At 36.2% G+C, this 72,089-nt stretch overlaps 3 protein-coding genes and 1 non-coding gene across 11 annotated transcripts; 3 read left to right on the top strand and 1 right to left on the bottom strand.

The window, feature by feature from the left end:
- The first annotated feature begins 26,226 nt into the window (after nt 1–26,226).
- On the top strand, nt 26,227–26,321 carry LOC112768423 (small nucleolar RNA Z103). The gene has a single exon (XR_003185855.1). It is a non-coding gene; the product is annotated as a small nucleolar RNA Z103 (small nucleolar RNA).
- Nucleotides 26,322–41,287: 14,966 nt separating this feature from the next.
- On the top strand, nt 41,288–45,945 carry LOC112764613 (pentatricopeptide repeat-containing protein At4g18520, chloroplastic). Of its 8 annotated transcripts, none has more exons than XM_072222515.1 (5): nt 41,288–41,955; nt 42,463–42,782; nt 42,939–43,191; nt 43,550–43,718; nt 43,915–45,945. In XM_072222515.1, exons 3-5 carry the CDS (start codon nt 43,000–43,002, stop codon nt 45,705–45,707), a joined length of 2,154 nt encoding a protein of 717 aa, XP_072078616.1. In that variant the 5' UTR covers nt 41,288–41,955; nt 42,463–42,782; nt 42,939–42,999; the 3' UTR covers nt 45,708–45,945. The 8 variants fall into 8 exon arrangements, with proteins under 8 accessions (XP_072078616.1, XP_029150349.1, XP_072078615.1 ...); XM_029294516.2 differs by having other exon boundaries at nt 42,463–42,770; nt 42,860–43,191; XM_072222514.1 differs by having other exon boundaries at nt 42,463–42,770.
- A 530-nt stretch (nt 45,946–46,475) lies between these two features.
- Nucleotides 46,476–49,697, bottom strand: LOC112764617 (protein SET DOMAIN GROUP 40). The gene is given in 8 exon segments (XM_072221727.1): nt 46,476–47,160; nt 47,424–47,717; nt 48,107–48,180; nt 48,183–48,231; nt 48,363–48,494; nt 48,946–49,009; nt 49,011–49,094; nt 49,543–49,697. Coding segments are annotated over 8 exon segments (1,476 nt in total). The 3' UTR covers nt 46,476–46,536.
- On the top strand, nt 49,291–58,514 carry LOC112764614 (CMP-sialic acid transporter 4). Its single transcript, XM_025810301.3, has 16 exons — nt 49,291–49,669; nt 50,761–50,904; nt 51,007–51,079; nt 51,203–51,278; nt 51,365–51,476; nt 51,604–51,683; nt 52,820–52,895; nt 53,010–53,110; nt 53,320–53,391; nt 54,171–54,219; nt 54,387–54,428; nt 54,590–54,711; nt 54,956–55,015; nt 55,554–55,602; nt 57,809–57,903; nt 58,190–58,514. The coding sequence occupies exons 2-16, from the start codon at nt 50,878–50,880 to the stop codon at nt 58,239–58,241; spliced, it is 1,086 nt and encodes a 361-aa protein (XP_025666086.1). The 5' UTR covers nt 49,291–49,669; nt 50,761–50,877; the 3' UTR covers nt 58,242–58,514.
- Nucleotides 58,515–72,089: the final 13,575 nt, after the last annotated feature.

A 72,089-nucleotide genomic window follows, 5' to 3' on the forward strand; every position in this document is an offset into this window, starting at 1 on the left:
GGAGCTCATGTCATTAACAAATATAGAAGTCAAATGTTGTCAGAAAATGTTGAAGCTGTGATTTGTACTCGCAATTGGAATAAAGGCTTTGTTGATGGTAATTAGATTGTTAGTTACTAATTTAATATTTATATAATACTTAAGTATTTATATCTTGTTCTAAATTTGGGTATTCTTCTAATTGTAGGTGAAGGTGAAGATGTGAATCCTCAAGGTGCTAGGCGAGGCGGTGTTTCAACTTCCGGATCAGATTCAAATTTTATTGATTTTGAAGTTGATAATTGATTTATGTGGATTGATTTAAGAATTTTTTTTGGGTGTCTTGTTGATTTATGAATTATGTTGTGTGTTTTGTTTTAATTATAGTAGGATTTATGTGTGGATTATGTGTTTGTTTTATTATTTTTATGCACTTATGTTTGAGACTTTGATACTTATTATTTGTTATGTTATTTTCAATGAAAAAAGTTATAATGGTTAATTATAAATTTTTTATGGATTAATAATTAATTTAAGATATTACTTTATATGTTAAAAAACTAATTCGATAAAATAATTTTATTATAAAATAAAATAATCATTAGTACTTAGTAAGTTAGTACGTTAAATTGAATTTAATTATAAAAGAAAATATATGGTTAAAAAATATTAAAAAAAAAAAAAGAGGCGGACCGGCCTACCAACCCACCAGTCCACCCTTTGGCAGGGCGGGGTAGCAAGTTGGACCCATATTAGTTTGGCGGGCTTTAGCGGGGCGGGGTGGGGTGGGCCAACCCACTTTGCTACCCCTAACTAAGAATGAAAAGGCGGAGACAAGTAGTATTTTGAGCAAACTTGTCTCCATGAGGAATAAAGGTAAAGGGAATATAAAGGAGTACATTATGAAAATGTCTCATCTTTCTTCAAAATTGAAAGCACTAAAGTTAGAGTTGTCTGAAGATTTACTCATGCATTTCATTTTGATATCTTTTCCTGCACACTTTGGGCAATTCAAAGTGAGTTATAACACTCTGAAGGACACTTGGTCCTTAAATGAGCTTATATCTCACTGTGTGCAAGAACAAGAGAGGCTACAGCAAGATAAGACTGAAAGTGCTCACATGGCTTCATCTTCTCAGTATAAAAGAAAGCGTGTACTACTGCAGATGCGCCTTCTCAGCAGAAAAAGGCTAAGAAACAGGATCAAGTTTCAACCTGTTTCTTCTGTAAGAAGGTGGGACACATGAAGAAGGATTGTACCAAATATGCCACCTGGTGTGTAAAGAAGGGGTTGCCTGTGGAGCCGACCGCCAAGTGATGTTGAAAGATACATCTATGTGGCAGACGGCAATATAGTTGCAGTCGAAGCTATAGGAACCTTTAGATTATGTTCCACGAGTGGATTTTACTTGGATTTATTAGAGACATTTTATGTACCGTCATTTAGACAGAATTTGGTTTCTATTTCTCGTTTGGACAAATCAGGTTATTTTTGTTCGTTTAGAGACAATAAAGTCAGTCTCTTCTATAATTCGAATAATATTTGCTCTGGTCATTTGGTGGATAATCTATATAGGCTTGACTTAAATTCCTATAATAATGAAATACTGCAAATGGGTACAAAACAAAAACTAAATGAGAATTCGGCATCATGATGGCACTGACGATCGGATTTTTGTGTGGTCTAAAAATTCGCAATTAAAAGCTCATTGTAAGTATAGTTTCTAAACCAACAAAGAATCCTTTCATACAAAAACTTGTTTATCACTAAAGCAAACCCAATAAAATTAATAACCGAAGTATTTAAACCTCTGGTCGTCTCTCAAGGAATTGCAGGGAGGTGTATTATTATTGGTTAGGAGAAAAGTATCTTTTTGGGTTTTTGAAATAGGGAACAAGGAAATAAATTAGCAAGAAAGTAAATTAATAATCATGAAAACCCTTGCAAGGTATGAGAATTGTTCATTACTCCCACTTAGTTAACCCTTACTAAATAAAGGAAAGTCAAGTGGACTAATCAATCTGATTCCTCAAGTCCTATTCAACTCCTATGGAAAGACTAGCTTTAGAGGTATCCAAATCAACCAGCAAATTCCAATTGTCAATCAACAAAGGAGTTTGATAACTCAAGTGTCATCAATTACTCAACCAAAGCCAAAAGGAGAGAAATCTAAATTAAATTGAAGGCATCAATAACATAAATTGAAGAAAGCAATCATAAATCTAAAATACCTCAAATTGCATTAAATAAAAATTCAAATCTAACATGAAGAGTTCTTAAACCAATTTGGCAACATAAGTAATTAACAAGAGAAATAGATAAACCAAAGTACTAAAACAAATAAAAGTAGAAGAGAAACTAAATTAAAGAACATTGAACCTGAACCAAAGGGGAAATTGAAAGAAGAAATCCTAATTCCTAAAACCTAAGAGAGAGGAGAGAGCCTCTCTCTCTAGAAAACTACATCTAAACCTAAAATTATGTGAATAATGAGAAGTGTCCCCTCATTTCTCCACTCTGCAGCCTCTAATCCGTATTTTTTGGGCCAAGAACTGGGCTAAAAATAGCCCAGAAATCGCTGGGGGCGAATTCAAAAATGCTGATTTGCACAGATCCATGCGTGCGCGTGGATTTACGCGTGCGCGTCACTTATCTTCAGGAAAACTATGGCAAATTATATATCATTTCGAAGCCCCAGATGTTAGCTTTCCAACGCAACTAGAACCGCATCATTTGAACCTCTATAGCTCAAGTTCTGACCGTTTGAGTGCGAAGAGGTCAGGCTGGACAGCTTAGCAATTTCTTCAACTTCTTGTATTCCTTCCACTTTTGCATGCTTTCTTTCCATCCTCTAAGCCATTCCTGCCCTATAAACTCTGAAATCACTTAACATACATATCATGGCATCGAATGGTAATAAGAGGGGATTAAACATAGCAAATTAAGACCAAAGAAACATGTTTTCAATCATAGCACAAAATTAGGAAGGAAAATGTAAAAACCATGCAATTAGTATGAATAAGTGTGCAAAGACTTGATAAAAACCACTCAATTGAGCACAAGATAAACCATAAAATAGTGGTTTAGGGTTGATCACTGGTAATGTATATGCATTCTAATCGCTCAAGTGTCTAGGGTTGATCACTCTACTCTTCTCTAGTCATATGCTTTCTAAACTTTGTTCTTCATCTAACCAATCAACAAAATTTAGTATACCAATGCGAATATCATGAGGTCTTTTCAAGGTTGTAATGGAGCTAAGGTAAGGGTGAGGATATATGTATGGCTGAGTGAGCTATAATATGAATCTTTGACTAACCTAAGCTCTCACCTAACACACACACTCTCTATGTAATTCCAAAATCATGCTTAGCTATCCAAAATTTCCACTTTTGTATAATTCACATACTCATGTACCAAATTTTCTTTTAATTAGTATCACATATGCATTGATTTTTTTCATTAACTTAATATTGGGGTAATTTTGTCCCCTTATTTATTTATTTATTTATTTATTAAATATTTTTTTTATAAAAATAAAAGTAAACATAACATATCAATGCACATGGATTTTTTATTTTTTCGATCTCACATGAGTAGGTACCTAAATTCTTAATATTTTATGAAATCACATTTCCTATTAACCCATGTTCCCACAGTTTTCTCACACTTGCTTGATACACAATCTCTATCTTAAGCTAACCAAAGATTCAATTGGGGTAATTAAGTTTTTCCGCTTAAGACTAGTGATATGGTAAAATATAGAACAAATGGAGATTAAAAGACTCAAGTTGGCTAACAAAGGTAATTGAAGGGTAGGCTATTTGGGATAAGTGATCTAATAAAATAATGGCCTCAATCATATGCAAGCATGCGAATACACTAAACATTGGACATATAGAATGAAACAAAGCAAAGATTGCAATCATAGAGAAGGAAACACACAAGAATAAAATATTATGGTTAAATAATGTAACCATGTTATTAAGCTCAAATCTCACAGGTTGTGTGTTCTTAGCTATAATTCATGTTCCAATTTACAATCTTCAAACAAGTTTAACACGAAAATTTTAATTTAAATTAGTGAAATACTATACAAGGGTCTTGAAAAAGAAACTCGTTACTTTAACCAAGTAGTGGTAACATATGCACAAAATCAAACAAGCATGCAATCAAATATGCAAATGCAACAATTAAATTAACATAGAAAATTAAACATTGGTGTTAAGAAGGAAATAACTAACCCATGGAAGTCGGTACCGACCTCCCCACACTTAAAGATTGCACCGTCCTCGGTGCATGCTGAGATGTGCAAGTGGGCGGGCTACTACAACTGATGCTTTTCTCCAAAGAATGTGCAGATTGACTTGTCGGTCGCCCCATATAGAAGTTCTTCCTTTCCCTTCTTCGGTGGCCATCCTGAAAGAAGAAGAAAAAGAAGAAAAGTGACCCAAGAACAAAGATATAAAACAAATAAAATATGCTTGGGTTAATGCCAAATAATAAGATTCTCAACTATATGGTAGCTACAACATATAAGTGAAAAAATAATAGAAGTATATGGCATATCAACAGTGCATGAATTGCAACAATGAGGGAGAGAGAGTGGGTCGTGAAAGACAATATAAGTTCAAATCAATGCAAAAGGAATACAAGTGTCATAAAAGAGTAGCATTGACCTATAAATAATATTACCCAACAATGGAAACAAGTCACGAAGCACCAAAAGAAAGCAATAGAAATGCAACAGTGGAATAAGAACATTCAACACTAATAGAAAAATAATAAATATAGAAAAGAAAATAAAAACATGCATACAGTTAAAATGCAATGAATGAAAATATGCAAATAAATTAAGTAAAATAGAATGAAAGAGAATAAGGAGGAGAAGTCAAAGAAATGAAGAAGAATGAAGTAAGAAATGAAGAAGAAAGAATAAGAAGGGAGAGAAGATAGAAGAAAAGAAATTAGGATTGGGAAAGAAAAGATAAGTAAGGTGGGCGTTGCAGGGTTCTGGTGATGCGGCGCTGTCGACGCGTACGCGTGATTGACGCGTACGCGTGGGGCGCAGAATTGAGAAGGCGACGCGAGAGCGTCGCGCACGCGTATGCGTGACCGTGTTTGTGCTACTCGCGTGAAGCCAGCCTCGCGCACGCACATCTCTCTGTTCACTCAATGTTGTGGCCCAACTTTGCATATGACGCGTGCGCATCAGGCATGCGCACGCGTGATCACTCAGAAACTGAAAATGACGCGCACGCGTCAGGGACACGTACGCGTGGGTGATTTTGTGCCTCTAGCACAGTGCTAGCACCAGGCCATCACAACTTTCGGCCAATACACCTTTTACGTCGATTTTTCATGGCCATGCGTTACGCGTGATGTTGCTTGTGCGATTGGCACGCTTTCTGCACCGCTCCCACAGAACTTGCTGTTCACTTTTTTTTTATATATGCAGTATGCAAATGAAAATGCAGACTATATGCAGTAATAATGAGAAGATTTACTAGAATAAAATAAGAAGAAAGAAGAGAATGATCATACCATGGTGAGTTGTCTCCCACCTAGCACTTTTAGTTATTGTCCTTAAGTTGGACATTGGATGAGCTCCCTGTCATGGTGGCTTGTGCTTGAACTCGTCCAGGAATCTCCACCAATGTTTGTACTTCCAGTAACCTCCGGGGTCCTAAATTAGACGCATAAAGTCTTCAAGCAAGTTGAAGCAAGTGACAAGGCCCCAAGAGTGTTGATTGTTGGAATGAATTCCGGGGTCCCAAACCTTGCCTTTGCACCCGTCTTCTTGTTGATCATCATTTTTCCACTTGGGTGGTGAGCAATTGGAATTCTCACTGAGACATCCAAACAGCTTCCTAGACCCATACAATTTAGTATTCTTCCAACCATGATACTTCAGCCGTGAGCTTCCTACCACAATGAACCTAGGATTGTGTTGCCAACCATAACCATCTCCCTCTTACTCTTATAGCCACAAAGAGCTCTAAGTTGCCCATCCGTCTCAAGCAAAGCATATTCAAGTGGGCTAATTAAGCTTAGAGATGAGAGATTTACCCACTTGAATGAAGGGATGGATGGTGATGGCTTTGGTGGAGAGGTCTCCAACAACCTTGGCAAGGTGATCTCCAGCTCCATTCCCTTGGGCTCCTCTTTAACAACTTCCACCTCTTTGTAAGCTTCTTCAATATCAACCTCTTCCTCTTGGTAGATTTCTTCCAATTCGATCTCTTCTTCATTGTTTACCAAGTGCATGGGAGGTTGTGCTTCTTCTTCTTTAATCTCCATGTCAAGTCCAATGGGAGAGGATTCAAATGTAGATAAGAATTCATCAATGATTGAATCCATCTCTTGATCATCCCCTTCAAAGTCTTCAACCATGATATGCCTTGGAGGTTGTACACCCTCCTCAACATCAAATTCAAACTCCTTAGAAGGGGGCTCTATGACTGGGCTTTCCCATGGACGTTCCGTATCTCCTAAGTCTTCGACCAATTCTTCTTCTTCGATAATTTCGGCTTTCTCTACTTGTTCCAGTACAAAGTCATGCTCCTTACTGTCCATCGGAGTTTCTAGTGTCTCTTTCATGCGACGTTCTTCATTAGATTCTCCACATGAAGCCATGGGGGTTCCTTGAGTGTCCGAACGTCGGGAAGCTAATTGATTTATCGCTTGCTCCAGTTGATGAAGGGTTGCATGAAATTGATATACTGTTTTCTTGAGACGATCCTGTGATTCTTGGGTTGATGGATATGGACATGGTTCATATGGAAGTGGTGGTTCTTGGGAGTAATTGGATTGGAATTGGGGTGGTTCTATATATGGTTCATACGGTTCATAGGGTGGTTGGTATGGTGGATATGGGTTAGGGTCATATGAAGGTGAATGGTGTAAAGGGGCTTGTGAGTATGGTGGTTCAAAGGTATGTTGGGGAGGTGGTTCATAAGCATATGGTGGGGCTTGTTGGTAACTACAAGGGGTCCACCATATTCATCATCTTGGTACACTCCCTGGAATGGCTCCTGACCATAGTAATTTGGTGGAGGTGGTTTGTCACGAAAGGGTCCACCATAACTATTGTCTTGGTATGCATCACAGAATGGTTGTTGGTTATAGCGCATTGGAGGGGGTTGTTGCCAAGAGGGTTGATCAAATCCTTGTGGCTCCTCCCATCTTTGATTCTTCCAACCTTGATGCATGTTCTCATTATAGCTTCCATTTCTTACAACAACATTGGAACCAAACTTAAAGCCAGAGGGGTGAGAATTCATAGTAGCAAAAGAAATTAAAACTAATAGAAATTAATAAAAAAACTCCTAAAACTAGAAACACTAACAAAGAAACGAAAAAGCAAATATTTACAATAACAAAAAATAAGGCACACGTTTGCAATTCTCCGGCAACGGCGCCATTTTGACGATCGGATTTTTGTGTGGTCTAGAAATTCGCAATTAAAAGCTCATTGTAAGTATAGTTTCTAAACCAACAAAGAATCCTTTCGTACAAAAACTTGTTTGTCACTAAAGCAAACCCAATAAAATTAATAACCGAAGTATTTAAACCTCGAGTCGTCTCTCAAGGAATTGCAGGGAGGTGTATTTATTATTGGTTATGAGAAAAGTATCTTTTTGGGTTTTTGAAATAGGGAAAAAAGAAATAAATTGGCAAGAAAGTAAATTAATAATCATGAAAACCCTTGCAAGGTATGAGAACTGGAAATCCCATCCCAATTATCCTTATCAATTGTGATGAGAATTGTTCATTACTCCCACTTAGTTAACCCTTACTAAATAAAGGAAAGTCAAGTGGACTAATCAATCTGATTCCTCAAGTCCTACTCAACTCCTATGGAAAGACTAGCTTTAAAGGTATCCAAATCAACCAGCAAATTCCAATTGTCAATCAACAAAGGAGTTTGATAACTCAAGTGTCACCAACTACTCAACCAAAGCCAAAAGGAGAGAAATCTAAATTAAATTGAAAGCATCAATAACATAAATTGAAGAAAGCAATCATAAATCTAAAATACCTCAAATTGCATTAAATAGAAATTCAAATCTAACATGAAGAGTTCTTAAACCAATTTGGCAACATAAGTAATTAACAAGAGAAATAGATAAACCAAAGTACTAAAACAAATAAAAGTAGAAGAGAAACTAAATTAAAGAACATTGAACCTGAACAAAAGGAGAAATTGAAAGAAGAAATCCTAATTCCTAAAACCTAAGAGAGAGGAGAGAGCCTCTCTCTATAGAAAACTACATCTAAACCTAAAATTATGTGAATAATGAGAAGTGTCCCCTCATTCCTCCACTCTACAACCTCTAATCTGTATTTTCTGGGCCGAGAAATGGGCCAAAAATAGCCCAAAAATCGCTGGGGGCGAATTCAAAAATGCTTATTTGCGCAGATCCACGCGTGTGCGTGGATTCACGCGTGCGCGTCACTTATCTTCAGGGCAACTATGGCAAATTATATATCCACTTTTGCATGCTTCCTTTCCATCCTCTAAGCCATTCCTGCCCTATAAACTCTGAAATCACTTAACACACATATCATGACATCGAATGGTAATAAGAGGGGATTAAACATAGCAAATTAAGACCAAAGAAATATGTTTTCAATCATAGCACAAAATTAGGAAGGAAAATATAAAAACCATGCAATTAGTATGAATAAGTGTGCAAAGACTTGATAAAAACCACTCAATTGAGCACAAGATAAACCATAAAATAGTGGTTTGTCAAGAACAAACGCCTAGGTCACATCTCTAAATAGAGAATTCAGAGGCTCGTGTCGGATGGAATTCTTGGACCCCTAAAATTGGCAGACTTTGAAGTCTGCATTGAGTGCATAAAGGGGAAAGGACAAACGAAAGGAAATTAGGTGCCAAGAGAGCTAAAGATGTCTTAGAACTAATACATACCGATATATGTGGCCCATTCCCTACTGTCTTTTGGAATGGATAACGGTACTTTATTATGTTCATAGATTATTACTCTCGTTACGGGTATCTATATTTAATTCATGAAAAGTCCCAAGTCTTGGATGTTTTCAAGTCTTTCAAAGCTGAAGTTGAACTTCAACTTGGAAAGAAAATGAAAGCTGTCAAATCTGATCGTGGTGGTGAATACTACGGAAGATATGACGGTTCAGGTGAGCAACGTCCCAAGCCTTTTGCTCTTTTCCTAGAGGAGTGTGGTATTGTTCTGCAATACACCATGCCAGGCAAACCTAGCATGAATGGTGTTGCAGAGCGAAGGAACTGAACTCTTAAGGACATGGTGAGAAGTATGATTAGTCATTCTTCCTTGCCTGAATCACTTTGGGGAGAAGCCTTAAAGACCATAGTGTACATCCTTAATAGGGCACCAAGTAAAACGGTTAACAAAACCCTATATGAAATTTGGATTGGAAAAAGGCCCAGTATAAAGCATTTGCACATTTGGGGATGTCCAGCTTAGGCGCGACCTTATAGGCCGCATGAAAGAAAATTGGACTCAAGGACAATTAGTTGCTACTTTGTTGGTTACGCTGAGCGTTCACGGGTGTACAAATTTTACAATCCTGCATCAAGGTCTTTTTTTGAAACGGGAAATGCGAGATTTTTTGAGGATGTTGAGTTTGGGGGGAAGGAAATATTAGGAATGTTATTTTTGATGAGGATTCTGTAACTGACAATGATCAGGTCCTTGTGCCTATTTGTTCAAGATACAGTTATAGTACAAGAGCAAAATGAGAATCCTACTGTAGATTCAGTTACAGTACAAAAGAACAATGAGAATATTGTTGTTGCTCAATCCCAATCCATATAGCAAGCTCAGCAACCTCAAGAAGTGTCATTAAGGAGATCCAATAAAGAAAGGAGAAAATCCATCTATGGTCTCAAACAAGCTTCCCATCAATGGCATCACAAGTTCATTAAGTCATTACCTCATGGTTTTAAGGTAAATATCATAGATGAGTGTGTATACAGCAAGTTCAGTGGGAGTAAATACATTTTTTTGGTCTTATATGTTGATGACATTCTACTTGCCAGTAACGATATAGGCTTGTTGCATGAAACTAAGAAATTTCTATCGAACAAATTCGAAATGAAAGATCTTGGTGATGCCTCTTTTGTATTAGGAATCAAGATACTAAGAGATTGCTCTTAAGGTATTCTTGGATTATCACAAAAGAACTATATCGAAAAGATTTTAAGTAGATATGGCATGAAAAGTTGTAGACCAATGGACACACCCGTAGCTAAAGGAGACAAGTTCAGTCTCAAGCAATGCCCTAAAAATGATATTGAGAGGACAACAATGCATGATAAACCTTATGCATCAACACTAGGGAGCTTAATGTATGCTCAAGTCTGCACACGTCCCGATATATCATTTATAGTGGTTGTGTTGGGTAGATACTTGAGCAATCCGGGCAGGGATAATTGGATAGCTGTTAAACGCGTAATGCGTTATTTAAAGAGAACAAAGGATTACATGCTTATTTATCGGAGATCAGAAAATTTGGAGATCATTAGGTACTCTGATAGGGCTGGCAATGGGTAGGGTAGGGTAGGGTCAAACCCTACCCCTACCCGCGGGTAGAAAATCTCAATAAAACTCTACCCTACCCTACCCGTGGGTTGAGAATCTCTCAACCCGTACCCTACCTGCACCCTAAATTACAAAACCTACCCTACCCTACTCTACCCTACCCTACCCTACCCGCAGAAATATGAATTTTTTTTAAAAATAAATATAAAACTTAATCATTCTAAATTTCATACATATTAATAAATAAAAAATAAACAACTAAATTCAAATTAAAATAAAAGACAATAAAATCTTAAAGAAATTCAACATAAAATTACAAACACACATATTGTTATATTAATAAAATAAAAAACTAAGTTTAACTTAAAATTAAAAACAATAAAGTCCTAAACAAATTCAATATAAAATTACAAATAGCATAATTATCAAGTTCTTAATAAAATTAAAATAACATAAATAAAGATAAATGTCTTCAAACATTTCTTTTACTTCCAAGTTCTTACAACATTATTCTTCCATCAGTTCAGAAAATGCATCATCATCTTCATTAGCAGTTTGATAATCAGGTTTTCCACCTAAAAATCAAATACAACAATTTTATTATATATAAATTTAACACAATTATAAAATCTAAACAAATTAAAAAACTTGAAAACATAAATAACCTCTTTTATAATATTCTGCCCACAATCAATTTTGATTGCACATAAGAACTTCTACCGTATCTTCATGAAGACTACCATGATGAGTAGCAATTATACGGCCACTTGTGCTAAAAGAAGACTCAGAAGCAACAGTAGACACAGGAATGGCAAATATGTCTCTTGCAATTTTCTGAAGAGTTGGAAACCTAACTCCATTTACCTTCCACCAAGATAATATATCAAAATCAGGAGTTAAAGGATGAACATCTTCCTCTACATAGTGATCAAATTCCGTCTTCACAAATGAACCTTTTTCCTTCTTCTTTTGTCTAATATACAATTGATAACCAACATCATCATCATCATCATCTGCATTAACCCTAAGCTCTTGTGTAAATTCCATTGACATATTGCTTGAATTAGATGTATTCTTTTGATATTCATGAAGTAACTCATAACATGCCTGTTTGATTCTCTCAACTTTCCTTGTGCATTCATTAGGATCTTCACATATCCTAGCAAACTTATATTCAAGCCCATCAAGCTTATACTTAGGATCTAGAATTGCAGCAACACCCATAATGCCATGAATTTCTTCCCAATACTTATCAAACTTTCTCTTCATCATACATGCCATGCTACTAATAACTGGGTTAGGAGAAACAGCCCATTTTTCCAATCCAACATGTATCTCACATACTTTATTAAAGTAAATATTGGCTGTTGAAACTTGAGTTCCAGAAAACAACTGAGTCACATCATAAAAAAGTTTTAATTTACCACAAATTTCTTTCGCAAGTTCCCATTTCTCATTACTTGGCACACTTTTATAATTGGAGTCTTTTTGTTTTAGTCGAGCAAAGACATCTCTGTACAGCCATGCAGTTTCTAACATCACATAAGTGGAATTTCATCTAGTCATACAATCAAGAGATAGTTTTTTGGTAAAGGGAACACCTGACTTACTACACCAACTCACAAAGGTTTCATGTCTTTTACTAGTTGAAGTCCAATACACCACACTATTACAAATTTTCTCCACACTTTCTTTAACTAAATTGAAACCATCCTTCACAATTAGGTTTAAAATATGAGCACAGCAACGCATATGCAATAACTTACCCCCTAACAACAAATAATTTGAGTCTAGACGTCCCAACAACACATCAATCATAGCATCATTTGTAGAATAATTATCCAATGTAATAGTTGATAATTTTCTATCTAAGTTCCACTCCAACAAAACTTTCATTAATACATTAGAGAGAACTTCACTTGAATGAGGAGCAGGAATATAAGTAAAGCTGAAAATTATTATAAATATATTAGATAAAAAAATATCACAAATACATCAAGCATTAGAAAGCATATCTTATACTAGAAGCAAAGTTTAAGGTATTACCTCAATACTCACATTTGCAAATTCCATGAACTATCAATGTAGTGTGCTGTGACAACCATGTATCCTTTTTCCTGGTTGGAAGTCCACATGTCAGTTGTAATAGCCACTCGACTATCATTTGCATCCATCATCTTGTTTATGTTAAGCTTCTCCACTTCGTACATTTCCAAGATATCCTTCTTGATTGTGTTTCGGCTTGGCATCTTAAACGTTGGTTGCATTGAAGCAAATACTTCTCTTGTTGCAACATGATCCACATATGACAAAGGATACTCATGCATACAAATGGACTTGGCAATCAATTTTCTTGTGTGAGATGCATCAAATATAAAAGCATCTGAACTATTCTTTCCATGTCTTTGAAGAGATTCAGCAATTGTTGATTGTCTTGAATTTGCTAATTTTATTCTTTTACAATAATGAAGCACATGTTTCTTCAAATTTGTAGTCCCATTCCTTGGATTTGCACCAAGAACAGACTTACAATGGTTGCACTTTGCCTTCCACTCTTCTCCCTCTTTACATCTACTAAAGTATTGCCAATAAGCACTTTTCAACAAAGATTTGTTGCTATTTTCACCCGAGGCAGACTCGTCTGGAACAAAATTAGCAGTTTCTTCAACAGAAGTCTTCTTGTTGTTCTTGAGCCACTACATCCATGTTGGTACTATCCATTATTGCCTACACAATAGTAAAATAAATAATTAAATATTAAAAATTCAAGCCTGCTGAAAAATCATTAAGATTCAGAAAAATCATTTATACATAAAAAACTTAGGAATCCAATTTTTATACATAAAATTTATACAAGTTTCTGTCCTTAAAAAAAAGAACAATATATGTTTTGCATAAGCTTAACAACACATTGCAAATCAAATAAATAAAGACACAACATCATATAAAGGACTATATATGTTTTGCATAAGCTTAAACTTACACCACTGTATCTTATTCCTCACCCTTAAGAATAACATCACATTCAAATTAAATGTTTACTTCTTGTTATTTTCTTTCATGTATTATATATGCTTCGCTTGCACACAATAACAAAAGCATCACTTCCAGTTTTACTAAGTTCTAACCTTGTTGGGTCGTATGGCAAGTGTCAATGGTCAACACTTTTACATTATAGTCATAAGGGTCAAATATATCATTACATTAACTTATCAAGTCAAAAAGGCTAATCAAATTCTCCATTATCACATTTCAACAATATAGAGTAAGTAGAAATAAATATATTATGATCTTTGAAGTGAGGATTTCACTTTGAAGTGTAAATTAAATAGAAAATTTCAACCTCAAGCAATTCATGAGTAAGGATTAGAAGACAATGAAGTACAAAAAATAATGAAACACCAAGTAACACTACCCATGGATAATGACAGCTATTTTCTCCTATAAGATTCACATTGGTAACCAAAGACAACAACCAACCTCCTGTTTCTTGCTCTTGAAATTTCAATGGAGCAAACAATAGAACCTCTAATATACTCATCTCTGTTCCTTTGAGGGGAAAAAATAAAAAGAAAAGAAGAAAAAAAGAATTACTTAAATTCAAGTACATTGACACCTACATAGAACAAGAACACCAAGAGGTTTTCTTTTTTCACGAATTATAGCTTCCTTAATTATGGGAAGCTTTTTATAAACTTTCTTCTAGATATGATTCACTGCACCGTCCAAAGGTATTGGTCCAATGCCACCTGGATGACCATTATCATAGACAAAAATGGGTTGTACCTGATCAATTCAAATATTTACATTCTAAGAAAACAAAACTGAGTTGGTTGGGCACAGGCGCACAGCAAGCATTGAATAAAACAAAATAATATAGCTACTCCCCTACAGCTACCAATCACATCATCTAACTAAACTCTAGCATGAAAGACTTATGATTCACCACCAGTAAAGCCCCAATTTTCATAGATTCAAACAAAAAGTACATACCAAGAAGAACAGAGCAACATAGTAGAGAAGAGAAAAGGTCACGAATCAGCAGTGTTGCGAGGAGAGCACAGAGAAGGAAGAAGAGTGGCGGCAATGGAGGAATGAGGAACAAGGAAGGAGAGTTGGGGCAATGGAGCACTGAGGTCCGAGGCTTATGGCTTGGGAAGAAACTTGGGAAGAAAACGGCGCTACCAGAGTACTAGCCTCCCACTTAGTTTTAGGGTTTCTAATGAGCAATGAGTGATTTCTGAATCTTAAATTATATATAATTTTTTATTTTGTTTACTTTTTATTTTATGTAACTTCATAAATATACAAACGCACTATACTATCAAAGTAAGTAGCTAGTTTAATGGTTACTTGGTTGCTACACATGAAGGAGGTTGAAGGTTCAAGTCTCACCTCCTTCACTATGTATATAAATTTTTAAAAACATGTTATATATGGGGGATGCGGGTAGGGTAGGGTAGGGTACACCCTAAACCCGTACCCTACCCTACCCGCAGGCCTACCCGAACTGCACTCTACCCTATCCGCAGCGGGTCGGGTAGTCTACCCTACCCGAACGGGTTGGGCCGGGTAGGGTACCTGCGGGTAGGATATGTATTGCCAGCCCTATACTCTGATTCCGATTTCATGGCATATGGTTGCGAAACTTTGTCACTGAGTTTCATATAGTAGATGATATTGAAAAGCCATTAAAGATATTCTGTGACAACAAGTCAGCAGTATTATACTCCAATAACAATAAGAGCTTGACAAAATCGAAGCATATAGACATCAAGTTCTTAGTTGTCAAGGAGAAAATTCAAGAAAAATAGATTTCCATAGAACATATAGGAACAGAATATATGCTAGCAGACCCATTAACCAAGGGATTGATCCCTAAAGTCTTTCATGAGCACAGTGCTCGGATGGGTGTCAATATTTGTTATGCCTTGGTTTAGTGGGAGTTTATTTTATGCTATATGTCCTATGACGGATATTGAGTTATTTTTCTGCAGAATTAAGTTGATGGTTTATTTCATGTTATGTGAAATGTTCATTTTGCAATATTTGTATTGTGTTTGATCTCAATAAAGTTTTAAAGTTGAACAGGCTGGAAATAGACATGCATGAGATCACTTGGCATGTAATTTCCATATTACTCATCCAAATTTGATCTATGCCGTTAAGTATATTAGGATGGTGATTGTCGTGGTTTAGTCACGACATTAATATGATAAAAGCTGCGGTAATTCCATATCTAATATATGAGACGGACCAGATTGTTAAAGTAATGAGAGAAATAGCATTTAGATGCGCGCATAAAGTTTATAAGGTGTGATTATGTCAAGAAAGAATATATGTATAGCCCAAGTGGGAGATTGTTAGGAAATTATTTTAATTTTCTAATTCGTTTGTGGGCAATACATATATTAATTGTAATCACAAATTATACTATTTCAAATTAAATGACTTATATAATGTGATCTCATTTATTGTTATAAATGCTAAATTGAATAAGTCATTATTACTTTTGATTTGGAACTAAATGAGAATAAAACCATATATTATCTTTTGTTCTTTAGATAATTATCTTTTGGATTTTAGATATATTATCTTTTGGACTTTAGATACTATTTTATTTGGGCTTTAGGGTTTAATGGGTGTCATGCTCAAATATAAATAGTGCCTTCAGGGTTTTGGTCCCCAATATACCAAAGCCACCTTTGTTGCTCTTTCCCCCATCAAAAGAGTTGCAATTCAGCCGCCTAGGAATACAGAAGACTTTGGTTGAGGAAGATCGAAAGAACCACAAGATCCATATCCTTCCATCAATTTCTGATTTTTATGAGTAAAGGTACGCTTCCGCATTATGTTATATTTTTGGTGATTCAATATGGATGATCTGGGTTATTGAAATTAAGTGGCTTCATTCGTTCCTGTTTACAGTCACAATTTCTCTCCTTGAATTGGTCCCTTACGACAATGCAAATTTTTCTGATATCTGATTTGTGCTTCTTTTGTTATGTTTTTATTCTTCTAAACAAATGAAATTGCTCTGCAAGTTTGGTTATTGATCCGGCCGTTACAAATCCAACATCATAAATTGGCATTATCATTCATAACTCGGCATTATTCACGTTATCATTCAGAAAGCTGACGTTATAGTTCGGTATTAAAGTCATTAATCGGCCATCAACATCATTAATCGGCCACTTATGTTACAACTCAGCTTAACGGATTGTTTTTCAATTGTGAAACGTCCAACTTGACATCTCACCCTTATTATTGCTCTTTAATACAGGCAATAAAGCAGAAGCATAACCGACTTGCACATAGCATCCATAAAAGGTATGATCTTCCATCCCAAAAGGACACATTGAATTCTCAATACTGACTTAAGCTTCAGAGTACCTTTGCAGGTACACTCCCCCCTGTTTCTTGCTCAAAACTCTACGCGATTGGACATCCTCTTGGAGTAAAGCTCGGATTACCACAAAACTCAAAGGTCGGCACCGAAGATAACAACTCGGCGTCAATTCCCAGGGACCGAGCTCTCCCTCCAGGTATCCATACAAGAACAATTGGCACCCACCATGGGGCCGAGAATATAATCCCTTCCATATATCATCGGCCTCGAGATTCTCGCCTGAGTCATGGATGAACGACTTCCACCCACACCATCCGAACTCCTTCAGATGGTGACCGAGTTACAGCAAGCCAACCAATGCATGACCGAGGAAAACCAAAGAATGGCACAGCAAATTGCCAACTTGAATAACACCCGAATCGAAAACAACAATGATCGGCAAGAACGAACAGAAGAAGCCGAGAAGCAGTCAGGGCCAACACACGTCTCAGACACTGCTCGGCAAGAAGAGGAGCAACCCGAGCATAATGAGGAAGCTCGGCAAGACAACGAGAATGATGATCAGGAAAGCTCCCCTGGACCATTCACGGCTGAGGTGATGAACTTCGTGCTACCCCGGAGGTTTACTCTGCCGACCACCCTAACTCCCTATGATGGGTTAGGTGATCCGAAGAAATACATCAAGAAGTTCACCTCAATAATGATAGTAAACGGTACATCTGATAAAGTTTTATGTCGTTGCTTTCCATCTTATTTAGACGGTCCTGCACTTGATTGGTTTTGTTCTTTGCCAGCATGTTCTATTTCTCGATTCTGAGACATATCAAAGCCCTGAGGAGTACTTTGCTGGATCAGCCATCTACCTACATGACTCCGATTACTTGAACACAATCAAGCAAGGCCAGCACGAAAGCCTCAAAGACTACATGACGCGCTTCACAAAGATAGCTATAAGTATACCCGACCTCCACCCTGAGGTGGAACTACACGCCATAAAAAGTGGATTGTGACCAGGAAAATTCCAGAAAACTATTGCTGTGGCAAAACCTAAGACTATGCCCGAGTTCCGCGAAAAGGCAAAAGGTCAGATCTACATCGAGGAACTCCGGCAAGCTCGGAAAACAGAAAAACCTCATTACAGAGATGACGACAAAACTCGAGACAAAAAGAAGAACTTTAAACCGACTTCGCGATATGAGTCCTACACTCAATTCAACACTAAGCGCGACGATATCATCAAGGAAATCTTGAATTCAAAATTAATCAAGCCACCAAGAAAAGCCGGCAGTTACCCAGATTCAAAAGGCGCGGACCGATCAAAATACTGCTCTTTCCACCAGAAGCACGGACACACTACCGACGACTGTGTTATCGCCAAAGACCTACTGGAGTGACTAGCTCGACAAGGTCACCTGGACAAATACATCGGCGGCCACAAACAGCGGCGAGCACCCCCCCTCTAGAGACCAAAGCTCGACCACACAACATGGCCGAGATAAAGACCGACCGAACAACAACCATCCCGAACAACCAACATGTATAATTAACTGTATTTCCGGAGGTTTTGCAGGTAGAGGAGCCACAAGCTCGACAAGAAAGAGATCTTACCGAGCTATGCTTTCCATCAATGCTGATTAAATTCAACAGCAGACACTACCACACTCCCCGCAGATAACATTCCAGACAGCCAATCATAACAACAGTATAGCAAATCTCGATGACCCGGTCGTAATCTCCCTGCAACTCGGAGATCTCCTAGTAAAAGAGGTGTTGGTAGACCCTAGAAGCAGTGCCGAGGTCCTATTTTACTCCACATTCCAGCAGATGAAATTGAGCAGCAACATCCTCCAACCTTCTACTAGAGACCTAGTAGGTTTTTCAGGTGAGCGAGTCCCGGTAATGGGCTCTGTGTGGTTACAAACCACACTCGGTGAGTTTCCTTCGTCAAAAACTTCAGACATTCAATACTTAGTTGTTGATTGCTTCAGTCCTTACAATTTAATACTTGGCCGACTTTTCTTAAATATGTTCGGCGCTATAGTATCTACAATTCATCTTTGTGTTAAGTTTCCTTTGCAGGATAACACAATTGCAACCATTCACAGTGATGCCCGAGAAGCCAAGGAGTGCTACAACAATAGTCTCAAAAGACCTAACCGAAACACAAAAGCCCATGTTCACAACATCGGCAGCATGAACGACCTGCCAATCCTGGCCGACCTTGATCCCAGAGCGGGAACACTTGAAAGACCAACCCCAACAGAAGACCTGCATAAAATCTATTTAACAGAAAGCACAGACAAATTCACATACGTCGGCTCAACATTATCCTCAGAAGAAAAATCATCATTCCGAGCATTCTTACAGCAAAATGCCAACCTGTTTGCATGGACCCCAGCTGATATGCCAGGCATCGATCCATCCATCATATCACACAAGTTGGCATTAGATCCATCTGTCCGACCTATAGCACAGAAAAAGAGAAATCTCGGCTATGACCAAAAACAAGCTTCCCTAGAAGAAACCAAGAAGCTCATCCACGCAGGCTTCATCCGAGAAATCAGATTCACAACATGGCTGGCGAATATCATCATGGTTAAAAAATATAACGGTAAATGGCGCATGTGTGTTGATTTCACCAATCTCAACAAAGCATGCCCCAAAAATTCCTATCCTTTACCCTCTATTGATTGCTTAGTTGATAATGCCTTTGGTTATGAAAAACTCAGCTTTATGGATGCATATTCTGGCTATAACCAGATCCAAATGCATCCATCTGATCAAAATAAGACAGCTTTCATTACTGAATATGGAAACTATTGTTATAAAGTCATGCCATTTGGTCTTAAGAACGCAGGTGTAACATATCAACGTCTAATGGACAAAGTCTTCGCCAAACAGATAGGCAGAAACATTGAGGTCTACGTGGACGATATGGTTGTCAAGACTAAGATCAACAACAATCACCTAAATGACCTCACAGAAATCTTCGGACAGCTAAGAAAATACAACATGCGGTTAAATCCCGAAAAGTGCGCATTTGGGGTTCAGAGCGGTAAATTCCTCGGCTTCATACTCACTAGCCGAGGTATTGAGGCAAATCCAGAAAAATGCCGAGCTATTTTATACATGACAAGTCCACACACCATCAAGGAAGTCCAGCGGTTAACAGGAAGACTTGCTACACTCTCTAGATTCTTACCTTGCCTAGCTTCTAAATCTTTATGTTTTTTCTAAACTTTAAAAAAGAAAAAAGCATTCCAATGGACTGATGACTGCGAACAGGCATTCACAACCATCAAAGAAACTCTTTCAAAGCCACCAATTTTACAAACCCCCTTACAAGGGGAACCATTATTCTTATATTTATCTATCACTAACTGGGCTATAAGCTCCGCTCTTGTTGCAGAAAGGGAAAAGAAACAGTTCCCGATCTATTTTACCAGCAAAACATTACAGAATATTGAGCTTCGATATCCGAGCATTGAGAAACTTGCCCTAGCCCTTGTCTTCTCAGCCAGAAGACTCCGACCATATTTTCAGAGCCATGAAATCCATGTTCGGACAGATCATCCTTTGTGGCAAGTCCTTCAAAAACCTGAGCTGGCTGGCTGACTAGTCAAATGGTCCGTGGAGCTATCAGAATTTGACATCAAGTACGAAGGTCGAGCATCCATTAAATCCCAATTTTTAGTCGACTTTATCGCCGAATTCTCGGTACCAAGTACAGCTGAAGACTACATCAAATGGTCTTTATACGTTGATGGGTCCTCGAACCCACAAGGGTGTGGAGCAGGTATCATTCTTGATGATAGCCACGGCAACGTCATCGAACATTCCCTCAATTTTTTCTTTAAAGCAAGCAACAATCAAAATGAGTATGAAGCGCTAGTTACCGGCCTTAGACTCGCTGCCGACCTAAACATCACCGAACTTAAGGTATATTGCGACTCCTTACTTATCGTCCAGCAGGTAAACAACTTATACCAAGTAAAGAACCCTTTGCTTTCTAAATACCTGGATATCGTACAAAATTTACTTTCAAAATTTTCTAAATATGAAATACAGCACATACCAAGGGAGAGTAATGGCCGAACTGACATTCTGTCTAAACTCGCCAGCACTCAACCAAATGGGTCATCACTTTATCAGTCAACACTGCTCAAGCCAAGCATTGAACTAACACAAATCTTAAGTGTAACACAGGAAGTAGATTGGAGATCTCCATACATACAATATCTCTATACAGGAATCTTGCCAGGCGACGTCGAAAATGCTCGACACTTCCGCCGACAAGCCTCCTTTTTTACAATTTATAATAATTGCCTATATAGACGAGGATTCTCTCGTCCATTACTTAAATGTCTTTGTAGAACAGAAGCCGAGCTTGCACTTGCTGAGGCGCATGAAGGGATATGTGGTACACACCTCGGAGCCCGAAGTCTGTCTTCAAAAATCCTCAGAGCTGGATTATATTGGCCGACAATACGACAGGATTGTCAAGCAAAAGTTAAAAGTTGTAATAACTGCCAGAAACACAGTTCGATGACACATCTCCCGGCCAAACTCCTACACTGTTCTGAGATAAGTTGGCCGTTCAACCAATGGGGCATAGATATCCTCGGCCCTTTCCCCACAGCAGCAGGTCAGGTAAAATTTCTGGTTGTAGCAATTGATTATTTTTCCAAATGGATAGAGGCACAACCTCTAGCCAAGATTACATCACAACAAATACTTTCCTTTGTCTGGAAATATATTATTTGTCGATTCGGCATTCCTCGGCACATTATCATAGATAATGGTCGCCAGTTTGCCGATCAAAAATTCACATCCTTCTTGCAGAACTTGAAAATCAAACAACACTTTTCATCAGTAGAGCACCCACAAACAAATGGGTTAGCTGAAGCTGCAAATAAAGTAATACTACACGCTCTAAGAAAGAAACTAGACGAAGCAAAAGGCCTCTGGGCCGAGCTTATCCCAGAGATCATATGGGGATACAACACCACTGTCCACTCAACAACAAAGGAGACACCCTTCCGGCTAGTCTACGGGTTCGACGCAATGATACCCGTGGAGATCTCCCAATACTCACTACGCAATGAACTAGCCGACCAGACTACAAAAGACACAGCTCGGCAAACCGAACTTGACCTCGCAGAAGAAAATAAGGTCATCAACAGCAGTCAAACATTTGGCCATACAACAGCACATAGCTCGAAGATATAACCAGAGACTTCAACCAAGGTCTTTCCAAGTCCACGACCTTGTGCTCAGAAAAATAGAACAAGCTAGGAAACCATTAGCACATGGCAAACTAGCAGCTAATTGGGAGGGCCCTTATCGAGTTACAGAAGTAATCGGCAATGGAGCCTACCGACTACAAACCCTAAAGGGTAAAGATCTCCCTAATACTTGGAATGTATCTTCCTTAAAGTTATATTACAGTTAATACCAGGGACAGGCCAGTACTCTTTTTCCTACTACCAAGATTTTTTCCACAAGGGTTTTGCTTGGAGAGGTTTTAACGAGGTAGCCTACCTGGGCCTTTGAAATCAAGGGTTCTTCAATAAATAAATCTCTTATTTTATCAAATCATTATTTTCTCCATTTTCGCTTCATCTATAAACATATGATGCCGACCTATACTATCATTCCGACCATTCGGATACTATCAACACCGATCATATGCCAAAATAGGTCATTCGAAATCTCAGTCAATCCAATATCCGACCTTTAACAGAATCCGATCACTCGGATAGAATCAGTCATTCCGACTGCCAACCTTAAAACGGAATCCAATCACTCTGGATAAAATCAGTCATTCCGACTGCCAACCTTAAAATGGAATCCGATCACTCGGACACAATCAGTCAATCCGACTGCAGACCTTAAAACGGAACCTGATCACTCGGATACAATGATTCAATCTGATAACCGATCTTAATATGAAAACCGATCATTCGGAAACATTCAATCAAACAAATATCCGATCTAAATCGGAATCTGATCATTCAATCAGACAAATATCCGATCTAACTCAGAATCTGATCATTCAATCAGACAAATATCCGATCTAACTCGAAATCCGATAATTCAGTCAAAACAGATAGCCGATCTTAATCAAAATCATCGCCGACCACTAAAACAGAATACAGTTATTATCATGCCTATGAATCGGCATCCAAACTCGGCCTACTCAGCCTTCCTATAACATTTCTCAATCAAATTAATGGCATTTCACCATTACAAAAAATTTTACCTAAAACATTTAGGCTCCAACCCAAACCCACATACCAGATAAAAATCCACTTATTATACAGTAATAATATTATATTATAACATGCAGAAACAGCATGTAAACAGAAACATCCAAGTATGTTTTCTTCAAAAAACAGTAGCAAAATATCAGTCATAAGCACAAAAGCCCAACACAGGAGCAACTTAGTTTACAAACAAAAAAAAACAAAACACAAACAAACCAAATTCATATCAAACATTTTCATCCCCCTCTTCTTCAGCACCATCATCATCAACCATGGACCCATCCCGGACAATCTTCCCTGGATCCATCTGATCAAAATCAACGCTAGGAGCTAAGAACCTCACCTACAGCGAAACTCGCTCAAACCCCTCAAGAAAAGAATCTAGGATAGTTGTCTCTTTACTCTTTTCTAAATTTTTTAACTCAAAAGTCAACTCCTCTATATGAGTAGTCATATTCGACAGATCAGCCTCTTTCTTCTTAACATCCTCCACCTCTTTTGCATAATTCTCCTACGTCAATTTCAGCTCTTTATCAAGCTCAGCTACATTTTTCTCCAATTCTGTAACCTTTGTACTCTTTAAGTTCAACTTTTTCTCCAACTTTAAATCTGGCTTCTGCTCAGCCACTTGACGATGTTTCTTCTCTTGGCTGCGTCCCAAACTCGCAAGCCGAAGACCGACAACCTTCAATGAAAACGGAAAGACAGATAAAACACATACCAAACCAAAAATAAAATAGTCAATCATACACATACCTGCATATATTGGTCGATGACAACATCACCAACCTCACCAGCCAAAGTAACATCGGCTGGTCCTTGACAAACCTCATCCGTTACGGCCATATATGGAAAATCCTTCCCCCACAAAGATGACTCATCACTCTGCTCAGCCACGTTATGCAACTTCTTCTGATTCTCATAAAATAAGTTTGGCTCAGCTGTTGGAACCTCGTCTCGAAAATCCTTGGACTCATCAGACAAATCCACCAAAGCATGCTTCCTCTTCTTCACCACGACCTTCCTCCTACCCGGTTTGGGTTGGTTAACCTCGCCCACCCCTGCCACCTTGTCAACCTTAGACGAGGAACCTTCCTTGTCCAATTTTTTGCTTTTTACCCTTGACCTCAAAGTCGCCGCAGACACTCCTGGATATTTTCCACCTGAAAAACAAAAAGTTACAAAACAAATTGACCTTACTCAAAACAAAAATATCCAAACCCTTACCTAAATAGTCTATAACGGCTTCCCTATTATCCTCCCACTGAAGCAAATCAAACACCAAAATAAGTTCTTTCCGATCAACAGCCTCGGTTAGGTATTCTATGATACACTCATTCCGTGCATTTATAATCTCTGGGCCCAAAATACTCTGCAGCTCCGAACACCACCAGACCGGAAACTTCTCCCCAAAATGCTCGTCCATATAAAAAGGAAACTCCCCCTCAGAATTCTTAACTTTTAGATACATTTCCTTGAAATTTTTGAAAGAAGATTTGTACAGTTTGAACACACCAAAACGAGGTGAACTATTCAAATTCACCCAACCCCCTTCCAAACCCTTTTAGCCTGAAATAATGAAAAGAACAACTCCACTGTTGGTTCCTCTTCCAAAAAATCCATAAGAACCTCAAAAGCTCGAAGAAACGCCCATCCATTAGGATGTAGTTGGGACGGCGCACAATTTAGCTGCCTCAACACCTGACACTCGAAATCAATAAATGGAAGTCTCACCCTCAACTCTTCCAAAACACTACTATATATATAGAAAAACTCAAAACCCTCCCCTCTGTGAAAAACCCTGTCACCTAAAAAACAGGGAAGTAACTCCAACCGAACCCCTGCACCCACCCTAACAATCTTACTACTATCAATATGCTTCACAGCATCTTCATCCAGAAACAGAGAAACACAATTCTTTACGTCCTCATTAACCCAGTCATAGGACCAATCAATCTTCTCTTTTTTCTCCCTTTCAAACCCCATCAAAAACCAACAACAGATAGAAGAGATGAAGAAGAAAAAACAAAAAAATACAGGAGGAAGAACAGAGGAGTTAGCACATACCTCTCTTACTCATTTTTTGCTCCCAAATGCCTCTGATAAACAAAAAAAATAAAAGAAAGCCCAAGTGAAACCCCTCAGGATTCCAAGAGTGTTTTAATTAAACACACTTTACCCACATATTTCGATTCCACTACCTTCAGTCAAATCAGTTACATCAAAAATTGTAAACTGCATTGGAAACATGCACACTCTGCAGCGTGCATTAAATTATTTCTCTCTCCTAATCATGACCATCTATACTCCCAATAACTGTTCAATAAAGCACCTTGAACTGGGGGCTACAAGGCATAACCACCCGCCGAACTATCCAGCAGCCGACTGATACATTATTTAAAGCTCAACCTGCTTCATTAAACATATTCCCAGGCCAAGCTTGGGGCTGTGATCCGGCCGTTACAAATCCAACATCATAAATCGGCATTATCATTCATAACTCGGCATTATTCACGTTATCATTCAGAAAGCTGGCGTTATAGTTCGGTATTACAGTCATTAATCGGCCATCAACATCATTAATCGGCCACTTACGTTACAACTCAGCTTAACGGACTATTTTCCAATTGTGAAACGTCCAACCTGACATCTCACCCTTATTATTGCTCTTTAATACAGGCAATAAAGCAGAAGCATAACCGACTTGCACATAGCCATCCATAAAAGGTATGATCTTCCATCATAAAAGGATACATTGAATTCTCAATACTGACTTAAGCTTTGGAGTGCCTTTGCAGGTACACTCCCCCTGTTTCTTGCTCAAAACTCTACGCGATTGGACATCCTCTTGGAGTAAAGCTCGGATTACCACAAAGCTCAAAGGTCGACACCGAAAATAACAACTCGGCGTCGATTTTCAGGGACCGAGCTCTCCCTCCAGGTATCCATACAAGAACAGTTATGATTTTATACTCTGATCTTTGATCTTTTATACCATATATGTTCAACTATTTTGGGATGAACTTTTGCTTTTTATTGGGGTTTATCATTAAAATGTGCATAGGAAGTGATATAGAGATGGAAGTGATGATCGTTTCTCCAGATGATCGAAGCTGAAAATATTGTGCGATTTTGTCTCTTTCGAGAAACCAAGCCAATTAGTTCCGATCTATCTCTTCCCATAATAACATTAACAATTATTTCATATCTAATGATGTTTTAATTTTTGAATATATATCTAAGATTTTGTTTTGCATCGGCCATTTCACAATCATGGATAACCCGTATATAAAAAATTAATTTAGATCTTCTAAAATAAAAAAATAAATTTATAAAATGACAAATTCATGAATTAATCACAGTTGAATAACAAAAAAAAACCCTAGCAGAGAAAGAGTACGTACTCAAGGAGAATGAGAGAAGGAGAAAGCGGGGGCGAGCGGTTGAGGGTGAAACACAGTGAGGAAGATGGCCATGCCATCGGAAGAGATAAGGGGGAGAGCGTGGGTGGGTGTGTATCCGGTGTTAAGGAGGGTTCTTCTCGAGAGGGGTTAGAAAAGCCATCCAAGATCTCTTTTAGAGATAAAGTCATTGGTGCAGAAAAGTCTAAGGCCTTTGCATTAGTAGGGTCTTTATCTGGGAATGGTATCGCGACGGTGACAGGTAAGTAGGGTGATTCTCGTCCACCAAGTGTCAGTTTTACCAAGGAGGCAAAGAGCTGTCTAGCTGAACCTTATAAGGAAGCCATCGTGATCAAGGTGCTAGATAAGCATTATGGCTACACGGCTCTCATGCATAAGCTTCGGATAGTATGGCGCATCAAAGGAGGGTTTGATTTGTTGGATGTGGGGTTTGGATATTTTTTGGTTAAATTTGATATTGCTGCGGATCGTGAGAAAGTCATTCTTGGTGGCCCGTGGTTGATAGACGGTCACTATGTTGCAGTAAAGCCATGGGATGTGGATTTTAGGCCATGCGAAAAATCCTTTGGATCAACGCTGGTATGGATTCGAGTCTCGGGACTTCCAATTTGGTGCTACCAGGAACAAGCAATGCTGCGAATTGCTTCTGCAATAGGGATTCCGGTGAAAGTAGATTTGGCTACTAAGCTTGCAGAAAGAGGAAAATATGCCCGAGCTTGTGTTCAAATTAATCTTGAGTTGCCTGTAATCAAACATATTATAGTGGAGGGTGTGACTTATGAAGTGGAATACGAGAGTTTACAGTTGATTTGTGCTACTTGTGCACGGTATGGGCATGATAAATCGTTGTGCATGGAGAAGGAGTCCTTAGAAGGAAACGGAAATGCCTTTGGTGATGAAAAAAATAATGAATCCCCGACATTAGTGCCACACAACAATCATGAGATTCAACAAGAGGCTGAATCAGAAGCTCGTGATTTGGGTGAGAATCCTCGTAATTTGGGTGAGAAATTAGGAGTTGTTAAAGGGAAGGATGTAGTTACGGGATCATTGGCTCCCCACGTGCCTGATGGTCATGTTAATGAGGCATGCACGGATGATGGAGAGGGCTGGCAACAAGTGCTGCGTAAGGGAAAATTCACAATGGGCCAGTCATCAGGTTTGAAGGACCAAGATGGAAAGCAGCACAAGTTTGGTTCGAGAAGGGTTCCAAGGCCCTATTTGCATGGTGATGGAGGCAAATCAATTGGCATTAGGATGGGGAAGCAAGAAAAACATGAAATTGCGCCATCTCCATCGCGCAGAACTCCTGCACGTCGTGGAATCTCTCTACGGAAGCGTCCTCGGCCTTCCTCCTTGCAGAACTCGCCAATTGATAAAAATAGTGGCACAACGGAGGAAACCTTAGTAGATGGAAGCATGGTAGGTGCAGTGTCAGGAGGTCCAAAGGTGGCAATTATTGAGGATCAGAGTGTGCCAGTACTGCAGGACAAATCACCTATTGAGGTTGGTGATTCTGTTTAGAGTTTATGTTCTTATTTATTCTGTCCCTATTATTTATGGATAGTTTAAATATGATTGTTTGGAATATTAGGGGTGCTTCTAATAAGTTAGCCCGGGTGCATTGTAAGGAACTTGTTAGGAAATTTAGACCTGTTTTCTTTATTGTGGTTGAAACTCACTCCCCTTTTCAACATTTAAAATTATTTTGGGAAAGGTTGGGGTATCACTCTGTTGGTATAGTAGAAGCAGAGGGGCATAAGGGAGGTATTTGGTTTCTATCCTCTATGAAGGGTGTTTGTTGTAAGTTCATTGATGCTTTTGATCAGAGTGTTACTGTTGAGGTTCACTTTGATAATTTAATTTGGAGGTGTAGTGGTATTTATGGCAGTCCTCAATTTAATAAAAGGGTTCTCATTTGGGATTATCTTGTTGCACAATCCATGGTTTTTCAAGGACCTTGGATTGTTCTTGGTGATTTTTATGAAGTCAAATTTTCTCATGAATCTAAGGGCTGTCAATTTTCTCATCAAAGAGCCGACATGTTTGCTACTTCATTAGGGGATAGTGGTTTGTTTGATCTGAAGACTATTGGGAGGCGGTTTTCTTGGTACAGGAGGGTGAAAAATTATGTTGATGTGACAAAAAAGATTGATCGAGTCTGTATAAATAGTAGTTGATTATCTATCTTTCCAGAGGCTTATGCAGAAGTTTTAAATAGGCTTCAGTCTGATCATTGCCCTATTCTGGTGCGTTGTAAAGGTCGTCCTCAGCCTAAAGGGAATCGACCTTTCCGATTTGTTACTGCTTGGGCTACTCATCCTGGGTATAGGGATATTGTGAACCAGTCATGGTAGTCTGGTAATAGAGGAATTCATGGTAAGCTTTTGGAAGTACAGAAGAATTCACTAGAGTTTAACTCGAAGGTATTTGGTAACATTTTTGTTAAGAAATGTGAATTAGAGCAGCAGATTAATTATTTACAAAAGCGTTTGAAAGTGGTGGATAGTATTTATTTGCGTCAGAAAGAGCAACAGTTGCTTGATGATTATAATAATACTCTAGTGCAAGAAGAGCTCCTATGGTTCCAAAAGTCCAGAGAGCAGTGGGTAAAGTTCGGGGATAGGAATACAAGATTCTTTCATATTCAAACTCTTGTGCGAAGGAAGCATAATAAGATTCATGGCCTTTTTCTCAAGGATGGAGTGTGGGAAACTGATCCAGAGGTTCTGAGTCAAGAAGCAGAGTCTTTCTATAAAAGCTTATTCTGTCATTTGGATGATGTTGATTTGGGTTGCCTTGGTGATGTGCCTCTTCCTTCTCTGAATGAGGAAGCTTGCAATAACCTTACGGCACCAGTTACTATGGAGGAAGTCAAAGCAGCTGTTTTTCACATGAACTCTTTTAAAGCTCCGGATCCTGATGGGTTTCAAGCTTTCTTCTTCAAAGAATATTGGGAGATCATTGGTCTTGATGTTTGGAAGATGGTTAAGCAGGCATTCTCCGGTGTTCCTCTTGATCCGAGAATGTTGGAGACTTTACTGGTTCTCATTCCAAAGGTTGAATCACCGGTATCTATGAAAGATTTCAGGCCTATTAGTCTCTGCAATGTAGTTTACAAGATCATCACGAAGGTCCTTTTTAATAGGCTTCATCCTCATCTTGCGGAGATTGTTGGCCTGCTTCAAGGAGGATTTATTCCGGGACGAGGAACTCCTGACAACATCATTATTGCTCAAGAAGTCCTCCACTTTATGAAGAAGACTAAATCAAAAAAAGGCACACTGGCATTTAAGATTGATCCGGAGAAAGCTTATGACAGAGTTGACTGGAGGTTTTTAGCTCATACCCTTAAAAGCTTTGGTTTTCCTATTCCTACACTTAATTTTATTATGAATTGTGTCACTGCTTCTTCCTTATCTATTCTTTGGAATGGGAGTCGTCTGAATGGCTTTACTCCTAGCCGAGGTCTTAGACAAGGAGACCCTATGTCACCCTATCTTTTTGTGTTGTGTATGGAGCGATTGACATGCTTTATTAGTCATCAGGTTGATTTGGGCTTGTGGGAGCCGGTTGCTATTTCTAGAGGGGGATCAAGAATATCCCACTTAATGTTTGCGGATGACTTGCTTCTGTTCTGTAAAGCTACAAAGAGACAAGTGCAAAATGTGATGTTGGTTTTAGAGACTTTTTGCAAAGCATCTGGGATGAAGATTAATGTTGAGAAGTCTAAAGCGCTTTGCTCCAAGAATGTCTCTGCAACTAGGAAAGAGGTTTTTACTGGGGTATCCTCTATCAGATTTGTCCAGGACTTGGGCAAGTATCTTGGAGTTACCCTTAGCCATTCTAGGGTGACTCGTTCAGCTTTCAATGGTGTCCTGGATAAGATTCGGAGTAGGCTAGCAAGCTGGAAAGGAAGTTTACTCAATCGGGCTGGTAGGCTCTACTTGGTTAATTCTGTTGCTGCTGCTATTCCCACGTACCAGATGCAGGTCTCTATTTTTCCTAAAGGAATCATTAGTAAATTGGAGTCTATGATGAGAAATTTTCTTTGGAAAGGACAAGTTGATGGAAGAGGATTGAATCTTGTTAGTTGGAAGGTACTGGTTACTCCAAAAAAATATGGAGGTTTGGGGATTAGAGATCCTTATTGTGTAAATATTGTTCTTCTTGGGAAGTTAGTTTGGACTTTTTTCCAGCAGCCAAACAAGATATGGGTCCAATTGTTGGATGCCAAATACCGATCATCTCTATATGACTGTTTTAGTTATCGTAAGAACAAGGACTCTCCTATTTGGAGGTGTCTTTGCAAGGCTTGGGAAGTGTTGAAGGATGGGTTTGCTTGGTGTATTGGAGATTTGAACCAGAATTTTTGGTTTTCTAGCTGGAGGAGAGAAGGACGGTTATCTAATGAGATGGATTATGTTCACATTTCTGATTCGAATCTCCGGATACAGGATATTTGATGAACAAGCAGGTCCAGAAGTGGGTTGGTATTGGAGTGGGTCTGCTGCCAAAGTCTATGACTCACGCAATGGTTACTTGTGGTTGTGTAAGCAGCTGTTTGGTTGGGAGGAGCGGGAGAATTGGCTTTGGCTTTGGCGTCAGCTTGTTCCGGAAAAGCATAAGTTTTTGGCTTGGTTGTGTCTTAAGGAGGCTCTTCCTACTGCAAGTTTTCGCTTTAGAAGAGGGATGTCGTCATCGGATAGGTGTCCAAGATGTCTTTCTTGCCAGGAATCGGTTTTACATTGTATTCGGGATTGTCCAAAAGCTCAGCTTGTCTGGCATAGGTTGGATATTTCTTGTCATCCTTTGGATTTGAAGAACTGGTTCTTGTATCATAGCAGAGAGCATCCGTTCAAGTTCTTTTCGGGACTTTGGTGGATATGGCGAGTAAGGAATAATGACATCTTTAATCCCCATGAAACTTGGCCTCCGGAAAAAGTGATTTGTCTGGCATTAACTTCAGAAAAGGAGCTTAGGAATATTTTTGAATTACAACGTATGTCCCTTTCCTCTACTCTAAATGGTTTTTGGAATCCCCCATCTATTGGTACTTTTAAGATTAATTGTGATGCTAGTTATTTTGGTTCGGGTGATAGTGTTGGTTTTGCTTGTGTTATTAGAGATTTTAATGGGAGCTGGCAAAGGGGGTGTTTGGGAATGATTGAGAGTAATAGTATTCTTCAAGGAGAATTGTTTGCTACTTGGAGAGGATATCTCTTAGCTTGGGATGTGGGTCAACGAGATGTTATTTGTGAGACGGATTGTGTGGAAGCATTTAATCTTGTTACTCAAGATGGTTTTGGGTTTATTGATCCACTGGTGCTCAAAATAAGAGATATCATGCGTTGGAATTGGCGGGTTGACTTTCGTTTGATTATGAGAGATGCAAACACGGTGGTAGATACTATGACAAAGATGGCGATGAAGTTACAACTTTCGCATGTGGAGCTTCTTTCACCTTGGGAGGAGTTTAAGAGTAGTCTTGAACGGGACTGTCCCTCTATTTAGGCAGTTCCTTGTTTTGTTTGTTTTGTTTTTCTTTGTTTAATTTATTTCAGTCACCAAAAAAAATTACAGTTGAATAACAATAAGAATAACTATCCGTAAACTCTGTCTAAGGAGTAATTTTAAAGATTGGGTATTTACTAGCAAAAACCAACCAACCAGCCAGTATAAATCAATCACCTAAGTAACTAATAGCAAAACCAATCAACAATCAACCATATTCATAATCAGCAAAATCAATTCATAAACTAGTTCAACAACTAACATAACCACTGCATATTCAACGATTAAATCATATTCATAATTAGCAAAAAGTTAACAATAAAATTCATAACAATAAAACAATCAACAATAAAATTCAACCTTTCAATTTAACCACCACCATATTCATTTCTAAACAGCATCATAAACCAATTAACAATAAAATTCACAGCAATAACATCAATAAATCAACCTGAAAAAAAAAACTGGAAAAAAATTAAATACTCATCTGTTGTTACAGAGGCAGAAGGTGGATGATGAGCAGCAGTTTAGGCAGCAACAACCACGGAAGAGAGGCGACAGAGGGGCGGAGGTGCGACGAGACGCGAGCACTCACCAGGGAGCTGCAGGAAGAGAGGTAAGACACGAACAGTGGAGCACACCAGGCGTTGGGTGCAGTGATGGCGAACGAGGACGACACGCTGCACGACTGCAGGAAGCACAGCTCGAGCACTCACCGGTGGAGGCGCGGCGAGATGCAAGCTTTCGAGCACACATCACAGATGGAGGAGAGAGGCGAGATGCGATTCGCGAGCGCACGATGCGGAGGATCAGGCGAGAAGCGCGCCGACGGCGGCGAGCATGCGGTGGCATTGAACCGAGGTGACTGAGGTGAGCTCCCAACGTTGTGCCTATGTGTGTAAATAGAGGGAGAGACATAGTTTTCATCGAGTTTGTTTTTTGTCCGATCCAACGTTCAGCCTGGATTGACCTAAGGTTGGGTCACTGGTTTTTTGGTCCGATCGGTTGGATTGGTTCGGGTTTTCAATTATGCTTAGAGGTGAAACAGCTTAGACTGTGGTTGTTTTTTAGAATTGGGTTTGAGACTGAGTATTGTATTTAGTGACAAAAAATTAGAACTAAAATTTTCGTCAAAATTTTAGTCCAATATCTCTAGAAAATAATGACACATAAAACTGAAATTTTTAGAAACAAAAACTAAAATTTTAATAATCTTTCTTTTTAAAAATATTTTCATCTAATTTTTCAAATTTTAAATCTATATTTTAATTTTTATATTTATTTTGAACTAAACATAATACTAAGATATAATTCAATTTTATACACAAAATTTAGTCTTTATCTCTTAGTCAAGAATGAATCTAAAAGGGCGAATGCATAGGCTTGGTTCCCCAATTTTTTTGAATAAAAGTTAATAATTTTAAGTATATAAAATTTTTATAAATATATAATTTTATTTGAAAAATAGAGTAAGTAATTATCTTATATAATAATAAAATTATTAAACTCAAAAGTAAGTAACAATTTTTAAATTGAGAAAGATATTATTGTCAATCACTTTTTGATTAAATAGATTTTTAAATTTTTTTCTCTTTTTAAATATTTTTCTTCTTAATTTTCACACCTATTATCATATAAAAATATTTTAATATTTTAATAGTTAAAAATTTTTTATATATTATATTACATACATGAAAGTAAATTATTTTAAAATTTATTTATTTTTTATGATATTAAAAATATAACATATTAAATAAATTTATTAAAACGATTATATTTTATATATTTTATTCACGAATATATTTTAAATACATATAAAAAATTTATTAGAATAATTTATTTATATTATTTTATAGTATATTTTTTTTATAATATAAAGCATAAAAATATAATTTACTGTCACAATAATACTCAATAAAATAAACTAACTAAAAAATAAATAACTTTTATATTTATCGAATCTAAAATTAAAAAATTATAAAATTCAAGATAACCTTTTTATATAACAAACACTTATTAGTATTTTATTAATTAAAAAATATTAATCATAATTATATATATTACTAAACATATAATATTATATTTAATTATACAATATTTTAATTTTTGCCTCTGCTAAGTAGACAACGGAGAATCTAAACAACATGAACAACGGATTAAAAATTTGGCCCAATGAAGTTAAAAAAAAACACTCCACCCAAATTACCCAACCAAAAAACTCCATTCAGTAATTTAAAAATTTTAACCATCCATTATACCCTAATTTACCAAAGCACCGGGTTCTCCCCCAAATTCTCTATCGTCGCCGCCTCACCAACCAACCCCTTTCGCCAGCATCATTCTCTCCCTCACCGGACATCATCATCACCTCCTGGGTTCTTCATGCCGTCACTTGGTCGCCAACCAGCCCCCGTCGTCATTGCCAGGATCATCCTCACCGCCACTGGTTCGTCAACAAGAACCCTCATCAGTACTTAAGAATAACCATCCAGTTAAGAATAAAAATAATCATCTGCATACCCAATGAATTGAACATCCATCATATTTTAATTGTATCTAACTAAACTCATTCCAATCAAATAACCATCCACATAAGAATTAAAATAGACATCTGCATACCTACTAAAATAACCATCCAACATTGAAGATAATAGATGCAAGCTTTCTGAGATGACTGAACTTCAAAGAGAGATGATCTTATTAGATAGGGCCACCAAAAAGGATGACAAGAATTTATTAGGGAAGATAGCATCCAAGCGTGGTATTAAAGGAAAGATAACCGTTCCTAGAAAGCAATCTCCACCGTTGTCATCGTCGCGAATACAAGCAGCAGCCAGATCTGCTGACAGGACACCCAAGAATGATGCATTGAATGAATTACGTGCTAAGAGATTGAAGCAGCAAGATTTAGAAGCTCACCGCAGATTGAGGGAGGCATCAAGAGTTTCAGGCTCCTAGCATTTTACTCGACCAAAGCGCAAAGCTTTCACTGCAGCAAGTCTCAGCAGTTCAAGCCATAGTGATAGTGAAAGTAGGTCTCACAGTAATGATGAAGGTTCAACTGGTGATGGAGGAATCAGTGGTTGAAGCTACGATGCCATTTTCGTCACAGCGTGGTGGAAGGAAAAAACTAGTTGGAGGAGGGGGAGGAGGGTTGAGATAAAATGGGAACGTGATGTGATGGATGAGGTTATGTTGCCTAACTCTAATAATTTAATTCAAAAATTGATTATTCTAATAAATTGAGAATCTGATTTTAATAATTAATTTAATCTTCTTTTTTAAATCGTTGTTCACGTTATTCAATATTTACATTGTTTACCTTACTTTCTCTTTAATTTTCGATCCCTTCTTTATCGAATTCTTAGATCTGTCCCTGCTCTTGGTCTCTATTTTTCATTATGTGTCTTTATTACCCAGTGTTAGTTTAGCCAAGGGAGTGAGAAGCATTATTTTGTTTTTCAATTCCGCTAGGGAACCAAGAGGGGGTCCAGCCAACTCCTATCGGGCTGGACCCCAAAACCCATTTCACCATACAATGCAAGCAAGAAGCAACATTCCAATTTACACCCAGTGAACTAAATTAACCCTAGTTAACCCCCACCTTTCACCGTTTCACTACAACAGCATCCAAAATCCCCCAATGGCAGTGCATCCCCCCACGTTCGTCGTACGCATTTCCTACTCGGAGTCTAGGGCCGCAGCAACTACGTCCCATCCACATGCGAGAAATCGAGCCGTCAGAAGCTCGCCCCAGACTGTCACAGTGCCTCCGTCCCATCCACGTGCGAGCAACCGTAGGGGTCAGAAGTTCGCGCCAGACCGTTGCAACTCCTCTGTCCTGCCCACGCGCGAGCAACCACGGGGCATCAGAAGCTCACCCGAGACTGCTGCTACTGCTGCATGTCGTCGTCGTCGTGCCATTGAAGCCTCCTCTTCTCAGCCGGTTTACTCGACGTTGCCTCCCGTGTTCTGTCCCCATGAGCACCACGTCGAACTCCTCCAGGTCGCGCTGTGAAGTCTCACCGGAAAGTACTCTCGGTAAGTATTTATTCATGGGTGTTACTTGATTGATTTTGATATGAGTAAAGTGGTTGTAAGTTGATTTTGTACCAGATCCTTTGCATATAATGATACATTCATATAATATGAATTTTGAATTTTTGGATGTTACTTCTATCTAAAATTAGAGTTTTGATTGTAGGAATTGAAAAGGGTTTTCTGCGATACTAGATGTTCTTGTGTGAAAATATTCTGATTTTTGGTGGATTGATAAATGGATTTGTCTCTAATTTTAATTGTTGGATGTTTTTAGTCATGCGAATTGGATTTCTATTTTTGTTGAGTATGCATATGATTCAATTATAATTTATTGGATGTTGGTTTTTGTTACGAATGGATGGTTCTTACTGAATGATCACGGATGTTGTTTTTACCATAAGATTGTTATTTTTTTTAAAGATTAGTTCTGATTTAACTTAATTTTGATTTATTCGAAGTTCGATGTGAATTTAATCATATGAAATTGCTGCAAGAAACTGAACACGTTGGCAAAGATGATATTTATAAACGAAAATGCAAATGTTTCATTTGTGATATGTCAACTTCTTTAAATTTGCTATAGAACTACTTTTTTCTGTTCAATGGGTTGATGCTACTAATATTTACACTATTGGTTCAATGTACCCTGTTTTGATGGATAATGTGTGCACATGATGCACTGGTTTCTTTTTAATGTGGTTTGCAAGTTTGGGATAAAAATTAGACTAGAGTTAGTTTAATTTTGCCAGATTTAAGTTCGGTTTGAGTCTGGACACCTAAAAATCATGCAAAGAGTGGAATCCATCATAATATATACATGTGATGACGTTACCATTTGAGACACTTTTGATACATTTTGAGATTTTTTTTGAGTTACAATTTTGGATTAGAGAAAAGGACAAATAGGTCCCTGACCTTTTGTCCCGTGGACATTTTTGTCCCTGACCATTGAAAAATACTTTTAAGTCCCTGGCATTCACAAAACTTAGACGGATTAGTCCCTAACGGAGGCATTTGGACGGATCAGTCCCTGACGGAGGCATTTGGATAGAGGGACTGATCCGTCCAAGTTTTGTGAAGGTCAGGGACTTAAAAGTATTTTTCAATGGTCAGGGACAAAAATGTCCGCGGGACAAAAGGTTAGGGACCTATTTGTCCTTTAATACTTTAAGAATTGGATGTATTTTATTTTGGTCATACTTAGTATCTTTCTTCTTGTAGGAAACTTGAATGTTTATACAAAAATTTACGTCACATGTTTCTTTTATTAAATAAATAGACGTTTCTTTTTATACTAAATGGATGATTCTTTTAAAAGGAATCATCATTTAAAAAGGGAATTAACTTTGAAGTAATTGAATCCATGTTGTACTTATTGATTCAATTGTTGTGACTTATAACATTTTTATAGTTAATATATAATAGACATAGATGACTATTAATTTGTTGCATACACCTTGACCATAAATGCTTTGTTTTGCTTTCACTTTGTAAGAGCATCCTGAAGAATCGAGCGCAATATGCAAAAATCTACGTCAGATGTTTTTTTTGTTAAACAATGGATGTTTCTTTTTATACTAAATGGATGATTCTTTGAAATGAATCATCATTTAAGGTGGAAATTAACTTTGAAGTAATTGAACGCATATTGTACTTATTGATTCAATTGGTGTGACTTATGAGTATTTGTATAGTTAATATATAATAGACATAGATGGCTATGCATTTATTGCATACAGCCATACACGCTGATCACTTGGTAATAAATTTAATCATGGAAGTAACACTTGCCTCATAAGTTCATTAGTAAGTAGTACTAAGTAGTATGTTGTGTATGTGGATTTAGTTTTAATTTGATAAAAATTGTATCTCCAAAGTTCAAGTATAATAATCGCATAAAGCAAACAATAGATAAAAAGAAAGCTGTCAAACCACTTTGATTGCTCATGAAAAAGCAAATAACCAAATATTGTTGTTGTTTTTTCCTTCTTTAAATTTTGTTAAACAAGCATCAAGATAAATACAATATTTTTTTCTTCTTTTGTGATACTTTTATTCACTATCAATTGAATCATCTTTGCAGTAAAGAATAAATACAAGTAACTTCTGTTAGGTACCTAATTATTTTTGCAAATATCTAAGTAGAAGTTATTTCTGTCAAGGATTAGGATGTTTCTTTTTCATACTAAATAGATGTTACTTTAACAGAAGCCATGTGAATGAAAAATCAAAAAATCTTATCCCACATAAGTAACTATAAATTTGTCATCATGCTAAAATGCAATGAAAGGAATCATGATATTCATTCAACTTATTCATACAATTTGCAACACTGTCGATACAGGAATTAATCATGACCAAAAGTAATACAAAAAGAATTATCCATTTAGTATAAAAAAATCTATTTGTTTAACAAATGAAACACCTGACGTAGATTTTTGCATATTGCTTTTGCCTCTTCAGGATGCCCCTGGAAAGTGAAGCTACATCGTTTAGAAAACTTTATATTTTGTTAGAGGGGGTGAAGCTACATTGTTTAAAAAACTGGTATATCATTACTATACAACTAGCTAAACAAAGAATAACTTTCTAGTTGCTACACTTGGATCACGTCTCTTTCACTTCATCCGATTCATCAACTGTTTCAAATTCCTCTTCGATCAGTTTAAATTCATCAATTATTTTAAAGTAGACTTTCTACAATCATCCATCTGCAACCATAAGCAAAGACACATACGCAGCTATAAGCAAAGAAATATCTATCTAAAAAATAAAGAAACAACCATATAATGACAATTATAAAAACAAAGAAACATCAACAATTATATACAAAGAAACATCTACTTTTAAAAATAAAAGACACAATTATTACTCAACCTAAGATGATCTAGCTATTTAAATCTAATAAATGCTTATAGAAGCAGCCCAATGCATATGGTGCCATTCTTTCCCCAAATTTGACCATAACTGTCTCCAAAATAAATACAAGATCCTCATTCTCAACCGCATCCATGAGTTTGAAAAATTCTGTAAAAAAAAAAATTTCAATTAAGCATTGTATCTATTACGACATTATTCAATCAGGAACATCCCAGAACCTATAAAAAACATAGAAACCAAGTAAACACTATCGATAATTATGAAATCAAAGGTTAAATGTATTCAGTAAATCCAGACTTTGTAAGCACTAGCAATAGAAACCAAGTAAGTCAATAACAGAAAGCTTAAATGTATTCAATAAATTCAGACCTTGTAGATTATAACATTCTATTTCCATTGCTTCTAAAAGCAAAACAAAGTAACTAGTCTTAACATACCTCCAGAATTTCCAAAAGTTGTCCCAGCATTCTTTTATTTCTATTAACCAAGCTTAGATCCTCTTTCTTTGGCAATAGCTTTGATACATGTTCCATATTAGGAATCTCATAAGTCTTAAATGAAAAATAAATAATAAAGCATTAGATTTATAACCTTAAACCAAGCACTGATGGAAGAAGGCAATACATTTGCAATTACCATCTTCGACATTTTTTTATTTTCAACTCCCCAACATCCACCTTCATTCACAAATGCATAATGATTAGTCAATTTTAGCAAAATGAATTATCCTAAATTAAATCCTGATTACTAAAATCTAATAAAGAAGGCATGGAGAACCCTAAGTAGAAAAGAAATAAACTATACAAAGAAAGAGTGACACAAGCGGTGTTATCTTATCTACAGAGCCCTTGCAATCGGCGAGGAAGGAGGGGACCGGCGCGAGCGTGGATAGAACTACAAAAGTAGAGGATGCGAGCGATGGGGATGAGGAGTCGCGAGCGGCAAGAATGCGTCGGGTGAGCAGAGTGGGTGCGAGTGGCGCGGATTAGACGGCGGTGCGACGGGAGAGTGGCGATGATGCGAGAGTGCTGCACAGACGATTCGCGATGGGACGCGAGGAGGGTGAAGCAGAAGCGTGATGGCTATCTTTCTTGCGCGAACGGCAGATAAGGTGGCAGAGAAGGATGCATAGACGACCAGTGATGACGCGCGAGGACGGTACAGCGGTGGCGCTACGGTGGCACGACAAAACCGCGACAGCGTGGAGTATTGGGGAGAGAGATTAGGATTTGTAGTTTTGTGCGGTAAATGGTGAGTAGAAGTTAAAATAAATTAAGGTAAGTTTTGATTCAAAAAGACCTTAATGTCAATTAATCAAATTTTGAATTTAAAAAATAATTTAAAATTAATAATTATTAATTAAGTTGTTTAATTCTTGACTGGTTTAGACACTTGGTTCTATACTTTTCCTTTGTTTTTAAATTTTCTCTCTAGCTTTTGGTATTCAACGAGATGAATTAGATTGAATTTTTAATATTTTGCTTGTTGCATCTCGCATGGTGGAGAAGAATCCCTTTTAATTTTTAAATACCCAAATCTAGATATAGCAAAATATGATCTCAACTTGGGCTAATACTCGAATAAAGACACAATTCGGTCCTTGTCTATTTTCACGAAGGACAAAGTGATCCTTATAAAAAAAAAAGGACACTTCGACCCTCAACCTTTTTATTTTGGGACAATACGGTTTTTCTGTTAAAAAATTTATTAAATAATAAAAAAATAGTTTTGTGGGGTTTTATTTGTATTTTGTGAGGGTTTTAAACTCCTACAAAAATCTTTTCAACAATATAATCAATTACTACCACTACTACCATTATCTTTTCCATCTTCATTATTATCACTCCTACCTCTATTATTTTTATTTTGTAACCATACTTTATCATCATCATTATCTCCTCTACCGTCATCATTACCAATAGTTCAATACCAATATTATCAACATTAAATTTTTTTTCTTTCATTTCTTATTCGATGTTATTTTTTTCTTTAAAAGATATTGTATTATAATTATTTTTTTTGTGGTATCATTTTTGTCAATAATTTTTCTTCACTTAACCACTATTAATGAAAGAATTTTTTAAAAACAAAGTTATTAATAGCTTGTGGAGATTTAAAAATGCCACAAAATACAAATAAAATCTTCACAAAACTAATTAATTTTTAATAAAAGAACTGTATTGTTCCAAAATAAAAAAATTAAAAATTAAAGTGTCTTTTTTTTTTTGTGACAAAAATCGCTTTGTCCTATGTTAAAATGGATAAGTTGGTCTTTACTCGCTAACACTCCCCAAGCTCATCCTAATATGCTACCTCATTGTTTGCCTTTAAACCCTCTCACTCTCTGAACTCTGAAGCTCACTCAGAGGCAGAGCCTCCCTCTCACACTCACAAATCTGCCGCCACCGTCACCGCACGGTTGCTTCCACGTCGCCGTCTCCTCTGCGTCTTGTCCCGTCTCCTGTGCATCTCCGTTGACTGTGTCGTCGCGTCTCCTTGCTCCTGTGCCGCTGTGCGTCTCTCGTCGTCGCCGTCGCCGTCGCGTCCTCATCCAGCGGAGCTCGCGTCACTGCTGCATCCCCCTCTCTAGTCTCTGCATCGCCGTGCTTGGTCTCCCTCTTCTCCCTCTCCCACAGTCACAGTCCCCTATCGTCCTCCCTCTGCTCCGCGCCTCCGCCATCGAACAGCACCAACCCTGACTCGCGTCCCGCAGCCCTTTCCTCTTCCTCTCCCTTCCTTGTAGTGCCTGTCTCTCTCTCCGTCGTCCTCCCCAGCACGGCTCCACGCAGCACGTCTCGTCCTCTCCCAGCAACACGCTGTCGTCCTCGGCGGCTCCGCGCAGGCCGCACCAGCTCTCCAGCAGCACGCCGTCATCCTCGTACCGCCTCTCTTTCGGTCGTCCTCCCTGCACTTCGCCACTCTGTCCGCATCAACAACTCATCAATAACAGGTTGGTTCTTCTATTTCTGATTCAGCCTCTTGCTATTTTTTGCTTCTTGATTTTCTCGGTTCTTCTATTGATTTTATTTTTTTAAATTTGTTAATTGTTATTGCCGCTGCTACTATTAATTGTTATTGTTAATTGTTTATTCTTATTATTGCTGCTGCTAATTGATTTTAATTTGAATTTATTAATCTTATAATTTGAAAAGTGGAGACTCCAATTGTGATTTTGGTGGTATTTGTGTTGTGTGGTTTTGGTGAATTGGTGGTGTGATGAGGTTGATAATAAATAGCTGCTGTTGTTATGAAAATTGTCACGGATGGAATAATAAATATGTTTTTGGAACCTTCTAATATGGTGCAAAGGGTACGGTGAACAAGTTTTCTTGCATTATTGGTCTGATGGCTGCTGCTATTTTTTGCTTTTAACTTGTTATTGATTCAGTAATTTATTGCTATTCTATTTTTGGTTTTGATTCACTGTTGTGCTGATATTTAATGTTGTTATTTTTAGTGATATTTTTGCAGTTTGATCATAGTATAAGTGATAACATTGGTGAAACTGACGGTGGAACTGGTGGACATGTAATGCTCAGCTCATACTCATAGTCACTTCAGTTCCTGATCCCTTTCTTACCCTCCAAATGGCTAAAGCACTCCAACACTCTCCAACTCTTCTTCTTCAACCACCTCCTCCGCCGTCTTCTTCTACCTCTCAAGCTTCTTTCCCTCTTAAACCCTTACCACACTTTCCTTCTCCTGTCTCCTCCTTGTTATTCTCTCCATCTTCGCACTTACCTTTTATCACTACCAAGGCCAACGGTAACAGTAATAGTAACTAGCTCCTTACTCTCTACTCTTTCTTTTGCTGTTTCTTGCAAGCAATTGATGCCTTATTTTGATTAAAGCAGTGCCAGGTTGTACTTATACCCCTGCTTCTGCTGCTTGTTCTTGTGATGATTCTGATGACGATTGGGATGACACTGGCAGCGACGACCGCTTCCATAACTGCCAACTGATTCGAGATTGTGATGAATTAATTGACGATTTCATGGTGGAGGAGAATGAACACCAACATGAACACAAACATGCTTTGGCTAATTGGAGGAGGCTGCTGGTTCTGAACAAGAAATGGAACAGCATTAGGCACTTCTTCTTTACGCGCTGTCAGGATAGAGCGCGCAACGAAGATGATCCATGGACCAAGGACAGGCTTCTTTGGCTTGCAAACAATCTTAAACAGGTCTCTCATTTGTTATTCTACTTTATGATTCTCACTTGTTATTCTCATTGTTGTGGTTGTGAGGGTTTGATGACATGGCATGAGCTTCTGTGGCATCTAGAATTCAATTCTTGCTGAATTCCAAAAGAAAGAATCTTGCGTGAGAGGTGTTAAAAGATATAAGTGTCTACTCCTATCAGTTTAATCTCTTGGGAAGAAAGGTTTTATAATAATATTGGTGTCACAAATGAGAAACACTAGCAAGATGTTGTAATGTAGAAAACTTTTTATGTTACTGTGAGAATATGATGACATTCTTCTTTTGTTGATGATGGGTGTTATAATGCTGAAATTTGTCATATTCTCTCCTCTTTTATAGATAGATGATGATGTCCAGAGACATAATGACCTTATTCAAATTATGAAAGACAAGCCATCGGAAATTAGTGAAATTGTCTCCACTTTTCGTGAAGACTTAACTAGAGAATTCTTTGTGCATCTTCATACATTAGTTGAATCTTACAATGACAATCCAGAAGTGCAAAATAGTAAGACTTCTTTTCTTTGGATCCTCGATTCTTGTTTCTTAATAGTGTCCCTTGAAGGATAGTGCTTTTCAAGTCTTTAGAATCAATTCAGTTGACAAATTTTTAACGATTTTCAATTGCATTGGGTTGCTGTTATGTCAAAGTTGATTCTATACGTAATCTGGTATTTGTATGCCATTTATGTTTATGTAACAAGATTTCGTAAGGCTTTGGAACACATGCTTGGCTGCTGTAGAAGAATATGATGCTGCAACTCAAAGCATTGAAGCACTAGATGATGCACAGGGCAACCTTAAAAATATGATCACATCTCGTGGTGATGCTTCCAGCCAGAACATAGAAATTTTGGATGTGAGATGTCGATGCTTTGGTCCAGAGTTAGTAGCTCGTTGGCTGCGGTCTTGTTATGACATGGAAGAGGTTGGAAGGATACATGCAATCATATTGAAATGTTTTAGAGAGTCAGCTACATATGTTGATAATAATTTGATTTGTAGTTATTTGAGATTGGGTAATTTAACTCGGGCTCGTCGAGTGTTTGATAAAATGTCAAGAAGGGACATAGTTACGTGGACTGCTATTATTGATGGGTATTTGAATTATAACCTGGATGATGAAGCTTTAAATTTGTTTCGAGAATCCATTAAACATGGGGTTCAAGCAAACAGCAATATGCTGGTGTGCGTCATGAATCTGTGTGGTAAAAGATTGGATTTAGAGCTGGGAAAACAAATTCATGCTCATATCTTGAAAAGTAACTGGAGGAATTTAATTGTTGATAGTGCAGCAGTTCATTTTTATGCAAGATGTGGGGAAATGTCGAGTGCATTTCGAACATTTGATCGAATGGCTGAGCGAGATGTGGTATGTTGGACAACCATGATTACTGCATGTTCCCAACAAAGGCTTGGGCATGAATCCTTGTTGATGTTCTCGCAAATGCTTGGTGATGGGTTCTTTCCTAATGAATACACTGTGTGCGCTGCACTAAAGGCTTGTGGAGAGAATAAAGAATTGAAATTTGGGACACAGCTGCATGGTGCCATAGTAAAGAAAATATGTAAGAGTGATGTTTTTGTTGGAACTTCCCTCATTGATATGTATGCAAAGTGTGGTGAAGTTGTGAATTCTAAAGAAGTTTTTGACAGAATGAGAGTTAGAAACACAGCTACTTGGACATCCATTATATCAGGATATGCTCGAAAGGGGTATGGCGAAGAGGCTCTAAGTTTGTTTCGATTGATGAAGAGGAAAAAGGTTCATGTTAATAAGAAGACAATTGCAAGTGTCACAATGGCTTGTGGCTCAGTGAAGTCTTTGCTGTCCGGAAAAGAAGTGCATGCACAGATAATCAAGAGCGTTATCCACGATAATGTTTACCTAGGAACCTCATTGGTATGGTTCTACTGCAAATGCAAAGAATACTCTCATGCTTTCAAGGTGCTCCAGCACATGCCTTCTAGGGATGTTGTCTTATGGACTGCCATTATCTCTGGGTGTGCCAAGCTTGGGCTTGAATCTGAGGCCTTACAGTTCTTGCAGGAAATGATGGAGGAAGGTGTGGTTCCAAACGCCTACACTTACTCGTCGCTGCTGAAAGCATGCGCAAATTTAGAAGCGCCAATGCAAGGGAGATTGATTCATTCCTATGCAAGCAAGACCCCTGCCTTGTCTAATGTATTTGTAAACAGTGCTTTGATCTACATGTATGCAAAATGTGGGTATGTTGCCGATGCCTTGCAAGTCTTCGACAACATGCCAGAGAGGAATTTAGTTTCTTGGAAAGCCATGATCTTAGGTTATGCAAGAAATGGGCATTGCCAAGAGGCATTGAAGCTCATGTATAGAATGCAAGCAGAAGGCTTTGAGGTGGATGATTATATCCTTGCAACAGTTTATACTGCATGTGGAGGTGGGTGTGAAGACATCGATTGGGATATTGAGTCTTCGTCGCGTTACTGGCTTTCCTCTGAATCTTCTGCAAAATAGGAGCCTCAGTAAGCCCAAACATTGTAGATGTACCAGATTAGATTATAGTGTATATTCAGTAGAAGTAGAGTATGCAGAAAGGTTTTTAATTTTCACAATCGATCTGCTACTAGATGTTAATGATAGCATACTTTTGTTGTATACTTGTATTTGCATCCACTCACCACTCTTAATGCCAAATGCTACTTTTGGGGTATTAATGTTAATTTATCCAAATCATTAACATGATTCTGAATTACTTGTTGGGTGTTCTGTTCTCTCTCTAACAGGAACAAACTTCTCTTAAGTTGGATAGATGCCCTGAGTAGAAATTGGATGTCTGATTTTACCAAACGAAACTATTCTACGGATTCAACTCTCTATTTGTGAACATTGCAATGTGTGTTATGTTAAAACATATTTGGAGATAAACTGTGTATTGCTTTGTTATGTCTAGGTTAAAGGAGATCCAACTCGAAATTAGAATAAATAAATATGGCGATTATGAAATATATGATCAATATGCAATAATATATAATTAAAAGGGATTTTTTTTTTCTAAGTCTCAGGTGCAGAGGTGTTCCACGAGACGAGAAGGCATATCTTGAGAAGAATCTCAGAATTGCGCAAATTCTTCTCTCCTAGTATATATTAACACTGATATAATTACCGTAACATAGTCATGCTAAAATCTACCTTGTTATACTCAGCACTTTCAACATTAACAATATAAGATAACTGGCTAGAAGAATGTCAAGATTAGAACAGAAATTTGAAGAGGAGACAATGTTGATAATAAAATCTCAGAAATTCTTGAAATAATTAAGAAGGCAGTGAAATAATAGCACTATTATTCCATGAGAGAATCTAATATTTGACTACAATAAGAGATACAATCAAGGAGGACTTTCTTATAATTGATTCTCCATTGAATAGTCAACTTCCACTTATTCATAGACCACCTTGTTTTTCTGGATAAAACTACATTGCTATCACTACATTTACCCTTCATATTATGAACTTCTAAGAAGGTATCAACTTCATCCCGGAAAGACATGAGTTTTGTAACCTCCAAAAAAGTACAAAAATCTTGACTATTATCCATTGCATTCAGGAGCAAGGTGTCATCTTCAATAGATGTTGGCAAATTCTTTAAGACACCATGGCAAGTCTTCGATAGCCATTTCATGATGAAAATTTCATTGTCTGCAGAGATTTTAGAGCCGGAATAAACAAAATGTGCAACAGACCTCCTCTTGATTTGAGGGGTTGCCCACAGCCGCAATGCAGCTAGTAGCGCAAAGGAAGGCTTCCCATTGTAATGGATGTACAATGATTCCCTGGACCAAGAAGTGGAAGAACACACAGCAGGTTCCAAAGGAATAAAAACTTTATCATTTGGATTGTCTTGTAGGATAAAACCATAGTGTTCAAGAAGCTCCAAATTTGTGTAAGTTCCATAACATAGCAGAACCTAGTGAGAATAATAATAAATTACATTATTCAAATGGGACGAGTAACTAGTTAATTAATTCAGGCCATTCAAGCACATGCAAAAGATCATAGTGACATCCAGTAACGTAACATAACATAAGCAACAAGAAATGCTTTGTTCTCTAAGACATAAGAAGCAAATTTGGAAAAGACATAAGAAGAATAACTCAATTACTAAAGTTAGCCAGTCAAACTATATATATATATATATATATATATATATATAGTTTGTGTGTGTAATACCTGATCTCCTTTATTGTAATTTGCCCTAGCATAAAAGCAATATGCATTCGCATCTTCTTCAAACCCCCCATCTGTTAATCTCTGAGACTGGGAATCAAGCTGCTCTGCATCAGCGACTGTAGTATTGTCTTCATTTGATAAGGAACCATCATGGATCGAAGAGCTAGATAGCAAATCCTCTAGATCCCCAATGTCAGATGGCTCCTTTCCAGGTGCATCATAATTAAACAAGTCACCCACAGGGCATAAACACCCAGCTGAATCCCACGGTATATGCAATGTCCGGGAAGATATCTAGATTTTGAAAGATCAGATGAGATAAAATCATAAAGGTGGAATTCTGCCATTTACTCTAACAACTGAAATACTAAATAGTAAATATAAATATGCCCTGTAATTCAAAAATGCATTTGATGCATCAACCAGCAGTAACTTATCAATAATCCATAAAATAGGTTTATTTTTCCAATCATTGAGATAATTTTAATTTAGACAATTAACCACAAGAAGTGTGTCAAGATTTCATGGATGTAAGAGAAGGCTCAGCACAGGAAAAGTATATTCAGTATATTATCACTTAATAACCAAAATAAGAACCAATGGATTCCACGAAAACCAAATTGAATATTTGTAAATAAATAAATTAGCATGCATGAGTCTTTATAACAAGCTAAATTTCTAACCGTTGCAGAAGCCCACACCCAAGCCTTAAATGTTAGAAGCTGGGGCTTAAATTTGAGATCTTCCATCAAAGCATGAGCTTGGCTTTTAGCACGGCTTTTTCAGTTACCCATATAGCCTCATCCACCTAAAAACCACAAGATACATAAAAGATGGCTTCAAAAAGAGAAGTGCAAATGAAATGCTGATAAGTAGTATCAGGTCAGATGCTATGTCTAACCTAACAAGACAAACTAAAACTTCTAATAGAAACTGAACTTGCAGAGCAGTTTTCTCGAATTCACCAAACATGGCTAGGATGTCATAACTCTTTGGTAAATGCATGAGGTAAGGATACCACCTGGAAGCCTTCCCTTTTCCAACTTCATACAACAGGCAAACATTCAGTATCTGCATTGTGAACAAGCTGAGAAGTAAGGCCAAATGATTCATTTGCATAAAAAACTCAATTATAAGCAACGGCACAGGTAATAATACAACAATGATGAAGCCACACCATACTATTATATACCATGGAATCAGACCCTGGTTCAAGTAAAACCGAAAAACATTTGCTTCGGGGGAAATGATATTGTCAATCCTAGTTTTTATAATGTCAGTCGATCATGATTTTTTTACATTGTATATTCGCATGAATTTATAAAAAAAAGGTGGCATTATCAATCTAGGAGCGACAATAACCATTTCCCTGCTTTGATGCAATAACTATTGTCTATTGAGAAGAACTTAAAACAAATGGCTTGAGCGCATTTTCACAAACAGTTAGAGGCCACAACAAGATTCCAACTTAGCTCACTTGAGACATTCAAAATAGAGTAGAAATAGAGTTATGAAAGAATACCTGGGTTGAAGAAAGAGAAGGGTGGCTATTAAGAGCTTGAGAGAGGTTTGTATGTTGCATAACACTGAGTTGTCATCAAAGCAGATTTTGGAACTCTCAGAATGAGCTCCCCCATCCTAAGGTCTCTTACAGCACCCAAACCCAATGTTCTGAAAATCGGTTCGAACCGGCCGATCGGACCATTCGAACCGTGAACCGGACCGAAAAACGGATCGGTCAATCATCAAAACTGCGAAATTAAAAAATTGGAATTGAACCGGAGAACCGGCCGGTAACCGGTCGGTCGAACCGAACCGTGACCCGGCCGGTTTTTAAGTTAGCAACAAAACGCTGCCGTTTTTGAGTTTTTTCCCCCTCTGAAGTCTGAATCCCTAAATCACGAAAACTCCCAAGGCTGAGACTGAGATCCCTAATTGGCTTCGCTGCTCTCTCTGCTTCAGTGGTTCCCATTGTTGATGATTCTTCTTCGAGCAAGCTTGCTTCACTGAAGTCACTGGCGTCACCGCGTCACACGGGTCGAGGGCTCGCCGTCGAGACACCGCCGTCGCGCCACCTAGAGCCATCGAGAACTGAGAAGTGAGAACGCCTCACTCTCACACGGGTCGAGCCACCGCCGTCGAGCCACCGCAGCAGCCGTGGAGAACTGAGATGGTGCCTTCGCTGTCTCCCACCGCCTCACTCTCACTCTCCCTTCCCCCATCTCTGCTTCTTCTCTGTCTTCCAGGTCTCTGCCCTTCCCCTGTTCTATTCATTTTGTTGCTATAGCTAGTTAATTTTGATTAGCTTAGTTAGTTAGAAATGCATGTTAGTTGATTAGGTGGTTAGCGAATCTGAGCTGGATAGTGGATTTAGGTTTGTTTTGAATAATGATGATGACTGAAAGTGTTGCTGTTCTATTGATTTTCTTGCTTTGTTTGTGCTGTATGGTTTGCTCCTGTGCCAATTTGGCTTGATTGATGCTGCTGCATACTGATTTATTGCTGCCTTGTCCTGCCTGTTGATGCTGAGTCTTGTTTTAATTTGAGCCTAATCACTGGATTCAGTTAGGAGCATTTGTGTGGATTCATGTTGCTTGCTTGTGCAGTGAGGATTTTTGCTGAATTCCTGTTTCATTTTGTTCTGATGCTGTTGTAAGCCAGTATTTCTGTACATAGTTTAAAGAAGGAATGTTGTTTGTTGCTGGCTGGTTTGGTCTAAATTGCTTTGTGATGTTTAGTTGCTGAAGGATTGGCTTGTTTCTTTGGATTCATATGCATTCAGACATGATTTTTGTGTTTCTACTAGTTAATGAATTCATATGACATCTGGGAGACATGATTTTTGTGTTTCTCACTCTCACTCGCACCTGTGAACTTTGAAATTCTGTCTCCCTGTTTAATTTTTCTTTGAACTGTGTAGTGTGAAACTGTGAACTGATTCAAGATTCAACATGAAACTGAACTGTGATTCTCCCTGTACTGTGATTATTGACTAGTGAGTGATTAGTGAAACTGATTACTGAAACTGAACTGTGATTCATTCAACATGATGAACTGTGAACTTTGGTTAATAATTGTTGTTTACTGATTAGTGATTAACTGATTACTTAAACATGAACTGATTTTGGTTTGTTTACTAAACTGGATTTTGTTGTTTGTTGGATAATTGTGAATAATTTTGAATAATTTTGGATGTTGTTTGTTGTGAACTTGAGAGTTGAGATTATTGGGTTGGATTGTTGGTAATGTTTAGTACTTTTGAATAATTTTGAATAATTCTGGTTTATGTAATTTGAATGAGGGGATCACTGGTCCCGGATTGGTTATGCTTGTGCAGCTGGGATAGTCGCCGAGGGACTGAGTCACTGAGGCATAAAGATGAGATCTGTAGCGGTTGCAATAAGTATATAGAGTTGTAATTCGCTCTTCTCTAATTCACAACTCTTAGTCGAAAATGGAGTACAGGAAAATCAGGGATGAGGTGCTTTTAATATGTAGCTGAGAAATTTGCTATCACATTTCTTCCATTCACTCAATAATAAACTAGAGTTGATTTGAGTTTTGACACACCTTTGTGTTGTAGGGTGATGATAGGGAGACCGGCATCGAGGACGTTGAGAGTTTACGTGAAAAATCGGTTTTGCTGTCCGATGCAGGTGCATAACTATCTTCTCTTCTTCTGTCTTATATTGTATCGGTTAGATAATTAGATGTATTGTGTTTGCAACTTCACCATTGGAATAGCGTTAACCTCTTTTCCCCTGTTCACTGTTTTGCAGTCCTAGACAACCGTTTGGCCTCCGTGGGAGAAACCAAAACCGATAGCCACATGGCGAAAGCAAAGTGGAAACTCAAGTCTGACTCCTGCTCCCACTCTCCGTTATCTTTCTGTTCAGTTCTTGTTCGATTTCTTAATCCTCATCCCATTTCTCTTGATATAGGTCAGTTGTTACACTTGCATTGACTATTCTTACTAGTTCGCAAGCCATTCTAATCGTTTGGTCCAAGAGAGCTGGCAAGTACGAGTATAGTGTAACCACCGCAAACTTTCTGGTGCGTATAGATCTCATCTCTATGCAGTATGCACTCATTCCATTGATTCACTTTCTGCTTGATAACCCGAGTTGTGGCATTTGACCAATACATGGCTCCTAATTTATTGGTAATCTTTTGGTTATAGGTGGAGACTTTAAAATGTGCTATATCCCTTGTGGCCCTTGCAAGAATATGGAAAAAGGAAGGTGTCACCGAGGACAATCGGTTAGCATAATCCTTTTCCCTTAAGTTTTTTGATCTGATTGTGAATTTAGTGCAAGATTTTGGGTTATGTTTTACATTCTGTTGATGAAAAGGGAAAAAAGTTTGGATAACTATTAACTAGTTAAAGAGGTGGAATAAGGTTTTTCTTACATTGAAAATTTGAGTGACAACTTGCATTTTGGCCATTTACAAGCAAGCACAAAAGCACAAGGTAACCAAAGTACATGTTTCTACGAACTCATAATGTTACTTTGGAAGCTGAAGCATTATACTGAGATTTTGGGTTGTATTCCTCAGGGCGAATCTTTACTACATTTCGATATTCAAGGATGGAAACAGGTCAGGCGACCTATTAAGGGCCTGTGGCTTGCTAAAATATAGAAGCAGGCGCAGGCTTTTTGAAAAGCCTGTTTATCTTAGCAACCTAGGCCTAGGTTTGCGGAAAAGCGAGTAGGCTTGCTGGCTGTCCTGGGCTTGTTTAGATTTAGAAATGTATATAAATGTAATGTAATTTAATCTACTAAACGCTTGTTCGACTTATCTAGCCTATTTTAGGCATTATGCATACATTTAGCCCATTTGAGCTTTAGTCTTGCATTGTGTGCATTAAAAAAAATCCTCGCCACGAAGCCTTTACCCTCCTTAATGGGACTTCAAGTAAATTTGGGCAGGATTAATTCTTAGTAGTAGAACTTGGATGCCAATGATTCAATTGAGAGAAAAATAATAAATATACTTTTTTATTATTAGTCAATATGTTTTTCTAAATGGCAGGCCAAGCTTAAGAACAAATCAGGCTTAGATTAATAAGCTTCAATATAGGCTTGGCCTGTTTCTACCATTACAAAGCAAAGCATTAACTCTTTTGCATGGTATGTTTGGAGAAAGAGAGAATAAAGAAAAGAAAAAGAAAGGGGGGGGGGGGGAGAGGGGAGAGGGGAGATTCTGAGCAGTAATGTTTTCAGTAGGCCAGTGGTTTCACTTGATAAGTCCTGTTTTGTGATTTCATCCTTTTATCTAAGCATTATGACTTCTGTATGTGTATGTGTTTCCTTTTCTGATGAGAGATTTTTCATGTTGTCTGTTGTTGAAGAATGAATTTAAATAAGTCGTTGTATATTGTTTCTTGCATCTAGGTTGAGCACCACATTAGATGAAGTTATAGTGTATCCCATTCCAGCAGCACTTTACCTTGTCAAAAATTTGCTTCAGGTTGGTGATGCATGTCTATGTTTGTTATGGTCACAATTGATTATTATGTAACTTTGATTTTGCAACAGATACCATCCAAAATCTGATTGTATTTACTCTTCAATTTTATGGCAGTATTACATTTTTGCATATGTAGATGCTCCTGGCTATCAGATATTAAAAAACTTGAATATTATCAGTACAGGTGTTCTCTACCGAATTATACTCAAGAAGAGGTAGCTTTTGTTCTTTATTTTCAATATAAAAAAAATTGTTGTCAATTCTCATTTCATTATCATAATCTTTTGTTAAGGATTGAGGCAGTGTTTTGTTTCCACAAGTTTAGTTTATTACTTAATACTAATGGCTTAGTAAAATAATATTTAATTTTATTGATCGTATTGCCCTGGGGCTGCCTATTGTTGTGTTTTTATTTGCATTTCAGGTTAAGTGAGATTCAATGGGCTGCTTTTATTCTACTGACTGCTGGTTGCACTACAGCCCAGTTGAATTCAAAGTAAGACTAATCCAAGTCTGACATGTGGCCATCACTTTCATACTAATATATTATAATGTTCTTGTGGTACTGCTGTAAAAATGGCCCCCTATCTACAAGCTGTAATGTAACAAACAAATGTATCTGATTGAAGTGCTAGTGAGGAAGTTGGTTAAGATTGAGAGAGAGTTAGGTGTGGAATCATTTGGTAATTGTAGAGATTAGAAGAGCTCCAACTCTTCCTAGTTCCTATCAGTTTTGTATACCTACTCTTTGCCAAATTCTCAGGTTCCTCAGCACATTCTCTGGAATCCTCACAAGACTATTCTATTGATCTAGGTGTAATGTGTCTCTCTACAAAAGAGAGCAATAGCCTTTTTAGATTTATTTTCCATTGTGTAAGTTGCTTGATTACTTTTGAAATTGTCTTTTTGGCAATTTGAATAGCATTGCTTTATACATATTTTTTGGATTACTTTCCGACAATTAGTTTCAGAGACTTTGAAGCAGCAAAACGAGGAATATTTGGCATTGGCGCATATCTGATACTTTCGGTGTTTATGGTTGGAACATAGTGAGAGTATAAAATGAGAAGAATTTTTGTGTTAAGTTTTTTTTTTTTTTTTTTTTTTTGGGGGGGGGGGGTGACGATTTCTTAACATAATTTTTCTGAGGAGGGATTGAACAGCTCTTCTAGCCATTAGAATGCTGTTTCTTTTGTTATTTTAAATTGTGGAAGTCATATTATTAATTGATAATTATCTTTTAAATTTGTCTGAAAGATTGCCTTTTATTTTCAGTTCTGATCGTGTTCTTCAAACTCCCTTTCAAGGTTGGGTGATGGCAATTGTGAGTATTAGCATTTGCAGTGGCCTCTGTAACAACCCGAAATTGTGAACTCTTCTAGGGATGAATCTCTAGCAAAATTTTTGGTTGTTACGGTCTAATGTTAGAAACATAATAAAGCATGCATTTATGTCTTAGAATAATAATCATGAGTTATTTTTTTCATAAAGGTAATGGCACTCTTGAGTGGTTTTGCAGGAGTATATACTGAGGTAATTTTAATTACGAGCTAAATTACAGTGCTGTTGATGTTGAATTTATTATTAATGCATGAGCTAAATTTTATTATTCAATCCAAAATTCAGTCGGCAGAGAATAAGTTTTTTGAGCTCTATAACTTCCCATTTTGTGATACATTTAACAATATTGGCAGGCTATTATTAAGAAGCGCCCTTCACGGAACATAAACGTTCAGAACTTCTGGCTTTATATCTTTGGCATGGGCTTCAATGCTATTGCAATACTGGTTCAAGATTTTGATGCTGTGATGAACAAGTAAGTTTACTGTTCTTTCAGACTTTGGTTTTGTAGTTTATGTTGATTTTTCTACTTTTTCACCATATTGATTCTCTTTAAGGAATTCATGTTGAGGAGAATCTTTTCTCATGAAAAGGGACAAGACATGCTCATAATATATATTGTGATCATAAAGTCATCAAGCATTATAACAGGAGAGTTATTGTAGTATTATGAGGCTTAGAATGAGCTCATCAATAATGCGTGTATTTCCCATATTCAGGGGATTCCTCCATGGATATTCGCGCATTACTGTTCTCATGATTTTCAATCATGCACTCAGGTAAAAATTGTTAATTGATGTTCTCTTATAAAATTTCTTCAACTCGGGGAGTTTTACCTGGATTACCACCGACAGTTATGTATCTTGTCATTTGGAGTCATGTCCATTATATGTCTCTTCAATTTTCAACTGTTGCCCCTTTTTAGGCTATTTTTTCGTTTTTCATGTTAAATTTGTCTCTTCACGTCTGTGTGTCTTGTGAAGCAAATGGAAGCAAAAGTTATCATTATTTAATGAGCAAACTACTATTTTTACTTATGAAAGTTCAAGACACTCACAAATGACAAATCTATCATGGATGAACAAAGCTAGCCTTGTAACCACAAAAGACGAGTTAATGACCATTTTTACCTTAAAAATTCAGAATGTTGAAAAACTTACCCTTGAATGAAATTAACGGTTAGGTACATTTGGGTAGTTTTGTCACATGGAGATCTTCTTTTGCGGGTTTAGCTTTGTTCTTTCATGGCTAGATTTGTCAGTTTTCCTAAATTTTCATTGCGCGTAAGTGTCACATTTATATTGTTTGTGCATCCAGTGGAATTGCTGTATCGATGGTGATGAAGTATGCTGACAATATTGTGAAGGTACGATGATGGTATAAGACTGCGTATTCTTATTCTATGATTATATTATCCACTAAATATTTAGAAGCAACAGTAGAACTTAACAGTTCCATGAGTTTAATTGTGAATCACTTTTAGGAGAATGCCAGGGGATCCTGCAATATTATATAACTTTTATTATCATATATTAGTCTATCTTCTTTTTTTTCTTCCAACACCACTTTATCATTATTAGCTTAGCACCACAACCTCGGTACCTCACCCTTCATCGGTGGCTACTCTTTGGCAGGTGCCAGAGGCCAAATATCTGGCGGTCACTCACCAAAAGTTAAAAAAATTTAAAATATAAAAATAATAAAATTAGGTTAAACATTCAAAATTAAACTTCCAAACCTAACACATTCAAAAATATCCAAATCATTCAAATGAACATTCAAGACTTAACGTCAGAAGAACACATAAGATTTCACTAAAGTGACATTTGAAAGTGGAATATCCAAAACTAAAAACACAAAATTCCATATAATCAAATATCCAAAACTCCATTTAATCAACCATCCAAAATTGCTTGTAATTGAACATCCAAACTATATTTTAATTGAGATCCAAAATCCTACTAAAAAGAATATCCGAAAGATACTTATATTGAAACATCCCAAAACTAAAAATTTGTCGGATTATTTATTAAATATCTAAAATTTAAAAACCCTAAACCTAATGCATCAAAAAATCTCCAAATCATCCAAATAAACATTTAAAACCTTACTGAAAAAGAACATTCGAAAGCGAAATACCTATGTTGGATCCCCAAAAGCAAAAATTCATCAGATTCATTTATATTAGGTTAAACACCCAATTTTTTTGTTTTAAAAAAATATTTATGTTAGGGTTAAACATCTAAAATTAAAAAAAATCTAAACCTAAAGCATCCAAAGACCTATTAAAAAAGAACATTCGAAAGTGGGCTATCTATTTTGAAACATCCACAAATACAAATTCAAATAACAGCTATGACAACAACAAATTGAAGCAAAACAATAAATAAAGAAGCAATTTTGCACTTTATTGCACTTGCAAATCCACATAACAAACTGATTGGCAAAGCAGAACAAATTGGCACACACGGATAACCTAATGAGAGAGGAGGTAGTTACAGCGGCAACAAGAAGTCGGAGAGGTGGAGGCAATGGCGGTGACAAGAGTAAACAGAATCAAAGAGGTGGAGGCAATGATGAGAGCGAATAGAATGAGAGGAGGCTGCAACGACTTTAGATTTGGAAGCCAATGACAGCTTTAGATCTGGACGGCCACAACAATGACAACTCTAGATCTCTTCAGCAAGCTCGATGATGTAGCATATCTGGCCATCTTTGCAGAGATTGTCGACGAGGGCGGACATGCCGCAGGAGACGGCCATGGAGATGTTGGCAAGGGCACCGCCGGCAGCATTGAGATGGTAGGTTCGAAGTCAATGAGCATCTTGCTAAAGCTAATGATGAGGCCAGGGCAGAGAGGGGGAGGGCGGTGGTGAAATCCATGGATGCAATGTGTAGCAAGTTGTAAAATGAAGAGAGAAAAAGTTTTGTTCTCCAGAGACAGAGAATGAAGAATGGGGTTGGTGGCATGAGGGGGTTGAGAGGAAGTGAAAGAAGAATAGGAAGATGAAGATGAAGATGAAGAGGAAGAAGAGGCAAGGACAGAGAGTAGAGACTGAGGGGTGATGATGAGGGAGAGAAAACTAGTTTCAAAAGAAAAGGGAACAATTGGTTAAAATTGGCTATTAAAAAATTGGTTCTTAATATTTTTTCTACTTGAAACCCCAAACCACACTGCTACTTCTACTACAACCCAAAACTGAACTACATGATTTCTTATGTATTGAATGTTCAAATTTGTCTAATAATAAACTATACATGATGAGGTATGCCACATCAAGTTTCAGCCTGTCGTGTCAGCTTTTAATCGTGACAAATTAACGGCATGGACCAAAAACCAATAATTTAAAATTCTTTTGGACAAAACAAAACCAATTCTATACCTATTGTCTAGAGCTGGGTCATGATGTGTGTTTTATATCACATGTAATAATCTATATGGGGGCTTACAGTTGTTTTGTTTGATTTATTTGGACATTATAATGCCTTTACAAGTGCCAATTTGCCAAATGATAGATATAGCCTATGAAGTGGAGTTCAATTGTATGATTAAGTTTCCAATTTTTGCATAGGTGTACTCTACTTCGGTGGCAATGCTTCTTACGGCAGTAGTTTCTGTCTACCTTTTCGGATTTCATCTCTCCCTTGCATTTTTCCTTGGTACAACGTAAGTTGCTGCTATATCCTCAATTTTTCTAACATGACGTGGTTATGCTTTGATTTGTGAGCACACCAGGTTTTTTATTTTTTTTCCCCATCATATCAACAATTGAAATTAAATTGTTAAAATCTTAAGTGCTTTAATGGCTTTGGCTCCTAATGTAACTTTAGTATGCACAAAATTTTATTAGCTCTTTTTATTTTTTTGTGCTTTGCTTTTTTGTTTTTGATGTTGGGCGTAACCATTTTCTTTGTCTCATCGCTTGAACTTAAACTTCTTGTTATGTTTGCAGTGTTGTCTCTGTTGCGATTTATCTGCATTCTGCCGGGAAGATGCAAAGATAGCTATAACTACCACCTGGTTCTTTTGACCCCATTTCATATTCATACATTTTCAAATTGTTAATTAAATATCATAGTAGTGTATATTTTGACGAGTTTAATTTTTATGTATGGACATTGTAAAACGTTTTACATAGTCATGCAATTACAATCATTATCATTCACGTAGTAAATGTAAAAGAGTTATTTTTACTAATGTGACATTTATATGATTGGATGTGCCTGTAAAACGATTTTACACTGATAGTGTATTAAAATTAAATTCATATTTTGACATATATGTCTAGTAAATATATTTCACTCAAGCTATATTTGGCACACCACTTAAATTAGAGGAAGGGAAAAAAAAATTAAGTCAGCCGTGTATCACTTGGGAAAAGTTTTCTAATTTAAAGGTAATTTGTTCAATGTCCTTATCAAGAGGTGGGAAGGAGGTGGGAAGGGGAGATATGTCATTTGAGCTAAGGTTTATTGACGGTTATTACTTTATTTAACCCTCACATTTAGCAAAGTAATGGGAGAACATTTAACTTCTCCCCAAGTTGGGTCGGATAATGATTTAAAGGATCCGTGTTGTAGGTTGTATATCAAATACAAGGTGGGTTGGCTTACGTTGCGTAGGTCCAGGAATGAACAATTTTTTTATTTGAAAAAATAAAATGTATGATATAATTAAAAATATTATCAAATAAAAAATGACTTTAATATTAGTTATACTTTCTAGGAAGTGTTATCAGTAGTCAGAGCAGAATTCATCTTTTGTTTGAATTTTTTTTTTTTTTTTTTTTGTCATTGTTTACGCCAGAGTTGGATCAGGAGCCTGGATTAGTTGCGTGCCCATTTAAGTTGGATTGCATTGATATCTCAATTCTCTACCCTCATTGTGCCATCCTCTGCCATTGGAGTGGTTGTTTGAAAGCTCTTATCCGTCTCTTTTTCATTGGTGCATTACAGGCTATTAAGAAATCATGCTGTTTTTATTTTACAGGCTGTTAAGAAATCATGCTGTTTTTATTTTGGAATAAAAAAATATTGATTTAAAATGTTGACAAAGTTATACATGAATTAACAAAATTAGTTTGATTCTATAAAAAAAAGTAATTTATCCAGTTAAATCAAACACAAATCAATATTACTCAAATACAATAAATGAAGAGTGGTTATATTCGAGTCTTATTTTTATTCTATATAAATTATTATCAGGCGTAGAATTTTTTGAAAATACACATAAATAAATATAGGCTATCATGGTTTATGTGTATCGTAGTTTATGTGAAGAACGAAACAAAAAATAAATTGCTACAAAAGATAGCGGTTTACGAACAAAAAACTAAGGACAAAAACCGCTACATGATATCGCGGATCATGAAGAAAACTATGGCCAAAATCCACAAGCATCAATTGTGGTTTATGGAAAAAAAAAATGAAGAAAATTATGACAGATTGTAGTGAATTACTTGAAAGATGCTATATAAATCGCCATAGTTGGCCACAAACTATTCATTTGGGCCATTTTCAAAGTTTGAATTTGGAGACTTTTCAGAAAACATCAAGGATCAAATACAAGTAAGGTCGAAGAAAACCACCGTCTCATTCTCTCAGTAGGAGGGATGGAACTCTCAAGAGGAGAGACAAATTAGAACTCAAGGTTCTATCTCCGTGACCTAAGCAACTTGACAACGAGTAATGAGGAGAAACATCGATTTACTAGAAATAATACAAATCTACGGTGCAATGAGTTGAGCTTATTCAAATTTAAATTCGACTCATTTATTTTATGAGTTCAAGTTTGGTCACTAGCTCACGAATTTAGCTTATCGAGCTATTAACAAGTCTAGTTCGAGCTAGTTCATGAGTTGGCTTGACTCACTTCCAGTCTTAGCGATAGCTCTGCCTAATTTCTTTGGCGGGAGGAGCTTGGAGGCGACTATGCAAGATGCTACTGACGAAGGGAAGGGGATTAGGGTTCAGGGGTTCACCGTTTTCTTTTTTTTATTAGTGAACAAAACGATGCCGTTTGATGAAAAAATCTGAAAACTAGTTGAGTCTCAATTCGGTTTGACCGGACGGTTCTCGACAGGTTCGACGGTCTAATAATAATTTTTAGAAATGGCGGTTATAGCTTTTGATCGAATCGGAATCCTTACCGATTCACAGTTCGACCGGTTCGACCGGCCAATTCAAACCGATTTTTAGAACCTTGCAAAATACATATAGTGTGAAAAATTTGGTGCACAACACAAAAAATTTTGATTCACAACACAAAAACTTTTGATGAACAACATAGAAAATTTTGAAAGACCACAATTGATTTACCCAACCAACAAAATATATTCGCAGCAAAAATTTATGTGCTATGTCAATAAGTTCCTGTGCTCTCCAACAAAATTTTCTATGCTAAAAAAGCATGAAGACGGAAAAGCGGTGACACATCAACATTTTTGTTGTTGTTGGGCTTGTACTAACTTAGTTAAATTTGGTTACAAAAAACGTTTATATGTGTAAAAATGTCATAATCAATTAATACTAAATAAAATAATATTGGATTATTTGAACTAATTTTTTATTGTCTCTAAATCTTTATTACAATATGATCGGGAGGACCAAATCCCCAAAGTGATTCTGGAGATACACAACGTTCACTATTTTAGTCCCTTAAATCCAAAATTCACTATACTGGTCTCTAAGATCCAATCAATTTCGAGCACCATATTGATCTCCGGACCTTTTCTAGCGCTGAATTAGCAAGTGCAGTGTTGAATATTCTCTGACTTGCCACTCTACATAGAGGACTAAACAATGTTGTTTTATTTTAGCGCTTAAACAAGACAAAAATGGAGTTAAACCCTAAATTGGTTCCTGAGATTCACAAAATGCACCGATTTAGTCCCTGACTTTCCAATTGCACTAATTACGTCCTCTAGATTCCAAAAAATGCATCAACGTGGTCCCTCTTGAATTTTTCGTTCATATTTCTTGCCGGCGAGATGCTAATCATAAAACTTTTTTTATTTGATAAATAATGAATGATTTGATATATAAATATACAACTTTTAGAAAACTTAAATTAATATTGATGTCTTTAACGTAACACAAATGTTTTCGAACTAAATATAAATTTTAAAAAACGTAAAACTGTCATAAACTATGTGCTCTAAATTTATAGATATAATTCAAAAAATATAAATAATATCAATTTATTTAATATAACAAAAATGTCTATCAACAAAATCTATGCAATAAAAATTAAAATAAAAAAGGTAAATTATGCACTTTCTATAAAGTAGGAAAGGAATAGTTCAAAATTAACTAAAATCATTATGACTTTGTTAAACCTTAAATCTGCGTTTTAATACTAAAGTTTTAATATTATCGGTCCGTTTGAAAAGTTTTAAAAGTTATTTTTTTTAGTTTTTGACTTATAAAAAGTAGTAATATTAATGTCTGATACAATTTTTAAAACTAAATTATAGCTTTTTAAGAAGTTATTTAAGTGGTTATAGAGAAGTTTAAAAAAAAATATTTCTCATAATAAAAAGCATTTTATCACATTTTTTTTAATATAAACATTTTTAAAACTAAAAAATCAAATACAAAATAATTTATTTATAAACTATTTTTCATATAAACATTTATTGTTTAAGTTATTTTTTCAAAAAAAGCTTAACTAAATTAGATACCTAAACTGAAAAATCTTATACCATAATTATTTAGAAATGAATAATTATGCAATGTTGTAACATAACTCATACATCGTAAATCATAAAATCATTGATATTGCTTTAAACTTTCTAACTCAAATTTTATAAAACAAAATCTATACCCTAAATTCTTAACAGTAAATCTTTAATTCTGTTCTATCAACCATAAATTTTTTAAAAGTGATTTAATTAATAATATTATAGATATAATATGTACTAATATTTCTTTAAACTTTAAAAAATAAACTTTTATAACCCAATTCTATATCCTAAAATAAACCCTCATAGTTGAACCATGAACCATAACATTTTCATAAATGAATGAGTCAATAATATTATAGATATAATATGTACTAATATTATATGTAATTAATTTCTCTTATTAAAAATCTATATTCTAAACCCTAAACAATATTTTTTTACTCTAAATTCTAAAACTTAGATGGTTTAATTATTTTATTAGTCTTATAATTTTATTAAATTTTTAATTAGATTCCTATATTTTTTGTTTTCGATTGACTCCCTATATCCTATCAGATTTTGTAATTAAGTTCCTGTTGTGAAAAAATATTGGAATTAATAGAATACCATTCTAAATTATAAATTTATAAAACTACTATTAAATAAAATAAATATGATAATTACCAAAATAAATAATTTAAAAATTATTTACCGTTTTAAATTCCAAGGTCTTATTTCGTTTACAGCGTAAATGAGATGGCATTGTGCGTATCTCGTTTACACTGTACACGAGATAGGACACGTCAGTTGCTACATGAGTATCTCATTTACACTGTCAACGAGATAAGGCTTGTCAAATTAATAATTTTTAATTAATATTTTAATAATGTTTAATTATCATAATAATTCAAGTTTTTCAAATTCAACCGTCTTGACTGTAAGCGAGATGAACATTTTATGTATGTCGTTTACAGTGTAAACGAGATACCCACATGACAGCTGACGTGTCCTATCTCGTTTAGTAAACGAGATAAGACCCTAAAATTTAAAACGATAAATAATTTTTAAATTATTTATTTTAATAATGATCATATTTATTTTATTTATAAAAATAAAAAAATTCGAGTTTATAAACGTTTAAATACTTCACTCATTCAATTTTTTTCTAATATATAAAAAAAGTGTCTTATATATTTTTTTTTCACTTCATCATTATCTGAGTCAAATTTAAAGTCATTTAACATTTAAATTTTTTTTTCACTTAAGTAACATTAATTGTATCAATAATCATGTATATTTACTTACAAGTAATTTTTACCAATTTTTATCAAATTATGACTATAATTAGACCATATACGTCTATAAATAAACTTTGATTAATTTTTTTTCATGTTATGCAAAACTAATAAATTTTTAAAAATTTTTATTATTGTATTAATCGCAGCATGTTCATAACAACATCGTCAATACCTTTTTTATCTTTATAAGCTATTGCCATGTAAAAATATTTACAATTTTTTTTGCTAAAAATTTATGATTCAATTTTTTATCTACACTTTTTTTATTTTTTGTTCACCAACTTATCTACAATATCTAATCCTTAATCAATATTTTCCAATATTATTTCCTTTACTTTTAATGTTTATAAGACCCAAAAAAAAAAAAAAAAACTCTATTTTATTAAAAACATACAAGCCCATTATACCTAGATCCAAAACTGCTATGGCTGCATATGTTAGAATGGCTCGCCACATTAGTTGACTAGCCTGATTGAGCTCCAGCTGCGACAAGCTACACATGGCCTGTAATTAATAAACCATCATGTTCAATGTTCTGAAAATCGGTTTGAATCGGTCGGTCGAATCGATTGAACTGCGAACCGAAAAAATAAAAATCATTGTTGAACCGTTAAACCGGCCGGTAACCGGTTAGTCGAACCGAATCGAGACCCGGCCGGTTTTTTTACTTTGCCCAAAAACGCTCAAAACGCGCCGTTTAGCATTCAGTAACCCCTAACCTTACCCGTTACTAACCCTAACTCACTCCAACACTCTCCAACAGCGCAGCAGCAGACCCTCCTTCGTCCTTCCCATCACCCTCGAGCTAGTCGTTCATTTCAACGCCGGCGAGCTCACTTCCTCCCTTTCGTTCAGCCGTCGGACTACTCCTGACGCCGTCGCTGGTTGGAGCTTCGAAGCTCACTCGACCCCTCACTCAGCTAACGTCTCAGACTCTCAGCAGTAGAAGCATAGTCGCCGGGTTCGCCTCCTGCCTCCGTCGCGAAGCTTTGTTCCACCGTCGCCAGCTCTCCGTTTCCAGCGCCGTCATCCTTCCTTGCATTTGAATCTGTAATGGAGCCTCTGTTTGATTTTGATTCTGATATGTTTTTATTCTAAACTTTTTTATTTTGATTGTTGGTTTGATTCTGATTTATTTTTATTCTTCCGTCGTCCTCCCTATTGTTGATTCTAATTTGTTCTTTGGTTGGGTTGTTCTTGATTCTTTGGTTGGGTTGTTAATTTTATTTTTTTTTTACTTTGAACTTTTTGTTCTGTTTTTTTTATTAGTTGCCAAATCAGAAGGTACAATTTAGTATTACTATTATGGCTGATTTGGATTTGCTGAGGAAGATTCAAGATTTATTATCCCTCTCTTGAGTTGAATGAAGTTTTTGTCAAAGTTAAAAGAATGTATCTGAGCAATTGCAACACGCATTGTTACTATTACACACAGCAATTTGATGATTTGTTTGATCTTTGTTGCCTGTATTGGTGTGTGTTGATGGCCTGAAGTTTTGAGCTATTTGTTAGATATGAGTTTAGATTGTAATAAATTTTGATAATTGTTATGTTTTGAGAAAGTTTAGCTCAGTGATTACGATGAGCTTAATTGCAGAAGAGGTCTTGCTACTTTGTTGAATTCTGTAGTTTAATCACCAAATTAAACTCTTTTAGTCTACTCTCTACATCTCTTTCTACCTACTCTATCTGTGTATATGCACATTTTAATTTCTTGCAAGCAACTCATCGTGAATAAGCATTGTTTCCATTGTTTACATGAGGGGTTTTTTGAGGTATACATACTTGCTTTTCTCGGTGTCTTTGTCTCTGTCTGTCGGTGTCTCTGTCCCCTTCTGCAATCATCGTCTCTTTTATAGTGATATCTGATATGTGGTTTACTGATATAGTGAAGTTTTGTGAACTCTGATTCAAGTCATTCAACTGTGAACTGATATAGTGATATAGTGATTGAATAATTGTTTTTATATGAACTGTGAAGTGTGAACTGATATAGTGATTGAATAATTGATTGAATAATTGTTTGCTTGTTTCAACTGATTTTTCAACTGAATAATTGAAATTGAAATTGAAATTCTGCAACTAATTGATAGGTAGGTTTTGTTTGTTTATTTCTCTTGAATTGAAATTGAAATTCTGCAACTAATTTTCTGGTTTGAGTGAGTAAGAGTCAGCTTTTTCTGTTATTTAACTTCATGTTGTTTTATGCTTATGTGTTTGTTTATTCTTGGGTGTTACGCTAATATTTTTGTTTTGAGTCTTCTGAAAATACCAGGGTGTTACATTTTGGTTTATGTAATACTTTTAATTTGGATGATATTTCATGATTTATATTAGACTATAATTATATTTTAATAGACTATAATTATATTTTAATGTGTTTATTTATATTTTATTTATTATTTTATTATAAAACAGTTTTTTCGATTTAACTACGGTTGAACCTATGAACTAGTGAACCAGTAGTTAGAGCGGTTCGATGACCGATTCGATTTTCAGAACCTTGCCCAAACCTCTACTGCAGTATTAAATGAATGTGAAGAGGCTGTGCATGAAAGGAAGAATGAAAAAGAGGGAAGATTAGGTGGTACCCTCCAGAGTGAGGAAAGTGAGAGACAAAGAGAGAAGAACCCAGAGGGAGAGAGTGGTGGGGCTGGTCGGTGGTTGTTGATGCATCCGAGATTCCAATATGTGATGCCCATCTTAATAAGCTTTCAATGCTTCCATCTTCATCCTCTTCCTCCATCACAAAAATCTCAAACCTGCTTCCTTCACAACCCTACAACTCAAAAACCTAAACTCGCCCACTCAGCTGTGTTTTTTCTTCAGAGATTTTGAAGTGGGGGCTTGGAAAAAGGGTTGTGCTACTGTGTTGAAGTTTTTTTTTTTTTTTTTCGGTAGGTGCTGAAATGAGTTGGTTGTGTCGAGAGAAGGGACGCGTGTTGTTGCCCTCTGTCAGACGCAGAGACACGAACTGAAGCGAATTAGAAATGGCAGGAACCTGAACTGATGGGGTGTGTACACTATGGACTATGGAGTGGCATAATTAGTATGGATTAATTTATTTTTAATTATGCTAAGTTGCTAACAATTGAATTGGTCTTTTTTGTTGGGGTTGGATTCTTACTTTTTTTTTAGGTGGCCTGGATTCAAAATGTGTATGCTTGATCCAAGCAATTTTGATATAAGATCTTTTAAGGGTAATAATAATAATAATAATAATAATAATAATAATAATAATAATAATAATAATAATAATAATTGAAGATGTGGTAATTGTTAGGACTTCGTCTCAAATAAAATTTACCTCTGAGAGTGTCCCAACTTCTTTTTATGAAATGGGCAAAAAAAAAAATGAAATGAAATCTATTATGTATTATCACTCCTCTCGCAAAAAAATTTGTCTTTCTCTCACATTTTTTTGTTTTTTACCCATTATTTTAGATGTCATTTTTAATATATAAGTATTTAATGTCTATACAAAAATTTGATTCTAAATATATATTTTTTAAATTTGTAATATAAATAATAATTTTTATATTTTACTATTTTTATTTTTCATAGTCATACAACTAAATACTAAATTATTAACGATGTCTATTCATATAAACATGTAAATTATTATTATAAACCCTAAATATAAATTTTATTTTAACAAATACATTAAAAATTTTTAATATATGAATTAAAATAAAAATTTAATTATAATAATTTTTTTATTTTAATTCATACTTATTTACTATGTATATATTCGATTTACTATGTATATCTTGTGCATAGTAAATCGAATCAATTTATATGTAAATAGCTAAAAATTGAGTTTGTCTGATTCAATTTATATAGATCTGTTTAGAACATATATGAAATCAATTTCTATTCAATGTGTAATTTTAGTTTTCAATCAATTTATTAACATAAATTATCCTTATTTTTAATTCAATATAAATTTTTTTTAATTTTATTTTTTCATAAATTCACTATTCTTTTAAACTTTGAATGATTCATTAATTACTTTGTATTTATTGTACTTTTCAAATTTTTTATAAAAAAATAAAAGATCAAAATCATCAAATTACAAAATACTAACAATTTTTTTTTAATTCCTGAATATAATATAACTTTATTATTTTTTTTTAATTATGAATGAGACTCGAACCCGTAATTTCTAGGTAAATATGGAAAGATTATGCCATTTGAACTATAGCTCCTTAGCATAATATAAATTTATTTACGATAACATATTTGATACAAAAAAAAAAATAAAGCATGCGAGATAATAATATTTTAATTCCTAAATATAATTTAATTCATTATTAACATGAAGAATTAAAATCTAAAAATAAAAAATTATCATTATTAGCATGGACAATAATAATGTAATATTCAAAATTAAATATATCAAGCTTTAATTATTATTGTTAACGTCACAAATTAAATACTCAACAAAAAAAATATAAAAATATAATTTTTTTATTAATATGAATTAAATAATATTAAACACCAAAAATAGATTTTTTTTTAATTATCAACATAAAAAAATCTAAACACATTAGACATACATTAATATCACATTAGATATACACATCGTTTTTTTTTTCTCAAAAATAGTAGGTTATATTTCATTAATTATTGAAAAATAAAATACAAAGATGTCCAAAAGCAGGACAGCATAATAAAAGGTGGGAATTTCCCAAAAACACTACACTGAAGGTATTCATCTAACAGTGCGTGGTCGAAAAACGAAAATAAAATCTTAAAGAAGAAAGAATGATAAATCAAATTAAATGAAACTAAGAGTTTGCCTCATAGAGAAGACGACCTAAACTGGGAGTTCTTTGGATTTCACGAGTAACTTGACAGAACTTGCTAGAATGGCAGACGGCATTGAAGTAGAATCTTCAAAAATCAACTAGTTGCGAACTTTCCAGCAGTTCCAGCAAATGATGGCAAGAAATTGAGGATTACGGTTAGTATTCTTCAACGGGTTAAGCATCTCTGTTGATGCAGCCCACCATGTCCAAAAGTTATTAGGACTCTGAGGGGGAAGACAGTCACGAAAATAACTCTGAGACCATACATCTTTAATTCTAGAACAATCGATCAAACAATGAGTGACTGTTTCTGTTGCTTCATGACAGCAGGGGCATATTGGTGATATAGATGGGATGCGGTGATGAATCTGAGTAAGCACCGGAAGCCGGTCATGGAGAGCTTTCCAGATAAATAGCTTAACTTTGTGAGGCAAATTCAACTTCCATAGATCCATCCACGACTTTTTCTACTGCATATAATTAGTGCAAAGCTCCAGAGGCGGATGGTAAAATAAATAGCCAATTCTGTAACCTAAAGTTGTATCATATTGCTTGAATTTGTTCAAATCCCATTGCAATTTGTCCCTACTCTGCTGAATTTTAACTGACAAAATCCTGTTTGCAACATCTTGGGGAAATAATTCTTGAATGAGATTCTGATTCCAATTCCTATTTTCAGTAATTAGATCTTTAACTCTTGGAACCAATTTAGAAATAGCCTGTCTATTTGCCATGTCAGAAATCATTAAAGGATATGGAGGAGGCAGCCAAGGATCTTCAAAGGTTCGGATATTCTCTCCAGTACCCACAGCCCAATTAAGACCTTTTTCAACAATCTTTCGGCCTTCCAATATGCTCCTCCATCCCCAAGAAGGTAAGACTCCAATTTCTACCGTTATAGCATTACCATTGCTAAAGTATTTACCTCTTAGGATTTTAGATAAAAGGGAAGTAGGCTGTGTTACGAATCGCCAAAACTGTTTGCCTAAAAGCGCTAGATTTTGGATTCTGAGATCTTTAAATCCAAGGCCTCCTTCTCTTCGTGGGCGAGTCATAGTGTGCCAGCTAATCCAAATCATCCGCCTTTCAGAACCTTTTTGTCCCCACCAGAACTGAGAAAATAGAGAGTGAATTTCTGAAATTAAACCATCAGGCAACTTGAAGCAAGACAATGTATAAATAGGAATAGATTCTCCCACTGCCTTAAGCAATACATGTCTACCACCTAACGATAGAAGATTGCGCTTCCACCCTTAGATTCTTTTCCGAACCTTCTCTTTGATCATACTAAAAGAAGCCTTTTTCGATTTAGAGACTGTATAAGGCAAACCAAGGTATTTATCCTGAGCCCCAATATGATTAATATTCATAAAGTTAGCCAGTAGTGTACGAGTAGTGGAGGGAGTGTTATGGCTAAAGAATACAGCAGATTTATTAAGATTTACCCCTTGGCGACTGATGCTTTCATAAGAATTTAATAAATACATGATGTTTAAACATGCTTCAGGATTAGCCTTACAGAATAAGATGGAATCATCAGCAAAGAGGAGGTGGTTGACCTTGGGACATCGCCTATATATCTGAAGACCTTGAATTAGTCTGTTTTGTTTTACCTTGTGTAGCAAGAAGGAGAGACCTTCTGCACAGAAAAGAAAAAGATAGGGAGATAGAGGATCTCCTTGTCGAATACCTCTATTTGGTTTGAAGAAACCATAGGGTTGTCCTTCCACAATAACAGAATAAGAAATAGTTGTCACTAATTCTCGAATCCACATGATCCACCGGGAGTCAAAACCAATCTTCTCCAATATAAACCAAAGAAAGTTCCATTCCACCCTATCATATGCCTTACTCATATCTAATTTTAGCGCCATTTCATTTTCGAGTCCCCTTTTTTTGTTCTTCAAGTAATGCATACACTCGTGAGCAATTAGGATATTATCAGAGATTAATCTGCCTTTAATAAAAGCACGCTGCGTAGGGCTAATTAGTCTATTCATCATACCCTGAAGTCTATGTACAAATACTTTAGAGATAATCTTGTAAAAGACTGAGGATAGGCTTATTGGTCTTACCTGAGTCATATCTTTAGCATCAGAAATCTTAGGAATAAGACAGATCTAAGTGTGGTTAAAACCCTTCAAAATTTTGCCCCCTGAAAAGAAGCTCTTAACTACTCGAAACACATCACCACTGAGTATGTTTCAAAATTTTTGAAAAAATTTTGCTGTCATGCCATCATCTCCTGGAGCACTTTGAGGATAAATGCTAAATGTTGCACGTTTTACTTCCTCCATAGTCACTGGTCTTTGAAGCCTACGATTCATGTGAGCTGTAACCTTAGGTTCAAAATCAGTAAACAGAGGTTCAGGGTTCTCATGACAAGTGGAGGAAAAGATGTTCTTGAAATAAGATTCAGCCACAGAAGCAATACCAGCATTTGAAGTAGCCACTTCATCATCACTGCCAGTTAGTTGCCAAATTTTATTCCTTCGGGTTTGGTTTCTAAATTTCTGATGGAAGAAAGCTGTATTCTAATCGCCGAATTTGAGCCATTTGACTCTAGACTTATCTTTCCAATAAGATTCTTCATTTTGCAATGCTTTTTCAAGTTTGTCCTCTATTTCTGAAATGATGTCACCTCCATGAATTTCTGCTAAATACACATCGTTAATATCACATAAAAATAGAATATATGAGTGGCACAAAAAATGACCATCACCAACAAAAAAATCTAATCCAAACGCATAAGCATTGTTAATATCACATTAGACATACGTAATTATCCCAGTTTCCAACTCAGCTAAACCTTTCTTTGCAACACTGCCGTGGAGCAATTTTTGTCTGAGCGTATACTTCCAACGTCAACACGCATCCGTCAAGAAATGTGTTGGACACATTTCATCACCCGCTGAAATTAAAAGGTTTTAGCACGGTAGCAATAGTCTTGGAAAAATTGAAGCAGAAGAATCTGCCTAACAACGGAAGGCACAGAAAATAATTTTTTTATACAATTTATGTAATTAAATAAGTAACACTAAAAATATTTCAAGCAACAAATAATATGTCATAAATTAAAAATGAGATATCAAAATTTTATTATGAGAAATTTTTTAAAAAGGACAAAAAATCATGGAGCTTAATCTAATAATTTTTTTTACTATTAAAATAATATACACATAAATTAGTCTTTTTAATAATTTTAAGAAATCTTAACAATCAACAAAATACATCACAAAATTTAATGAAAATAATATAAATTTTTATATAAAATAGGTATCTCAAATAAGACAAAAAAAAGACAATATAACTAATAAATTATATCATAATATTCAACCAAAATTCTAAAAACTAAACTGATCATCGAATCACTTTAGTTACTGGTTCACTAGTTTATTGGTCCAATCAATTTCAACAGAAAAAATTATTTTATAATAAGATAACAAACAAAATATAAATAAATGCCCTAAAATATAATTATAGTCTAATATAAATATTAAAATGTCTTTCAAATTTAAAATACTACATAAAATATTATCAACCAAAGTCTTATGATCTTATTAAAGTACAAACTTAAAAGTTAAATAACAAAAAAAAAATCCAAATATAAAATAATAATATGAAAGTTTGTCATAATATTCTAAGACATATTCTACCTGTCATACCTATGGAATCTAGACAAGATATTGTACAAGCTACAATTAACTTATCTTACCTATAGTCATCATGCAAAGTAATTACTCTTTCTCAGAATATGCGTCTTACAGTTGGTGTGCTTGAATCTGAGTCTAATGAAATAAAAAAATTTGCTCAATGGCTTCTTAAAATTGGTGATGATCTTGAAGGAGATTCAATTGATGGTGAGTCCGAGGTCAATATTCCAAAAGAAATTCTAATCAAGGACAATGCTCATGGGGTTGACAATATTATTAGATTTGTATATTCTGATATGTTTAGTAATTTGCAGCAATAAATTTTTTTCATGGAAAGAACCATTTTTGCTCCTACACTAGATGTTATATACAAGGTAAATAATAATATAATGAAGTATATTGAAGCAGATGAGAAGGTTTATCTGAA

The sequence above is a fragment of the Arachis hypogaea genome, chromosome 17, assembly GCF_003086295.3.
Source record: "Arachis hypogaea cultivar Tifrunner chromosome 17, arahy.Tifrunner.gnm2.J5K5, whole genome shotgun sequence".
Lineage (NCBI taxonomy): Eukaryota > Viridiplantae > Streptophyta > Magnoliopsida > Fabales > Fabaceae > Arachis > Arachis hypogaea.

What these genes read in the sequence shown, in the direction of transcription:
- LOC112764613 (XM_029294516.2), top strand. Translation starts at nt 42,593, where the DNA reads ATGGCTAAAGCACTCCAACACTCTCCAACTCTTCTTCTTCAACCACCT. An exon ending in TATCACTACCAAGGCCAACG is followed by an intron (nt 42,771 to 42,859) that starts GTAACAGTAATA and finishes TGATTAAAGCAG; the next exon opens with TGCCAGGTTGTACTTATACC. An exon ending in CAATCCAGAAGTGCAAAATA is followed by an intron (nt 43,719 to 43,914) that starts GTAAGACTTCTT and finishes TTATGTAACAAG; the next exon opens with ATTTCGTAAGGCTTTGGAAC.
- LOC112764614 (XM_025810301.3), top strand. Translation starts at nt 50,878, where the DNA reads ATGGAGTACAGGAAAATCAGGGATGAG. An exon ending in AAAGCAAAGTGGAAACTCAA is followed by an intron (nt 51,279 to 51,364) that starts GTCTGACTCCTG and finishes CTCTTGATATAG; the next exon opens with GTCAGTTGTTACACTTGCAT. An exon ending in GGTGTCACCGAGGACAATCG is followed by an intron (nt 51,684 to 52,819) that starts GTTAGCATAATC and finishes TCTTGCATCTAG; the next exon opens with GTTGAGCACCACATTAGATG.